This window comes from Amblyraja radiata, chromosome 10, assembly GCF_010909765.2.
Source record: "Amblyraja radiata isolate CabotCenter1 chromosome 10, sAmbRad1.1.pri, whole genome shotgun sequence".
NCBI classification, from domain to species: Eukaryota; Metazoa; Chordata; class Chondrichthyes; order Rajiformes; family Rajidae; genus Amblyraja; species Amblyraja radiata.
Window position 1 is genome coordinate 49,001,687 of NC_045965.1, and position 65,404 is coordinate 49,067,090.

The following is a 65,404-nucleotide window of genomic DNA, read 5'->3' on the forward strand; positions in this document are numbered from 1 at the left end:
CAGCTGCACCCAGGATGAGGTGTTCCACACCAGGACATCGGAGGTGTCCTCATTCTTCAGGGAACGGGGGTTCCCCTCTTCCACTATAGATGAGGCTATCTCCAGGGTCTCTTCTATACCCCATGACTCTGCTCTCACTCCCCATCCCCCCACTTGTAACAAGGGCAGAGTCCCCCTTGTCCTCACCTTCCACCCCACCAGCCATCACATACAACAAATAATCCTTCGACATTTTCGCCACCTCCAATGGGATCCCACCACTGGCCACATCTTCCCATCTCCTTCCCTGTCTGCTTTCCGCAGAGACCACTCCCTCCGTAACTCCCTAGTAAATCATCCCTTCCCACCCAAACCATCCCCTTTCCTGGCACTTTCCCTTGCAACCGCAGGAAATGCTACACTTGTCGCTTTACCTCCCCCCTTGACTCCATTCAAGGACCCAAGCAGTCTTTCCAGGTGCACCTCCTCCAACTTCATCTATTGCATCCGCTGCTCTAGGTGTCAACTGCTCTACATCGGTGAGACCAAGCGCAGGCTTGGCGATCGCTTCGCCCAACACCTCCGCACAGTTCGCATTAAACAACTTGATCTCCCGATGGCTCAGCACTTTAACTCCCCTTCCCATTCTGAATCCGACCTTTCTGCCCTGGGCTTCCTCCATGGCCAGAGTGAGTCCCACCACAAATTGGAGGAGCAGCACCTTATATTTCGCTTGGGTAGTTTACACCCCAGCAGTATGAACATTGACCTCCAATTTCAGGTAGTCCTTGCTTTCTCCCTCCTTCCCCTCCCCTTCCCAGCTCTCTCACAGTCCACTGTCTCCATCTCTTCCTTTCTTCTTCCCGCTCCCCCCCCCACCCCCCCCCCCCCCATCCCCACATCAGTCTGAAGAAGGGTCTCGACCCGAAACTTTCTTCAAAATATTCCTTCGCTCCATAGATGCTGCCTCACCCGCTGAGTTTCTCCAGCATTCTTGCTACCTCATATTTCGCTTGGGTAACTTACAACCCAGCAGTCGGAATGTTGATTTATTTCATTTCAAGTAACCCCTGCATTCCCTCTCTTCCCCCTCCCCCACACTAGTCATCCTACTAGTTCAACAATTCACATCTCCGTATCACTTCATGATCACCTCTTCCCCAGCCAACATTGGACCATCATGGGCTCCACCATCTGTGGTCCACAATGGTCATCTGTGCCATTACAGAATTTCGCTTTTTTGTGTTAAGACTATTTTTTACTTTTATTTATTTTAATTTAAATTACCCAGCTCCCTCCCATGAGAGATTCAAACTCATGCCTCTGGATCAATAGCTCCTGGCTGTCGACCCAGTACTTAATCACAGTTCTACCCTGTAGAAATAATAGCCTGAAACTATTTAACATTTAAAGTCTTTGAAACAGAACAGAATAGATATTCCAAACTCCATTGCTTTCACGCATCAAGCCCCCATGTCAGTGGGCATTATCATTGCAATCTTATACAGTTAGACAGTAACTATCATGCTTACCACCTCTTTGGGGAGGTCATCAATGCAGGAGCATCTATAGAATTATTTGGAAGGATCTATTGGAGAGCACATGATGAGAAAGTGATAGGTTTGTTATCAGTCGTGAAGCATCTTTATTATATGAACCATACACACTATGGGCAAGATATTTAATTCAGAGATAATTATCTGAATTTCTTCGGTTAATACTCCAATCATGGATGTTCCTCATGTTCAGAAAGTACTGAACCTATGGTTGACTGCATTGCAGTCCAGAAAGGGGAGAATCTTATTCCCAAATAGCAAACTGGCATTTCATGAGCAGTAGACACAAATTGCTGAAGTAAGTCAGCGGGTGAGGCAGCATCTCTGGAGAATAGGAATGGGCGATATTTCGGGTTGAGACCATTCTTCAGACTTTCATGAGCATTGTTTCTCTTGAGATCACAAGAAGGAAGGCATATTTCAGTTTCTTAGCAAGCTGAAAATTATGGATGTGCTGCCCTTTGCTAAAAGTATAGTGGAAGCACAATCAACAAGAGGAACTTAGAATCATAAAATCATAGAATGATATCAGACGGAAAGAGGTAGTGGGGCACATTGAGTCGATGTCAGTCCTTTTCAAAAGCAATTTGGACCCTTTCTCCCACTCTTGTTCCAAAACCCAGTATTTTTTTTAAACCCTTATACAATTCCCTTTAGAAAACGATCATTAAATTTGTACCTGCCACCCTAACAGGGAGCGCACTCTAAATCCTAACTACTAACTCTTTTCCTTATGTTGCTCTTTTCAGTTGATAGGTATTCTAAATTTGCACCCTAATTATCAAAGCTTCTGCCATTTGAAACATGGTTTCTTTATTTACTCTGAACAGTCTAAATGCTTCTTGATTTTGAATACCTTTAGCGTGCCTTTCTTTGGGCTTTGCTTGAAGAATTCGATTCACATCATTGCAATCACTCATTTTTGGAACTATAGGTGGATTGGAGGGCTTGAGTTAAGTGAGATTGTTCCATTTTCCCTAGAGCGAAGGAGGCTGAGAAGTGACATGACAGAGGAGTATAACATTATGGATGATGTAGATAGGGTTTCCATAATAAAGGTGCTGAAAACAAGGGGATAGATTTAAGGAAAGCGGGAGGTGGTTTAAAGGGAATGTATAGGGGATATATTTTGCAGAACGAGCAGTTGACATCTGAAATAAGCTGCTAGAGGCGATGTTGGAGGTAGGAACAGTAAGAACATTTACGAGATATGTGGACGAGTGTTTGAATGAGCAAGGCATAGCAGAATATGAAATTAATGCAAGAGTGCGATTGGTATAGATGGGCATGACAAAATACTGGAGTAACCTGTCTGAAGAAGGGTCTCACCCTGAAACATCACCCATTCGTTCTATCCAGAGATGCTGCCTATCCCGCTGAGTTACTCCAGCATTTTGTGTCTATCTTCAGTTAAAACTGGCATCTGCGGCTCCATCCTACATAGATAGGTATGTTGGCAGTAATATTGTAGGTTAAAGGGCCTGGTGTATGACTCATACCTAAAGGAGGAAATATGCAAGGGTGCCTTGGAAAATCACAAAAAAATACTTTGCCCAATTCTTGCTGTGACATGTATTATCAGATCGGCATAGGGCAACACTGTATTAATGCAATTGAAAATTACAAGACACGAAAGTAGGCTATTCAATGATGGGCGATTCCACAAACATCCATCGATTTATGGCAGGGAAAGATAGTTCTACAGGGTCAGTTCATCATAGAGCCATTATCTCTTTTATTTTGAGATAGAAATTTCCTTCATCTTAAGTACGTGTCAGTAAAGATTTTTTGTGATCCTACTTTCCTGTAGATTGTCACCTGACAAGACAACAATAACCAACGTTCTTTCTCTGTTTCTGGTGAACAATTCAAATATGTTGGATTTACGGACAGCAAGTCTGTAGATGTATCAATTAACAGACACAGCAGAATGATCTATTTTAATTAACTCTTTCATTCACACGCATAAGTAATATTTTCTGCACCCAAATCTAAGATTAGGAACATGCTCAGAAATGAGATTGCAGCTCAGAATTGCAACTCTTGTGCTTCCCAAATGCAGAAACATGCACTCTGATTTCACTACGAGCTGACATTCGGTATGCGAGGTCGGCTTCTGATCAGCAATGCTGATAGGAACAAATGAAGACTGGGAGACATCATAAGGTACAGACACTTTGCTTTATATACATCCAGAATTATGTGGCTATTCAGATAAATACAGATCCCCCATTAAAAATCATCAAAATAAACATTTATAGTGCCTACGGTAAAACATGTCCACAAAATTTCTCAACATCTGAGGGTTTTTTTTACATTCTGTATAGTGTTTTTTATACAACAAGCAAATGCACAAATGGTCTTGTAGACCTTACTATGGTGGCTGAGGCTTTCACAAACATCACCTCTGGAAACATGAGCCTATGAATAAACATTTGCCAATGAACTGCTGGAGTTCAGCCCTTAGACTGCGTTATTTATACATTACATACACAAAAACAAAATTTTCTGCTTTTAAAAAATATTTTTAAGTGACCTTCACAAAGTGCAGGTTATCTAATTAGCTGCAAAAGCTCTTTATAATGAAACATTTTACAAGGCCACGTAGCACAATACAAGTAATGGAATTCACTCACTTTTATTTTTTATTTAAATAACTGCTTTGCACTTTCCCTTTTTGTAAGAGGCAAGCTTCTCAGTGGCAATACATACTACAGTCCATTTACTAAATTATCACAGGCAACTTAGTTATTTACAAAAATCAAACAATTCACAATTAGTATTTTGGAAAGTACCCAGAGTCATTGGCGTTTTTGAATTTCAGTGTGTTAAAGTCAATTGAGACTTTGTAAATTATTATCAATGTTATTATTGATTCTTAATATTTTGATGCATTGGCAAGAAAACATTTGGGGAAGTTTCTTCTTTCTCACCCTTAATATTGAACCACCTAGATGGTTTAATTCAAATGTCCCTTTACAGCTCCTGATTAAAGGAGATGGCTCGATTGCATACTAGAATCAATTATTATTTTGCTTAGAAAACAATATTGATGTTAGTCGCAATACATTGGTTGTGAAGTGCTTTGGACCATTTAGGAAATATGAAAGGTGCTGTAATATGTAAGTCTTTTTTAAAAGATACAAGTTATAACCAAATGTCCCTTCTATTGTCTGCACAGCAAAAGAAGCTCAATTTCTTTTTTTGGATAAATTTAAAACCAATTCTGGAAATAATTAGAAGATGTCCTAACCGACTATTATGTAATCTTTTAGTTGGACATTTTGATATATTTTGTTTTGCTGGTCCAGGTGATGGCATGTTCAGAAACTGGATTAGGACTGCAGTCATGTAATTCCAGAGAGATGTTGTCAAAGTCTACTTGATATTTAGCAGAGTATGAAATAGTCAAATACAATGCATGCAAAACTGCTCCATCTCTGCATGAACAGGCTTTAAATTCTTTTTTAACATAGAAGCAGAAATGCTTAATTTAATTGAAAATGGTGACATTTTAAACTTAGTGGTACCTTGGACCTATTTTTTTCTTTAAACACTGAAATGATAATTGCCTTTATCCTTTCCTCAAACAATAGATTTACAAAACCACATATTGTTTTGAAGAATTCAGTTCTAACGGGTAATTGTAATTGCTTAGCCACCACTCACTGAATATTGAGCCCACTCACTGAATATAGTGCCCCTTATAAATCAGTGATACATTTTCATATCTCCATGATACCAGGGATTTGAAGTGAGAATCAACTTCTTCTGTAGTGTTAATTTGTTTGGATTATGTTCTTTGGCTGATATTATTATCCATCCCTGTTCTTACACATAGAGATCAGATTATATTCAAAAATTCCATTATTTAATTGCAACTGTATGAACTGTTGATCTGCCTTCCACTGTGTGTAAATTGGAAATTTGTTGGCATAGTAACCTTATCCTCCTGACTTGAATAAATCTCCTGCCCTTATCTTCCAAAGATTGAAAGATATGATAATGGCATTGGCATGTTCTTGTTTTTTATTGCATACTCTTGGGGAATATGCAAATATGCTTTCCTTCATTAAAAATCATCACTTATCATGCAAAGTGAACAAATCTACCTTGCTACCTAAATTAATTAGTTGAAGATATAAACTGTACACTGCTAAATGTACAATCCTGAAAAACATTTGAAGTGGATTGATAATGAATTTCGACTCAAAAGCAAAAAAAGGGGACTTCTTTCAGAAGATTACTGTTATTGTAGGGTAGATTATTTTTTGTGTAATAAAACGATCTACTGTTAAGGACTCTGAGTTCTTTATATTATATATTTTCAAACGTTCTACGGAACTGTGGCAATTATCGGGGAGCAAAAAAATACAAGAAAACCTCTCACTATCTGGGTAAGGCAACACTGACTTAACACACTGCTCATCAACACAACAGACATTATTTACATTTCAGAGACAACATGGCTATCCTCGTTGATGTTCTATCCTGGGTCAAGCTCACACCTCACCAACCTTCTGTAAAATGTAAATAAAAATGATTTAATCTGTACAGCAATTATGTTACGAAGAACTTTTCACTAGTTGATTCACATTTCTATCTCTGTCACAATTGGTTATCAGAGCACCATTTCTCCTGTGCCGCTGGGTTACTCCTGCATTTTGTGTCTACATTCAATTTAAACCAGCATCTGCAGTTCTTTCCTACACCATTTCTCCAAAGAGATTGAAGAAACCTTGGAGAATGAGGAGGCAGAGGATACAGCTGAGGACTCTTTATTGTCTGCCACTGACAGTTTTGTGTAGAATGGAGCACAATGAAAGATTAGGATCAGCACTGACCTCCACAGCACAAAATCCTGAACATCCAGCTAAATGATCTTGCACTGACAATACCATGAGTATAGGTTATTTATTCTTGCTTATGTTCTATCTAGGTTATTAACAAAAAAGATGGCTTGGTAATTTGAAAGCAGTGAACTGGTTTCATGGTGAACTCATCTCAGCATTTGGAACATCAGTGCTGGGAAGCTCAAGATTTGTGGAGTAAAGTTAATGATGTAAATGTTGTGATTGAATTCCTTGGGGTAGATGATTTTATATGTAGCATAAAATATCAATTTCAGTATGGTAAATGGAACTGAATATCCAGTTTTTAGCATAACATTTTGGCTCGTTAGAATCACCTGGTTCAATCAAATCTCCACCCCTTTATTTACTTTATTCTGAATTAAATGTTATTATTGGGCAGTTTGGGGACAGGTACAACAAGGATTAAATATGGATGAAATATTACTCTTTTCTGCCCTCCCTGTTATGTTTCATCCACACTAGAACACTAATATTGTTAATTCTTACAAGGTTCTGGGACTAATAAGAACTTTCAAACCAACAGATTATTTTGCGCTGGGTTTCAATTCAGGTGCTGGAGTAGAAAAGGTAATGTTTGATTTCATTAATTTCACCCAGTCTTTGCAGAGGTAACATGGGGAACTTGATGATGTTAGTGGTTTAGGTTTAGGTTTATTACTGTCACGTGTGCTGTACAAAGGCACAGTGAAAAAACGTTGTTTTGCATGCTATCCAAACAGACCCGAAATACTATACATAAATACAATCAAGACACACTCAAGCACAATGGATAGAGGAAATGGGAGGATAGTGTTGAATCTAGTTCTCAGCATTGTAGCATCAGTACCATAGACAAAGTTCAATGTCCACAATGGGATAGAGGTGAATCAGACAGTAACCTAGCTTATGGAATGATCATTAAGAGGCAAGATAACAGAGGGGAATAAGCTGTTCTTGAGGTTGGTGGTGCGCACTTTCAAGTTTTTATACCTCCTGCCAGACGGGAGCAGGGAGAAAAAAGAATGATTGGGGTGGCCTAAGTCTTTGATTATATTGGCTGCTTTTCTGAGGCAACTTGAAGTGCAGATGGAGTCAATAGTGGGAAATCTGGTCTGGCTGATGGACTGGACTACATCTCCAACTCTATGTAATTTCATGCGGTCCTGGGCAAAGCTGTTCCCGAACCAAGCTGTGATGCAACCCAACTGTATGCTTTCTATGATGCATCTCTATGGTTGGTACCATTTCTCCCTTGGTTTTCACCAATGTAATGCTGTATACAGATTCTACGTTTTGCCTGAAGATGCTTTTGCTGGTTTGTTTAGTAAATGCTTTACCAGATAATGATTTTAAACCACCATTGGGAATTCGATAACAGATAATTGGGAACAGACAATTAAATAAAATTGCCGTTTACTTGATGTAACAATTCCACTGTTAGAGCAAACAGGTTTCATTCAAAGGTGCTAAGTATTTACCTGTCCATTATCAACTGCTGTAAATTTTACACACATTCATGTGTATAATATTTCCTGATTCGGTTTCTCCAATGCCCCCATTCTAACCTCTCACCATCTACTCTCCATAAACAATGAACACGCCCAACACATTCTAACTTGCACCATCCCATTCAACCATAACCCCTGTGTTCCTTGGGCTACACTGATACCTATTGCAATAGTTTCTCAGATTTTAAGCTTTCATCCTTGAGCTCATATCTAGCCAGGTTAAGGATCGTGAATTGTCACTCAGTTTAAGCTACCATCTCAACCTGAAGCTTTTGCCATAAACTCCCATCCTAACCCAAATCTATATTGGAAAACTTGTGTCAATAGACAGGGAAGAGAGGGTGGTGTTCTCTGTCTCCGGTGAAGTCACAGAGAATTTATTGACAACCCCCAATAGATCCCTGCGCATAACTCCAAAAAAACATTGCAGTTCGGGGAGAGTCCTTGGTGCCAGCGACAACCAGTTGCAATGCAGATTCACACTGCATTCATTTTTATATTGGAATGAAAAAACTGAATCATAATAGATCCAATTGGTTGGGCCATGCTTCCAACCTGGCGTTTACATTTGTGTAATAGTGCGTTGCAATATCCATTGACACAGCAAGGCTCCGCTATTAAAGAAGGGGAGTGCTCTTTTGAAAAGTGGATTGTGATGTTAATTCAATGAAGCTGCAATTTCCAAATATGTATTTTAAGCAAGTGATTCTAATCGTCTATTTTCGTGTTATAATTATGTATATGCACTGGTTATGTGCGCCAAGCGTTCCCCATTTATCCGGCGATAATTGTGGACACAAGACACTGCAGATGCTGGAATCTTAAGCAAAACACGAAGTTCTCTTGGAAGTCAATGGGTCAGGCAGTATCTGAGGAAGGTATAGACTGATGACTCCAGTTTGAAGAAGGTTCCTGACCCGAAACGTCGCCTGTCGATTCCCTCCTCGGATGTTGCCTGAACCAGTGAGTACCTCCAGCACTTTCTAATTTGCAGTCAATAATTATGTTGGGTTCCTGTTGGTGTCGTTAATATTAACCTTGATCCAGGAGTAGCGGAATAAAGTCACAATTTACGGTATCTTGGATTATGTGGTAAACAGTCTGATACTGAACACAATGGCGCAGCTGGTAGAGCGGGCTTGGATCCTGATCTCCAGTGTGGAATGTGCCCTGTCTCCCCCTGTGACCGCGTGGATTTCCTCCAGGTGTTCCAGTTTCCTCCCACATACCAAAGACGTGCGGGTTTGCGGGTTAATTTACTTCTGTGAATTGCCCCTAGCGTGTAGACAGTGAATGCGAAAGTGGGTAGCATAGAACACGTGCGAACGGGTGATCAGTGGTCGGGTTAGACTCGGTGGGCCTCTGGACCAGTTTCAACGCTGTATCTCTCAGCAAAATAAAATAAGCGTGACTTGTCGGAATGCAGAAGTTTCTTATTTGCAACGGCTTGTAATTCACACCGACCGAGAACGAATTTGTGAATTGACAACGTCCTTCATTTCTAGCTTACAAATTACACCAATTGATCTTCTATCTCGGATTGACGTTTCTGGTACTCTACAGTTCGATTATAGATCGTAAATTATTCCTAGGTAACACCTTATACATCTTTCTTAATGCCAATGATATTTGCAATGACCATAACTATGATCTTCACTATAAAACTAAGACAATTCACCAGATTTCAGATGTAATTTTGTTTTATCAATAAATTGGAGAATACGTGTTCTGATGAACTCTAACCCACCCTCCCTTCGAGCGGCGCTACCCTCTGCTGTTTGCTGGTTGCTTCTGTAACTGAGACGAAATTCGGGCGGCTAGACTGGCAGCATTTGGAACCGAGTTCCAGGTGCTGTCTTCTAAACTCAGCTACATTTTAAAAAATGACTTTGGGACAGAATTTTAAGAGTCGCGTTGTTAGTGTCCTTTAAAAATCAAAGGAAGAATTGTGAACGATTGAAATTAACTCCCGTTTGCTCCCTCTGCCCACGTTTGGTTTATTTCTAGTGTAAAGAGCTGTCGATTATTTGATCAGGAGATATTTCCCAACTCAAATGTCTAAGCGCTAAGTTAATTTAGTCGGGCTGTTATGAAATTAATTATCTTCTTAAAAGATACTTATTAAAACTTGTTATTTATTTGTTTTAAAGAAAGCGCTGCACGCAATCTTTAAATGCAAGATACCGACTTGTTTAAAGTACTACCTGTAACTCATTGGTACTGGGTTATCTATAACTTGAAGCTGGACCAATGATTTTTTTTTGCAGTAGAGCCTGTTGGTTTTAGTTTACCCCGTACAATATATGTGATGATTCCGTCTGATCATAGGAAACTGATATGCAATGAAGTTTCACGTTTGGACTCGCTTTTAAAGCATCTTGCCAAAGGTGGCAACATCTAGCTCGTCTTAGATTCGATCATGTCTTGCGTTGTGGTAAGTCTTCATTTCGAAGCGTGTATTTCCCCCCGTCCTACTGGTTTTCAGTTCGGTAAGCTGTCAAGCCCCAGAGAGGCAGCGTGCTGCTTAGCCCGTAGCCGGAGGTTTTCAATGCTAGTGGTTTTGCTGTTGAGATTGGGCAGGGCGCTCGATGCCTGCAGAATGGGACTGGACCACACTTGCTGGGCGTGCGACAGCGACTGGTAGTAGGATTGGCAGTGAAGAGAGCTGATGGGAGCCACGTTCATGTTCATGCCGAGGTATGGCATAGCCGGTGGGCTGCCCATGTCAAAGGAGGAGTAGTGGACGAGGTTGTTGGTCGCTGCCATGTGCTGACGGAACTGCTCTTGGAGTCGGAACAGGCTCAGCGGAGATGAGGAGTAAGAGTGGGTCTGTCCCACGTTACTCCCACTGCTGGACGCTGGTGTCCCTGTCGTGTTGATTGGTGAATCTAATGGAAACAATGAACAAAGTACAGCTTTAAGCGTGTAGAAAGGAACTGCAGACGCTGGTATAAAGACGCAGATAGATACGAAGTGCTGGAGTAACTCAGCGGGTCAGGCGGCATCTCTGAAGAAAGAGGTCTAAAGAAGGGTCCCGACCCGAAACGTCAGCCCTCAGATTTTTTTCAGAGATGCTGCCTGACCCGCTTAGTTACTCCAGCACTTTATGTCTGTCTACAGTACAGTACCCTCCCTTCTGTGCGCAAACAGTCGGTTTAATGGTGTGTTGCAGCGAAAACTACGCGTAGGTAGTTGTGCCCAAACTTCAGCTGTGGCCCCACAGTAATATTCTAATTCTAACTGTAATACCTTAACGTGTAATACTTTAACACGACATTGTGGATCATCGGTAGAATCTTCACGTTTATTATATTGTTTACAGTGTAAAGTGTTTCATATTCTGTTGTGCTGCTGCAAATAATAATTTAATTGGTCTGTACACCCACCACCCTATGTGTGAAAACGTTATCTCTCAGGTTCCTATTAAATCTCTTCTCCCACCTTAAATTTAAGTTCTCTGTTTTTTTAATTCCACTGCGTTGCGCAAGTGACCCCGTGATTCCACCTGATCTACGTCAAAGGGTGGTGTTAGTGGTTATTGATCTGGGAATGAGAATTGAGTTGGTGCTGGCTGAAGTCTCCGGAAAGATTTATCGGTATGTACAAGCAAAATGTTGGTTGTCGGGGAAGATTACCACTCGAACCTAAATCAAAGATTGTCCACGTCAGACGGCTTTAAGTTGTTCCACTTTCAGGGGTGTGGTGATGCGGAATTAATTCGGCCACCGCACTGTGCAAAATGCACCTGGAAGCCGCAAAATCACATCAGTTTGTAGTCAAACAAAGAAGTCATCAGCTCTGACAACTCTTGGATTCATTCGTCTGCATTTGAAAGCTGACGAGCTGTCAGAAAACTAATCATTGGAAATAAGATCTTTATCTGATCAAATCCAGCGTGACACCGACGCCAGAAGGTTGAGCGGAAAATCCCATCGAAACGTTTTCACCCTTCCACTTCATTAGCGGGGATTTTGAACAATTAAAGTGCCGAGGTCTTCAAAACCTTTGGGGCCGCCAGAGACCAGCAGAGGATGCTGGCTGACCGCATACAAGAGGGGAAGTATTGATTGAAGGAAGGCAGCACAGTCATCAAAGAAAGATGTTCTCCCTCTGGATACTAGAACATAGAGCATAGACAATAGGTGCAGGAGTAGGCCATTCGGCCATTCGAGCCAGCAGCGCCATTCAATATGATCATGGCTGTACGTCCAAAATCAGTACCCCGTTCCTGTGTTTTCCCCATATCCCTTGATTGTTAGCCCGAAGAGCTAAATCTAAATGTCTCTTTGCAACATCCAGTGAATTGAATTGTAAAATTAATTTGAATGTAAAATGTAAAACATGTAACACGTGTAGGAGATGGACACAAAATGCAGGAGTAACTCAGCGGGACTGGCAGCATCTCTGGATAAAAAGGGATGGGTCACCTTTCAGATCGAGAATCTGAAGAAGGGTCCCGACCCGAAACGTCACCCATTCCTCCTCTCCAGAGATGCTGCCTGTCCCGCTGAGTTACTCCTGCATTTTGTGCCTATATTCTAGTTCACGGAAATCTGGCCGTGTTCAATCACCAATCACGACATGTTTTTCACAAGACTAACAAGCGACTATCCCATGGAACTTAAAGTTCATGTTTACACTTTGTAATGTAACTCTTCAACAAAAATGTTTTTTTCTCCTTTCTCTTGGTGCTTTTCCATCTGACTCGTAGATACTAGGCATTGGATCCGAGGAAATGTTTCCCTTTTCATTCTTTCCTCGCTCTCAATCTCAAAACCGGTCCCATTCTGACCTATTTCCCTAAGTGTTGGACAATGGGCATGCTATCATCGGCATGGGCAAGTTTGGCAGAAGGGCATGCTTTTCTATGACTCTAAGTTATATTTGACTGAACAGGAAACAATAACACCTGCGGAGCCATAACCCTGTGAATAGTTCGTTTGTTCGAACGATTATTGGATGAGACGGATTCGGCTTGTACTCGCTAGAATTTAGAAGATTGATGGGGGATCTTATAGAAGCTTACAAAATTCTTAAGGGGTTGGACAGGCTAGATGCCGGAAGATTGCTCCCGATGTTGGGGAAGTCCAGAACAAGGTGTCACAGTTTAAGGATAAGGGGGAAATCTTTTAGGACCGAGATGAGAAAAACATTTTTTCACACAGAGAGTGGCGAATCGCTGGAATTATCTGCCACAGAAGGTAGTTGAGGCCAGTTCATTGGCTATTTTTAAGAGGGAGTTAGATGTCGCCCTTGCGGCTAAAGGGATCAGGGGGCATGGAGAGAAGGCAGGTACAGGATACTGAATTGGATGATCAGCCATGATCATATTGAATGGCGGTGCAGGCTCGAAGGGCCGAATGGCCTACTCCTGCACCTATTTTCTATGTTTCCTGGAATGGCTTCAGATCTCTCTGACCGTGGTTCGACTTTGATCGGAGACGTGACCTTGGCTTCTGGAATCAGTTTAAAAAAAAATAGTGAGCGAAGTAAGGCCATTTCGGAAGAATGTGCAGCATTGTGTAGACAGTCTAGATAAATTCCTGTGCTCGCCAATATCGTGTCTTGCACTTCAAACGACAAACACTTTTGTAATCATGATGTAGTCAGCTTGGAGAACCTTACGCGTGGGAGTGCTGTCGCACATTTGAACAGATTAGTTCCAACCAGGAGAACGAGTATTTCATTCATAGAGAGTCCATCCCTAAGCAGCTCGGAGTAATAATCGAAGCCAGGACTGACATAGGCAGCACAGAGGTGTAGCCGGTAGAACTGCTGCCTCGCAGTGCCAGAGATCAGGGGTTGGGTCCTGATCTCGGATACTGTCTGTGTGGAGTTTGCATGTTCTCCCCGTGACGCTCGAGGGGTGCTCCGGTTTCATCCCACATCCCAAAGGTTTGTAGGTTAATTGGCCTCTGTGTATTGCCCCGCGTTTGGCGGGAGAGGATGAGAAAGTAGTAACATAAAACTGGCGTAAACTACTAGCTGTTGCAAATAAGAAACCTGGCGTAAACTACTAACCGTTGCAAATAAGAAACCTCTGCATTCCGACAAGTCGCGTTTAATTTAGTTTGGAGATGCGGCAGGTTTCCCTGCCGCATCTCCAAACTAAATTAAACACGACTTGTCGGAATGCAGAGGTTTCTTATTTGCAACGGCTAGTAGTTTACACTGACCAAGAAGTTTAGGTTAGTTTGGTTTAAAGATACAGCTTGAAAACTGGCCCTTCGGTCCACGAAGTGCGCTCCCGTTCACCAGTTCTAAGTTATCCCAGTTTCGCATCCTACACACGGAGGGCCAATTTACAGAAGCCAATTAACCAACAACCCTGCAAGTGTGTGGAATGTAGAACCTGAGCACCCGGAGAAGGGGATTTGTGAATTGACCACGTCCTTCATTTCTAGCTTATAAAGTACACGGGTCAAAAGGCCCGTTTCCATGTTGTACCTTCAATCAATCATTCAAAGACAATACTTGCATTTTGAGTGGCAGGTACCCCACCCCAAAGCAAGCAGATTCTATCGCAACGTTTAGCAGGCACTATCGCAACATTTAGCAGGTTCTATCACCACGTTTAATAAACATTACGGGCCAAACGCAGACAGGTGGGACTAGTGTAGATGGGACATGTTGGCCGTCATGGGCAAGTAGGTCAAAGCAAAGATACTAGTATCTTTGGGTCAAAGGGCCTGTTTCCACGATGTATGGCTCTATGATAATTCGCCTAATCCAGATACTTCGGTTCAATTGCTATACTCTCAACTCTGGGTGGAAACCACAAACTGAGAAGTTGTGACATGGAAATGGATTGGAGCGGCAAGGACACGGAGACACCTTAAAGATGCTCCCTTCCCCGCTCGCCCGTTCTCAACGACAACGAGGAGGACGTCTCTATTTACCTGCTTTGGGACTTCCCCGTTTACAGGCCGTCGCTTTGCTGTCGGGACTGCAGCCCTTGTCCTGCTTGAGTTCCTCTGTCGGAGATTTGAACTCTCGCTCTCTCTCTATCTGCTCCTCTGCCGATGATTCACTGTCTGACTGCTCGGCCGAGGTGACATTTAGCTCGATGTTAATCGGCTCGCCGCCAGCGCTGCGTGCCTCGCTGACTTCTGAGCAGCCCTGTGTCTCCGTGGCTGGTTTCTCGGATTTCGCTCCATCCTGACTCATTTCGGCCTCTTTCTGTTTCTGCAGCTGCTCCTTCTGCAGACTGCGTTGCTTCTTTCGAAATTTAGCGCGCCTATTTTTAAACCACACCTACAAAAACATGAGCACAGAAATGGCCAGAGTTTATTAACTGCTCAGCTTTGCGTAACGATTCGGCGCTCCCCATTAAACATATCGGTGGAAATGGCATTGGAAACCGGAGCGATAAGGTCATAAGGTTGCAAGTGATAGGAGCAGAATTAGGTCATTTGGCACATCAAGTCTACTCGCCATTCAATCATGGCGGGTCTATCTTAAGGATAAGAGGGAAGTCTTTTAGGACCAAGATGAGAAAATCATTTTTTACACAGAGAGTGGTGAATCTGTGGAATTCTCTGCCACAGAAGGTAGTTGAGGCCAGTTCATTGGCTATATTTAAGAGGGAGTTAGATGTGGCCCTTGTGGCTAAAGGGATCAGGGGGTATGGAGAGAAGGCAGGTACAGGATACTGAGTTGGATGATCAGCCATGATCATATTGAATGGCGGTACAGGCTCGAAGGGCCGAATGGCCTACTCCTGCACCTATTTTCTATGTTTCTATCTCTCCCTCCTAACCCCATCCTCCTGTCTACTCTCATAACTCTTGATACCCTACTAATCAAGAATCTATTTATCTCTGCCTTATAAATATCCATTGACTAGTCCTCCACAGCGTTCCGTGGCAAATAATTCCACGGATTCACCACGGGATAGCGACGGGACACAGGGAAATGCAGATGCTGGAATCTTTAGCAAAACACGGAGGGCTAGAGGAACTCGGGCAGCATCTGGGGAGGGAATGGTTGACCCGCTAAGTTCTTCTGTGATAGCGCCGGAATGTAATGGGGCTTTTGAGGGAAATGGGTGCTCACCAGGAAGCAAGCTCGATGGGCCGAACGGCCTAATTCTGCTCCTATGTCTTATGGTCCAGGAGCACATAAGAGCACAGAGGCGCAGCGGTGGAGTTGCTGCCTTACAGCGCCAGAGACTCGGGTTTGATCCAGACTATGGGTGCTGTGTGTACGGAGTTTATAGGCTCTCCCTGTGACCGCGTGAATTTTCTCCGGGTGCTCCGGTTTCCTCCCACATTCCAAAGACGTCCAAGTTTGTCGGTAAATTCGTAAATAGTCCCCAGTGTGTAGGATAGTGCGGGTGTAAGGAGTGATCGCTGGTCGGCACGGACTCCGTGGGCCGAAGCATCTGTTTCCATGCAATATCTCTAAAGTCTAACGCCTGAAGTCGAATGATTCCCGCGCTACACCACGGCAGAAATATTGTCAAAGTAACACGACACAAAAACATCGTTTAAACCAAAAAGGGCCAGCCAATTAATAACTGAGACGAGGAGAAATATCTTCACTCAATGGAAGTTGAATCTATGCAATTCTCCACCCTCGAGGTTTAGTTATCGATTGTATTCAGAACCGAACTGGATAGATGGAGATACAAGAGATTACAGATGCCGGAAGGAATCTCATACCGGAGGAACTCAGCGGGCCAGGAGGGAAATGGACAGACCACGTTTGGTGCAGGAAGGAACTGCAGATGCTGGTTTACACCGAAGGCAGACACAAAAAGCTGGAGTAACTCAGCGGGTCAGTTATGAAGAAGGGTCTCGCCCCGTAACATCGCCTATTATTTTTCTCCAGAGATGCTGCATGACCCGCTCGACCACGTTTCGTGACGGGACGCTTCAGACTGATGAGATGACTGGATTGTGAAGGAATAAGGGGATGCGAGGAGAATGCGGGACAATGCATCTTGAGCTAGGCCCGCCAGGCACAAACTCGTTGAATGCCTTGGCTATCTTGGGAGACCTCCTGATCCTATTGTTTACGTGCTTGTGCTTAAAGATGGTGAAAATGGGCAGATTGTACCCCTGTCCCACTTAGGAAACCTGAACGGAAACCTCTGGAGACTTTGCGCCCCACCCAAGGTTTCCGTGCGGTTCCCGGAGGTTTTTGTCAGTCTCCCAACCTGCTTCCACTACCTGCAACCTCCGGCAACCACCTGCAACCTCCGGGAACTGCACGGAAACCTTGGGTGGGGCGCAAAGTCTCCAGAGGTTTCGGTTCAGGTTTCCTAAGTGGGACCAGGTTTCATAACCAGGCGTCCAAAGCAGACGGAGCACTACAGCAGAAACGGGGCCGCTTTACCTGCACTCTAGCTTCAGGCAGGTTGGTGCACATGGCCAGTCGCTCCCTCATCACCACATCGGGGTAGTGGGTTTTCTGGAATGTCTTTTCCAGCGCCTCCAGTTGCTGGGCTGTGAAGGCGGTCCGGCTGCGGCGCTGCTTACGGTGCTGGGAGCCGTACCTTGCCTCGAGGATAATATCTTGAAATGCACAGCCGTTGGAGAAGAAAAACACAAACAGTTTAATTATTGGGAGAGGCGCGGTTTTAATAATCGTTGGCGTTGTTTACACCCCTTTACTAAGTTGCTTTGACTTCATGTTGAGTGAAGCCCATGGCCCTCTGCTCTTTCCCCGATGGACGGGTGTAGGGCTGTTTTTATATCCAACTCGTAACCTTGGCAGCAGGACCCACTCACATTCCAGCCACTCACTGGAGCACCAAAGGCTGAAGGGGACACGATAGAAGTACATAACATTATGGGAGGCATAGATAGGGTAGACAATCAGAAGGTAGACACAAAATGCTGGCGTGACTCAGCGGGACAGGCAGCTTCTCTGGAGAGAAGGAATGGGTGACGTTTCGGGTCGAGACCCTTCTTCAGATTTATGTTAGGGGAGTGGGCGGGACAGAGATAGAATGTAATCGGAGACAGTAAGACTGGTGGGGGAACTTGGAAGGCGGAGGGGATGGAGAGAGAGGGAAAGCAACGGCTATTTGAAGTTGGAGAAGTCAGTGTTCATACCGCTGGGGTGTAAGCCACCCAAGCAAAAGGAACAGCACCTCTTATTTCGCTTGGGTAGCTTATACCCCAGTGGTATGAACATTGCCTTCTCTAACTTCAAATCCCCCTCTCTCCATCCCCTCCCCCTTCCTAGTTCTCCGACCAGTCTCAGACTACATTTTATCTCTATCCTGCCCACTCTCCTGACATTAGTCTGAAGAAGGGTCTCGACCTGAAACATCACCCATTCCTTCTCTCTAGAGATGCTGCCTGTCCCGCTGAATTACTCCAGCATTTTGTGTCTACTTTCGATTTAAACCAGCATCTGCAGTTCTTTCCTAGACAATCAGAACCTTTTGCCCAGGGTGGAACTGTCAAAGACTAGAGGGCACATCTCTAAGTTGAGAAGGACACAGTTTAAAAGAGATGTGTAGGGCAAGATTTGTTTTAAACACAGGGTGAGTGCCTGGAATATATTATCAGGTGGTGCCAGGTCCTCCTTAACCTCTTGTTTATTCATTTTGCTTTTAAAGTTGTCCCTATTGAGGAGAAGATGGACTATACATAGTTAACTATCGACTATTTGCCATACTATGCATCAAACCACAGAGAGACAAGTCTCTTAATATAATCTAGAAACAAACAACTGCAGATGCTGGTTTAGAAGAAAAAAGGTCCTGACCCAAAACATCATCTATCTATGTTCTCCAGAGATGTTGACTCATCTGCCTCTACCTCTACCCCTAGCAGTGCGTTCCAGGCGCCCACCACCCTCTGTGTTAAAAAAAAAACTTGCTCTGCCAATCTATTTTAAAATTGCCCCTCTCACCATAAAGCTATGCCCTTTAGTCCTTGACATTTCCACCCTTTCTATGCCTCTCATTAGTTTTGATAGGATTTCTCGTACTTTGGTACTATCCTTAGCTATGTTATTGTGGTCAGAGCAACTTTAATAATGAGATCTCTGCCTCTTAGTCCAGAGTTTTCTTCGGACACACCTTGTCTGCCTCCTCCTAATATTGACAACTTTGTGATAACATCTGTAAATGATGTTACCTTCCATTAGTTTGTTGATGACACCATTTTGTGCTCACTGTTTTATTTTGCACCTGTGCTATCCAGTGTTGTGACAGCCAGTATAAATGCTATTTATGTCAGTCTGAATCAGTTAATCCACAGTCCATGAATCATTTAATCCACAATTCAGGATATGTAATATGTATTCTCTGTCAATTGGCAACCTATTTCCACCTCGATGACATTGGCACGCCTGCCTCAACCCATCTGCCAATGAAGCTCTCCCAGATAAATTTGTCTTCCCCAGACTCAAAGTTAGAGAAAGGGAAATCTGGTGCATTCTTACAATGGACAGCTGATCTTCTCAGACCCATTTGCAAACACCTCTGAAAATTAAAATCTACCATATCGTTTCACAGCTTCCCCACAATCAATTCAAACAGCAATGTCCAAAAAAAGTGTCACATAATTATGGATGGGGAAAACCTATCAGCATAACTTAATTCAACCATAATCTACCAAGTTTAGTTATTTTTGATCTCCTTTGCTGAATAACAAAGTTATATGATGAGGCCGCCATTTCCATTATGAATCTACATAATTGTTAGAATGGACAATACCAACTAATGCACCAACCTCCCCTCATACCGTCTTGGTGCCATTGTGACCCATGGTGCATTCCACTCAGCAGGAATAGCCAAATTAAATCTACCCAAACATTCCAGACCAAGTTGGAGAGGTAAAAAAAAACTTCATCTCTAACCCTCAAAGTGAATCTAAACAAAGAGAAGTTTAAGGCGAGGGGGGAAAGATTTAATAGGAACCAGAGGAGTAGCTTTTTTACACAAAGGGTGGTGGGTGTATGGAATGAGCTGCCAGAGGAGGTAGTTGAGGCAGGTACTATCGCACCCTTTAAGAAGAATTTAAATTGGTACATGGATAGGGTAGGTTTAGAGTGATATGGGCCTAACGCAGGCAGGTGGGACTAGTGTAGATTGTGGAATGTTGGTCAGTGTTGTCAAACATATAGAATCATAGAATGATACAGCATGGAAACAGACCCTATGCCCAATGTTCTCACTGATATGGAGTGACCATTGATATTAATTCTGCACTAATAGCACTTCATTCTTCCCCGCATTCCCATCAAATTCCTGCTAATTTTACCTCTCAACGTCCCACCGAGGGCAACGTGCAGAGGTGAAGCAACCACCAAATGCACTTTGGGATATCAGAGGAGAACCATGATGTCACAGGGAGAGCGTGCAAACTCCACACAGACAAATACAAGAGATCAGGATTGAATACAGGTCACAGGAAATGTAAAGCAACAGCTTTACAAGCCAAGTTAAATGTGCTGCATGTTCTATGCTTCTGCTTCTGGTCCTGATGCCAGCGCTGACATTATCAAAGCATACATCACAAGACTCAAGAATCATACATCACAAGACTTTCCCTCTGAACGTTCCTTCCATAAGCTAGTGCACTGTCCAATTCACCTCTACCCCATTGTTGACATTGGACTTGACCTTGGACAATACAATACAATATGTTGTTCAGTTTTTCACACAGAGAGTGGTGAATCTCTGGAACTCCCTGCCACAGAGGGTAGTTGAGGCCAGTTCATTGGCTATATTTAAGAGGGAGTTAGATGTGGCCCTTGTGGCTAAGGGGATCAGAGGGTATGGAGAGAAGGCAGGTACGGGATACTGAGTTGGTTGATCAGCCATGATCATATTGAATGGCGGTGCAGGCTCGAAGGGCCGAATGGCCTACTCCTGCACCTAATTTCTATGTTTCTATGTTTCTAATACAATACAATACAATACAATACAATACAATACAATACAATACAATACAATACAATACAAGACAGTCGATGAAGCTGGCACTGATTCTGAAAACTATAATGTGCACTCTGTATCTTCTCATTTGCTTTTTCTATTGTACTCGAGTTTTACTTGATTGTATTTATTATAGTATTAAATGATATGATCAGATCTAAACCTAAACCAAATGCAACCACTTTCTTATTTGAATATTTTCAAGTGTTAAGAAAAACTTAAATCTCAACGGAACTGACATAAGTATCTTACCAGCCAGCCTCTCTGCCAGAGTCAGGGCATGGACAGATGGTCTGTAGTCAGGAGCGTGCTGTGCTTGTTGTGCTGCCTGCTGATGGAGATTATACATTGCGCTCAGAGAGTTCATGGCATGAAGGGAATAACCATTGACCCCATAGTGTTGCATGGCGGCCAAACTCTGGTAGAAACAGCAAACAAACAAATGCATTAGTAAATGGTTAGAATTATAAACTGTACTTAGTATACTGACACTGTCAACAATGTGCTATTATTGCTTAGTTTGCATGGGTAGAACATCTGTAATGTGCTGGGATCCAATAGGATGTGATTCTCAAGATATTTTAGTATTGATTTTGGGACTGATATCTCACTGTTCAATGTATGTAACAAATTACAGAGGAAAGAAATTCACACAAATGAAAGCAGTTACATATCAGTAAAAATATGGAAACACAAGGGACTGCTCATGCCCGAATCTGGAGCAAGTAATAAACTGAACACATCGAGCCATGCAGCATCTGAGGAGGCAAAGAGATGTGTAATGTTTTGGGTCGAGACCCTGCATTAGTTCTCAGAGCAACAATATAATTCAATTTACTTAACATTTGAATCTTTTTGGGATCACATCTATGGTTGGCGATCTAAAACTCAAGCAATTAGGTCGTGGCTAATGCCCACCGAATTGCAGTCAAAGGTTGACAAGTCAGCATAATTGTATTTCACATGACACAAACATTATTAGTGGCTATGTTTATCCCATCATTTGTGGCTAACTAGAAAAATGTGTTTCAATACTTTACTGCTCTTCATTAATCACATTTCTGATGTCAGTCAATAAAAATATTGCTCCGATATTATATACAAGTAATTCTTGCTGCTGGGATCCTGTCTGTTCACTATATCATGTTTTTCTTTATACGATCAGTGCACCATCAAGCCAAAGTCTGTGATATCACAAATATACACAGGCTATTATGTCTGAACAGAAAAAATGATGTTAGTGGAGGAGCAAAACAGGAGTAAATGCTATACAATATAAGATGGCAAAGGTAGCTTTTGGTCCACAATGTTAAAATATTCAAATAATTGATTTTACACCACCCATCATTGCAGATATGGGTTGCTTCAACCATTTGGAGTTTAACAGCAATTCAAAAAAATCCCTTTGGTTTTATTAACAATAGGCTTAAAACGATAGGTTTCTCCATTTGTTAAAAAGAACCTTCACAGTTGACAAGGTTGGTTAATTCAGTGATCACCTTAATAGGTGTCAAGAAGATTGATAAGGATGGTGCCTGGATAGGAAGGCTTAGATTATACTAGATCAAGTGGGACTTGTTGCGTCCCGTCCCCTCAACGCGCGATTTTGGGGAGTGGGGGCAGGGGGGGGGGGGGGGGGTGGGCGGCTTGCAGCGTCACACACACACACTAACCACCCCCCCCCCCACACACACACACACACAATTACCACCCCCCTTGATATTATATGAATATTATTAATTCGCTCCTTTTACCCCATCCCCGCCCTATCCACTCACGCATAGCCCCCAACTCGCAGATGCATCTAGAGAGAGAGAGAGGGAGGGGGGTAGGGAGAGAGGGCAGAGAGAAAGGGGGCAGAGACAGAGAGAGAGAGAGTCAGTGAGACAGAGGGGCAGAGACAGAGAGAGAGGGGGGGGGGAGAGGGGAGGGAAAGAGAGGGGGGAAGAGAGGGGGGAAGAGGGGGTAGAAAGGAGAGAAGAGAGGAGGGGTGCAGAGGAGGGGGGGCAGAGGAGGGGGGCAGAGGAGGGGGGCAGAAGAGGGGGAGAGGATGGGGGGAGAGGAGGGGTGAAACAAAGAGGTGGAGCAGAGGGGGAGCAGAGGGGGGTAGAGAAGGGGGAGAGGAGGAAGGATGGAGAGGAGGAGGGGGGAGGGGGGAGAGAAGGAGGGGGAGAGGAGGAGGGGAGCGGGGCGGGCGTGTGGTCAAGCAGCGGGCATTTCTGTTCAAAGTTTTTTGTCTGATTTTTGAACATTTTCAGTAATAACTCGAGAAATAAAGCACAACATTTTCAGATAAGGCGATTTCGGAGTCCAGGGCATAAATCTCTACCGGGATACGTAAAAATGTTACCGTTAGCACGTCGTTTTTTCGAGAAGATGTGATTATACACACACACACGCGCACACGCACACACACACGCACACATATTCACACAGATTCATACACACACACACACACACACACACACACACACACACACACACACACACAAACACACACACACACACACACACACACACACACACAAATAAATACACATCAAATACACATCAAAGATCAGAATTTTAAGTATATAGATATAGATATAGATATAGATGGAGAGATTGGTTAGGTTCAATTCGTTTTTCTTGTAGAAAAGGAGGCCGAGGGGTGACATGGTAGGGAGATATAAAATTATGTGAGGCAGAAAAAGGATCGATAGCCAGAGTGGTTTTCCCATTAGAAGTGTGTCTAAAATTAGAGGGTAATTAAGATGAGATTGAGGAGCTTCAAAGGGGATATGTGAGGTACATTTTTAACACTGAGATTAATTGGTATCTGAAATTAGCTGCTGGAGGAGTTACTAGAGGCAGCAACAGTAACAACATTTAAGAGGCATCTGGACAGTACTTGAATGAGCACAATATAGAGGGAAATTGTATTGGTACAGTTTAGTGGGAGGAGTGTAAAATAGCATGATATTTGTGCAGAGACACCGTGGACAGAAGAGTCTGTTTCTATGCTGTATAACACTATGAATCTATTTAATAAATTAAAAGGAATGCAGGAACAGAATCGTTCGGGAGTGCATATACAGAAATCTTTGTTGTGATAAATTTAGACTTTTGTTAAAAACCCAACAAATTTCTGAGGTTTACAAATGGAGACAAGAAGCAAGAGTTATTTACTGTCAGACACTAAATGCTGGAGTAACTAGGTGAGGTAGGCAGCATCTCTGGAGAGAAGAATGGTCTGAAGAAGGGTCTCGACCCAAAACGTCAACCATTACTTCGCTCCAGAGATGCTGCCTGCCCCGATGAGTTTCTCCAGCATTTTGTGTCTAACTTCGGTGTTTTACTGTCATATGTCCCAAAACATAACAATGCAACTCTTACTTGCAGCAGCATATATATATGTATATATACACAGTGGCTTGCAAAAGTTTTCATACCCCTTGAACTTTTCCACATTTTGTCATGTTACAACCACAAATGTAAATGTATTTTATTGGGATTTATGTGATAGACCAACACAAAGTGGCGCATAATTGTGAAGTGGAAGGAAAATGATACATGGTTTTCAAATTTTTTTACAAATAAAAAACTGAAAAGTGTGGCGTGCAAATGTATTCAGCCCCCTTTACTCTGATACCCCTAAATAAAATCCAGTGCAACCAGTTGCCTTCAGAAGTCACCTAATTAGTAAATAGAGTCCACTTGTGTGTAATCTAATCTCAGTATAAATACAGCTGTTCTGTGAAGGCCTCAGAGGTTTGTTAGAGAACAATAGTGAACAAACAGCATCATGAAGCCCAAGGAACACACCAGACAGGTCAGGGATAAAGTTGTGGAGAAGTTTAAAGCAGGGTTAGGTTATAAAAAAATATCCCAAGCTTTGAACATCTCACCGAGCACTGTTCAATCCATCATCCGAAAATGGAAAGAGTATGGCACAATTGCAAACCTACCAAGACATGGCCGTCCACCTGAACTGACAGGCTGGGCAAGGAGAGCATTGATCAGAGAAGCAGCCAAGAGGCCCATGGTAACTCTGGAGGAGCTGCAGAGATCCACAGCTCAGGTGGGAGAATCTGTCCACAGGATAACTATTAGTCGTGCACTCCACAAATCGGGCCTTTATGGAAGAGTGGCAAGAAGAAAGCCATTGTTGAAAAAAAGCCATAAGAAGTCCCGTTTGCAGTTTGCCACAAGCCATGTGAGGGACACAACAAACATGTGGAGGAAGGTGCTCTGGTCAGATGAGACCAAAATTGAGGTTTTTGGCCTAAATGCAAAACGCTATGTGTGGCGGAAAACTAACACTGCACATCACCCTGAACACACCATCCCCACTGTGAAACATGGTGGTGGCAGCATCATGCTGTGGGGATGCTTTTCTTCAGCAGGGACAGGGAAGCTGGTCAGAGTTGATGGGAAGATGGATGGAGCCAAATACAGGGCAATCTTGGAAGAAAACCTGTTAGAGTCTGCAAAAGACTTGAGACTGGGGCGGAGGTTCATCTTCCAGCAGGACAACGACCCTAAACATACAGCCAGAGCTACAATGGAATGGTTTAGATCAAAGCATATTCATGTGTTAGAATGGCCCAGTCAAAGTCCAGACCTAAATCCAATTGAGAATCTCTGGCAAGACTTGAAAATTGCTGTTCACAGACGCTCTCCATCCAATCTGACTGAGCTTGAGCTATTTTGCAAAGAAGAATGGGCAAAAATTTCAGTCTCTAGATGTGCAAAGCTGGTAGAGACATACCCCAAAAGACTTGCAGCTGTAATTGCAGCGAAAGGTGGTTCTACAAAGTATTGACTCAGGGGGGCTGAATACTTTTGCACGCCGCACTTTTCAGTTTTTTATTTGTAAAAAAATTTGAAAAACCATGTATCATTTTCCTTCCACTTCACAATTATGCACCACTTTGTGTTGGTCTATCACATAAAATCCCAATAAAATACATTTACGTTTGTGGTTGTAACGTGACAAAATGTGGAAAAGTTCAAGGGGTATGAAAACTTTTGCAAGCCATTGTATATATACAGAAACAAAAAAGTTCAGTAAATATTTTTAACAAACCAGACAAATCCATGGACACCGAACTCAAAAGCAAGCAAGCAATGTTGTTTTAATATAGCCATCGTCAGATATCTGAACTTGGAACGATGGCAAAACTTAGAGAAAGTAGTGGAGAAGGTTTTCTAGAATAGTGTGACATTGCATGTCGAATGTTATGTGGAGAGACTGGAAAAGCTTGAATTGTACTGTGTAAAGCAGTAAATATGAAAATCGAAATTCATAAGGAATGAAAGGAAAGATGAAAACGACTTTAGTGCATCAAGTTCTGTTGATTTGTAATGCACCCTTTGAAAGAGCGATGGTAGCAGATTGAATGTAACTGTAAAGAAAAATTGGATAAAAGCAAGAATGGAAATGGTTGCAGGTCTGCAAAGACAAAAGGAGGAGAATGGAGCCACTTGGACAGATATTTCAAAGAATGGGCTGATAAGTGGCAAGTGCCACATTGACACTACAGAGCCAGGTGATGATTATCTCCAACCACGTACCCTTGACATTCAGTGGCATTATCATGGCCAGGTCCCCCATCATCAGCATCCTGGAGAGCACTCTTGACTAGAAACTCAATTGGACCAATCATATAAATATTGTGGCTATGAGAGCAAGTCAGAGGCTGGGTATCCTGCAGCATGTGACTTGCCTCCTGACACCATAAAGCCTTTGCACCATCTACAAAATGCAATTCAGGAGTGTGATGGAATATTCTCCCTTTGCACAGATAAATGCCACTCCAACAACACTTGAGAACCTTGACATCAACCAAGACGTTGCAGTCCAGTTGATTAGAATTCCAAACACCACCTTAGAGGTCCATTCTCTCTCCACCAATGTACAGTGATTGCAGTATATATATTTTACAACAGTCAATTCAGTTCTTGCCACCCGACATATCAGCATGTCCCAAATATACACATCTAACACAATGAAAAAAAAGAGCTTAGGCTGTATTGGAATGCAATTACTTGTACGTCCACCTCAAGCTGCACCCGTTCCTGGCTTAGAATGATATCACCATTCTTTATCACCATTATATCACCATTTTGGCATGGAATATTGCAACCTTCACGTGGTCCGTCCTGTTTCGACGAATGCAATCAACCTGGCGTGCACAATCAAATATGATCAAGTAGTACAAGTTGTCATACTACTTTAGGCTGTGCACGCCATACGCAAGACGGAGAAGATTGATAGAACATTCTAAATCAAGGCAATTGGGGATATGTTCATCAGAGGATTGCAGCAGTTCAAGATGGTGTCTCATCACAACTTTCTCAAAGGCAGTTAAGGATGGATAATAAATAAAAGCTAATTCTGCTTTGCAGGATTAATTACAAAAGGGACTGCTTTTCTTCCTATGATTTTCTGTTATGTTTGCAGTATAAAATGCTCCTGCCCTGCAAACACAAAAAAAGTAATTGAAGCTATGGCCACGAACAAATGTAGCCAGCTTTAACACAACAGTAATCATTGCTTAAAATTCTGCAAAATTTAAATTGCATTAACTGTAATGAAATGTTACAATTGCCTTCTTCATTATAAATGCCTCCATTTCCCTGCTTAATTGTCATAGATTAAAGTTTTGCACCAGTTCAGTAAACATAGGCTCTATAAAACCAAGATGGGTAGAACCAAAAGTATATTCAAACAATGATAAATAAAGTCACAACAAAAACTGCGGAGGAACACAACAGGTCACACAGCATCATTGGAGGGAACGGACAAGTGAAGTTTTGATTTGGGACCCTTCCTCAGAACCTTCCCATACAGCTAAAGCCTTTCTCTAGAGCCAGAAGAAGGGTTCCAAAGCGAAATGTCACCTGCCTATTCCTTCCCCAGATGCTGCCTGACCTGCTACGTTTCTCCAGCAGTGTGTTTTGCTTGAGATGCCAACATCTGCAGTTCCTTGTGTATTCATTACTTAATAATCTCCTGGTCCAAAAATAAACCCAATGCACCTGTGGATTATTAGTTTCTAAAATAAGTATTATTTGTAATAGTATAAATATTTTTGTTTAAGATTTAACATACAGGTACTACTATTTTTGTTTGAGTTCCATGTGTATTTTTCCAGTATTTGCACGATACAGAAAATTTAGTATGCAGTTAAAATTATGTTTTTTTACTTCCTGGTACATTGACTGTTCAACTAGCTTGAAGATAGCCTTGGTGCTGAGCATTAGAGTCCTGCTTGAAATGTTGCCTAAAGGCAAATAATGTTAGAAAACATAACCTTTCTTCAGATCAGATTGTTGAGTAGTACTTTGCAATAAACAGCTCACTTACACATGCAACCACATGTCACATTGCCAGGGTATTTTTGCAATGAGATTAGTTTAGAAAAACCTCGAAGTTCTCCTGTGTGCACAAGATTCTTGAAGCTTTCCCTGTGAAGGTTGTAAAACAGCACACCCTAATGAGGTAAAGAAAAGCAGCATCTGAATTTTCATGTTTGAATGTCACTTTTGTAATATGGATGTGTCAGTTAGATTCCAAGTTAATAAAAATAATGCTGATGCTTTCATGAGCACAAACTAAAAACTCATTAAACAGCTGTAGGATAGATATTACGGAGAAAATGTAGCAATCTTGGTAATTAATTGCAGAGAGCAGTTGTGTTGTGCTGGGGTCCTGTGTCAAATAATGGGGAGTGTAGTGTTGAACTGCCTCTTTGGTGACCTCGGACTATCCTTGATCGGACTTTGCTGGCTTTACCTTGCACTAAACATTATTCCCTTATCATGTATCTATACACTATAAATGGCTCGATTGTAATAATCATATATTGTCTTTCTGCTGAATTGGTAGCGCGCAACAAAAGCTTTTCGCTGTACCTTGGTACACGTGACAATAAACTAAACTGAGTTTTGCTTTAATGAGAACATTAGTGAATGAAGCTAAGTCCTCTTTTCAGTCACAGAGCAATATAATTTTCCAATAAATATTTGATTCCATCGGCTAATACCAAGCTTCCAAACCAATTATCTGATTGATTCAACATTTATTGCTTTAGCTGTGGATCATCTGGTCTATGCTTTCACAAGGAAAGATAGTGTTACTCCCCAATTTATCCCTCATGAATTGGAGTTATGAGTTTCAAGTTGCTTATTGAATGTTTCCAAGTTCAAGAATTTCTGTTTGAAGATAAAAAGCTTAAAGCTCCTGTGGTTATTTCAAATATATCTTTGCAATTATATATACAACATTTCACAAACTAATGCAATCATGTGCTTTGCTCTCAGTCAGAAGTTTGAAAAAGACTAGAGATCTAATTGAAAACATTTTAAGATTATTTGTCATTGATGAGAGACTAAGAAAAAACTATTAAGTAATATTAACTATTAAGTAATAGTTTGTACATTTCTTGCACTGTTCTGTGCATTAGATTGGAGGGATTTAGCTTTAGTTTTGTCAGTATTGTACATGTGAGATAATGTATTGACTATGTGATCGGGGTAGTCGGCAAAATATCCCAGGTTCATAGCCAATTACATAACATTGCAGGAGTGGCAGGACAGATTTTCGTCACCCAAAGAAAACTTAAGAAGAGGGAAGAAAGAATTTTGTGCAAAAGTTGAAGACAGGCAATAATGAGAAAGGACCATCATGATGATTTAGCTTATCCCACTATCATGCACTGGAATGCACAATATACAAATGAGGCATGAACAACTTTAATGGAAAATAGAAATATGTTTGTCGAACAAATTGCTAATGCATCACTAATTCAAACTAGTGCTCCATCTTTGCTGGGAGTCCAGCAGTCTCAAGCTAAAGCTGGCGGCTGTCTACAATTTACAATAAATCAGCTAATGTGGTGGGAAATAAATCTCCTTGAAAAGAGTTGCAATGTTGGACATCAGAAAGCTTTGCTGTGACTGTAGCTGCAGGGTTTAGTTGTATTTGTTACAATGTCCACTGATACTAAGCAGTTCTTGCTCATGTTTAAGATCCTTTTTAAAAAAATACATAAATCAATTATAGAAAATAACCTATACAGCATTTTTTAAATTACAAATGCATTTGTCAAGTGGAGGCTCTGTTTTTCAGGCTGTCGAATTCTGCTTACAGTGCTTAAAATAATCTTTATATTTCATTAAGCAGCCAAATATGTTGCACTCGCCCAGTGGCAGTATTGATGGGTTTCAGTTGAGGCCAGCGGGAAACATGACTCTCCTGTTGTTGTTCAGTTGCCATAGCATAATATCCAGTGGCACTCCATGAGCAAGGAGATCAGAGAGGATTTTATTGGCTCAGCTAAATGCAGTGTGGCATTGATCCTGTTTGCAAAAAAGTTCCAAATGAGACTTTCTGCTTTGTATTCAATTGTTGTTGCCTGAGCTTGACCTTTTAAGTTCAGCGTTGATTTAAATTTCACGAATATTTTTACTTTCGCCAATAAATGTTGTCAGTCCTTTGAAGACAATCCATCCTTACTAAAATATCATGTAAAAAGCCTAATTCTCAGTCCAATCTATTTAATGGCAATGGCAAAGGTGAATTGATTCTAGCCATCTTCAGCCACAAGTGCCAAGTGGAGGATCTATCTTGGACTCTTTTTGAGATCCTCACCTAAACCACAGCTATTTATTAACCAATTTTACTTCACATGATGCCAGGAAACAATTGAGAGCAACAGTTACAGCAAAGGCCAGGGGACCTAAAAACATCCCAATTGTCAAATCCAATCTTGCTAATTACTTCCTATTGATCTTCTCATCATTTTTCATTGTGGCACAATGGAAGGCAACATTGAATTCACCAATTCCAGGTAACCAATGTTTACATTTGTACCAGAATTGGCAAATTCCGGTGTGAGGGACCCAGAATTTGGGGATGGGGGTAAGTGAGAGGAGGGAGGTCCATGAATTGAGGACATAGGGGAGGTTTGGCATTTCAGGTCAATGAGTTTCCGTAATGGTGGTGAGGGTGGGATGATGGGTGGCTTTAAACCCTAGCGCATTTGTTTTGCTTCTCTCTCAATGGATGCTGCCTGCCCTGCTGAGTATTTCCACCATCTTCAATTTTCATTTCAAATTTCTGGAACCTTAGGTGTTTTGCCTAACAATCTCTGGTCAGTGCTGAGCTTATACACATACTCTTTACGGATACGACTTGACCTGGACTTTCTCGGCATTCTCTTCCACTTCTGATTTCCGGCAATTGTTCTTCTCTTTGTCGCATAGTTTTAACATTTCTCTTATTGCATCCCTCTCCTCTCTTTATCCCTCAGTCTGCTCAGACAAATTAGCAGCCACTATCAAAGCCCTCAACATCCTTACTCAGTTGATATCAACCAGAGTCCTTCAAGTCAGGCAACATTCTGGTGAAATGTAAAAACAAGGAACTACAGATGCATGGAGGCACAGCAGTAGAGTTGCTGCCTTACAGCGCTTGCAGCACCGGAGACCCGGGTTCAATCCCCCGACTACAGGTGGCGTCTGTACGGATTTTGTACGTTCTCTCTGTGACCGCGTGGGTTTTCACCGAGATCTTCAGTTTCCTTCCACACTCCAAAGATGCACAGGTACGTAGGTAAATTGGCTTGGTATAAGTGTAAATTGGCCCTGGTGTGTAAATGTGTGGGGATCGCTGGTCGGTGGAGACTCGGTGGGCCGAAGGAACTGTTTCAGCGCTGTGTCTCCAAACTAAACAAAGCTAAGCTGCTGGTTTAACAAAGAAGACACAGAGGTGCTGGAATAGATCAGCAGGTCAGGCAGCATCACAGGAGAACTTGGATAGGTGATATTTTGGGACGGGACCCCCCTTCAGAATCAGAACAGAATAAGGGTCCTGACCCGAACCATCGCCTCTCCATGTTTTCCTGAGATGCTGCCTGACCCCCTGAGCTACTCCTGCAGTTTGTGTCTTCAACATGCTGGTGAATCTCCTCTGCATTATCTCCAGTGTAACCATAGTGTGGTGGACAAAGCTGCATGTATACTCTAGGTGCAGTCTCAGCAGTGTTTTGTAAAGTTATATCATGATGTTACAACTTTTATATTCTGTGGCCTGATCAATGAAAGCAAGTATGTAGCAATGTTACAAAATTTTGAGATTTTAAAAATCAAGTCTGCAATTTATCCCATCAGATAAAGCATAAAAAGAAGTTTAATTTGACACCTAATTTTACTTCGGAGTCACGTGAGTGACTACGTGAAGAACCCCGCCAGGACGCATGCGTGTCATATCGCTACACGCCTTGCGAAACGTCATGCGGGGTGGAACGACGTTCCCCCGCAGTGGCAGTTTTTAAAAAGCCGGAACCAGCAGGTAAGAGTTACTCTGCAGTCTTTTTGTGTGTTTCCTATACCAACTTACAGGTGGGAAGCATGGACAAGTCTAAGAAAGCAACAAGGGCTGCGACAAAGCTGGTGGGGGAGGACCGCGGAGTAGCGGGCAGCCACCAGCGGCCAGCGGCACTTGAATCACCGATAATGGGATCAGCTGTGCCCGATGTCGCCTCCGCACCGGCCAGATCCACTCCGCGGCCGGGCGGTAAGGCAAGACAGAAAACTAACAAAGTCGTGGACTCAGAGGAGTCCGACTTTGAGCAACCGTGGGCGGCCAGCGACCGTGAGCGCTGGAGCCGGATGGAGCGGTGTGTGGAGCATTTGCTCCAACGTGACAGGCTCCGGGAGATGGAGTCGAGTCACTGTGGGCTCTATGGAAAACCCACAGCAGCACCTCTTGTAGGGCTGCACAGTGCTTCTCCCTCATCAGAAGGGAGCACTGGGGGGTCAGTACTGGGCTGATCCTGAAGAGGGGTTCGCAGAAGAAAAATCAAGTGTGCAGGGGATGCAGGAACGAGAAAATCTGCTGGACATGGTGTCCAACTTCATACAGCCAGACCAGACTGGCCAAAACCTGGAGCAAAAGCTTGCTGCCAGTATAGACTATATGTCTTTTAACCAGCTACAAGAACAGGCTGTATTGGACACCACGTCAAGACACCTGGCACCGGGTAACTGTATATCCCTGAATGTTCCAGTAGTCAATACTTGTATATGGAAACATATTGGAATAGGAGTTAGAGGCATGGATGTCAAACTCCAAAAGGTATTAAAACTCCTAACAGCAGGGATAACAGCATTCGCCCACACAGTGGATGAGAAGGACATGTCCCAGGACCAACAGGATGCACTGGCATTGCTTTGCAACACTCAATATGAGATAAACAGCATCAGGAAGAATGCCATCCGACCCACTTTAAATCCGAAATTCGCGGGTCTGTGCAAACCTGGGAACATAAAACCACCAATACTACTATTTGGAGGTAACCTATCGAAGCAAGTCAAGGAGCTCGATGAGGAAGCAAAAACCCTGGGACTCATAAAAGGGACTTCATCAAAAACCCACTACAGCCACAGACAGCATCCCTACGCACCCACCAGTAGAACAAGACCGACTGGTGAAAGCTCGAAGGTCCGGTACACCAAACATGAGTCTTTTTTAGGCCATGGCCCAGGCCGGCCTTCTTGGAAGATACGCGAACCTCCAACATCAACCAAACCACAAACCCAGACACCACCGCCTCAACATCAAGGAAGGATTTACAAAAAGAAGTAAACCTGCCACTGGTAACTATGGAGGTAGGTGGGTCTGGTTCCCTACAAAATACAGGGAGCATGGAGGTTGGGGGGAGATTACATTGCTTTCTGGATGCATGGAGCATGTTAACTACCGATACTTATATTTTAAGCAGTATCCAGGGATATACAATAGAATTTATACACAAGTACAGCCCTCCAGTTCAACATATACTGAACCGAATGTTTGTACTTTCTGGTAAAGAGAAATCAGAAGCGCATGCTGAACTGGAGCGGCTTTACGCAAAAGGTGTAATTGAAAAATCCCAACACGAACCGCTAGAATTCGTGTCCAATATATTTACCAAAAACAAAAAAGATGGTGGTTGTCGCATCATCATAGATCTGACCAAATTGAATACATTTGTACAATATATTCATTTTAAAATGGAAACCTTTGTTATTGCTAAACAATTGATTTCCAAAGGTTACTTCATGGCTAGCATCAATTTAAAAGATGCTTACTATTCAGTGCCTATACGAGGTGACCACAGATGTTTCTTAAAATTCAACTGGATGGGACAGCAGTGGCAGTATAGAGCGCTGCCAAATGGATTAACATCAGCCCCCAGACTGTTCACAAAAATGTTGAAACCAGCCCTAGCGTTTCTACGGAAACGAAAACACATGGTCATGGCATATCTAGATGACATACTTATTGTGGGCAAAACTTTGGAATTGGCCAAACAAACTGTAACAGCCACAAAACAGTTATTTGAAAAACTGGGGTTTATTATCCATCCAGTTAAATCTAAATTAACGCCTTCCACTACAATGGACTATTTGGGGTTCACCATTGACTCAGTTCACATGTCGGTGACTTTGCCAAAGGGAAAGGCTATAGACTTAATAGAGGCTTGCAATAACCTCATTGACATCAGCAAACCATCCATCAGATTGGTAGCAAAAGTAATTGGCAAAATGGTGGCTGCCTTTCCAGCCGCACAATTTGGACCTTTACATTACCAAAATTTACAGAGAGCAAAAATACAAGCACTCAAAATCAATGCTGGTCATTTTGACAGACCAATGAAGCTACCAATCAAAGCTATAATGGAACTAAAATGGTGGATAGATAACATTTGGCTTTGTTTCAATCCAATAATTATCAGCAACCCTTCAATGGTGCTACAAACTGATGCCAGTGCACTTGGTTGGGGTGCCACCAATTCCATCTCCAGCTGTGGAGGTAGATGGACTGCTCAGGAGGCATCATTATTACTCACACTGGGCATAAACTACCTGGAAATGTTGGGTGCATTCTATGGCCTAAAGTCATATTGTACTGGGTCATATCACCAGCATGTTAGACTACAGATTGACAATGCCACCGTGGTAGCATATATCAACCACATGGGTGGAAACAAATCGACATCATGTGACAATCTGGCTAATACAATTTGGCAGTGGTGTATCCAGAGAGATATTTGGATATCAGCTACTTACCTACCAGGTAAACTAAATTTAGTGGCAGACACCAGGTCACGCAAATTTAATGAAAACACCGAATGGATGTTGAATAAAAAAGTATTTGCTGATATTACAGCACGATATGGAACACCAGATATCGATCTATTCGCATCCAGGCTTAATCACCAGTTATCAAATTATGTTTCATGGGAACCAGACCCTGGGGCAGCGGCGACAGATGCATTTTCGCTGCATTGGGGGGGGAAATTGTTTATTTATGCATTCCCTCCTTTCTGCCTCATCAGTCGGGTATTAAGGAAAATACAGCAGGACTCTGCGTCTGGTATTTTGGTAGTACCCGATTGGCCTACTCAACCATGATTTTTAAATCTCATTTACATTAATTTATAGGCCTAATGGAAGGAATTTAGTGTTCAATTGCTGTAAATTAATGGCCATTTAAATCAGCTTTCGAGTGGGATCCTGTGGAACGCGCTGGTTTAGAACGTTCACATTGCGGTAGATTTGTGCCCCAAATGCCCAGAAAAATACTGCGGAATTTAATGGGGCCCCAAATGAACTACTCGCAATATAAAACTTTGTATAAAGGGATCTTAAGAAGCGCTTTTTAATGTAAAAATAAACAACCTACCTTCCGTTGTCCCCTGTATGAGATCCGACCCATTGTCGGCGGTCGCGGGTTTAGAGGTTAATTTTTAACTTACTATAATAATTAAATAAACCTGTAAAATGTAAAAATAGCTCCAGCGAGCGAAATTTCAAGCGATTTTCGTCAGCAACTGAGGTAGGCGGAACAAGCTCGATTTGAACAGCCTAGGGGGATATCGCGTTTTAAACCCGCCCCCCCCCCCCCTTTAAACGGCGCCATAATCACACACACGGGCTGGGACAGATCTGCAGCGACGCTTAAGGTAGGTTTTGCAACATACCTAAAGTATGCCATGTGCCTTCTTCACTGCCCAGTCAGTCTGTGTTGGCACCTTCAGGGAACTATGACCTTGAACCCCAAGGCCGCTCTGTTTATCAGCATTCTGTAGCGCCCTACCATTTGTTGTGTGTACTTTACCCTAATTTGACTTCCAAAATAACATCATCTCACCCCAGTTGAGATTAAATTGCATTTCATAATGCTCCATCCAATTTTCCATTTGATCTATATTCTGCTGTAGACTTAGATAACCTCCATCACTGCCAGCCCACATGATATGCATCTGTACCTCCACCAAGCTGCAATATGTATGTTCTGCACAATAGAGTGCAGCTAAGCCTTCCTTAACACCACTTCCCAAGTTTGCAATCTCTATCACCTTGGAAGACAAGTCCAGCTTTACCACACCATAACTTACAAATCTTTCAACAAATATCATGTGATCGTTATCTAAAAACACGATTAAAAGTGCCAACAATTCAAAATTAGATGAGATTGACATAATCACAGCATTTGAGTGAGTGTGAATGGGCAGTCTGAAGAAGGGTCTCGACCCGAAACATCACCCATTCCTTCTCTCCAGAGATGTCTCGCTGAGTTACACCAGCATTTTGTGTCTATACTTTGCACAAAGGATCAGAGGTCATTTATCACAACCCCAGGATATCACCTCAGGACATTCTCAGGGCAGTGTCCTAGGCCTAATCAACATTAGTGGCTTCTGGTATGGGCTGAAAAGTGGCAGGTAACATTTATACACAAAAGTGCCAGCAGTGACCATTTCCGATGAGACAAAACACCTATCCTTGGCATTCAAAGACAGTACAATCATTGAATCCCCACTAAAAATAACAAATCCACTTTCAATGGGGTTTAAGGGCGTATCCAACAGATGTTCTAACAGATCATAAACCTGCAATTTGTAGACTATATGAAATATTTTGCTACGTTATTACATCTTTGTTTAAATATTTCCCATTTGTTCCAGTCTGAAAAAGGGTCCGAGTCTCAAATGTGGCTGTCCATTCCCTCCACTGATGCTGCCCTACCTGCTGAATTGCTCCTGAAATTTTGCATTGCTCAGGATTCTAGCATCTGCAATTCCTTGTGTTTCCATTTTCAATTTGTCACCATTCCACGGACAGTCGTGTCCAATTTCTTGATAGTATGCAACATTCCCTGGATAGAATTGCAACTAAGTAACTGGAAGTATTCAATTAACAGACCTGTGAGTGAACTTCACTCCAAGATAGGCCTGTTTTACCAAATTCCCAGGAAGAACATTTCAAAGCCATGATTGCTTAATACAAAACAAACTTTAATATAACGTAAAGGCTTAGGCGGCGTATACATGGCATCATGGAAACATGGGAATGGTTATTCCTGAAATTTAATTGCAGTTTATTTGGTTCAGCACTAAAGTAATAAATGGACTGCTTTAAATACAAGACTGTAGAAATTATGAGGTTGAGAAAGCTCACATGAACAATATTGAATAACTGTAATTGATCATAAGATAATAATCACTTTAATACATTAATCTGATAACATGCACAAGAGTGATCGAAAATTGTCCAAAATATAGAGCATTGAAGATATTTCAGGCAATTATAATTTATATTGGCGAGCATGTGAACTGATTCATTTATTTCTTTTTGAGTCTTGTTTTATGGGGAGGTGGTCGATCATGATGTCATACAAGGCCAATATAAATGATTTGTGAGGCTATTTCACACAGAACAATTAATGATTGTGATGTAGTCAATGTGAGTTGATCAAGTGGCGAGTTGTTTATAAATCAGCAATTTGGCTCAGGAGATTTGACAGTGTAACTGTAGCATCATTATGTTCATTGTGACTAAATTGCAGCAGTGCAAAGCTTTCTTTCTTTAAAACATTGAAGGAATTTATGCAAAACATTAATAATTAATCACCTGATAGTCAGAAGCAGACTCTTCAGATGTCTGTAATTTCATTCATAGTTAGTTCTACAGAAATCAACCATTGTCCCATTTTATTGTTGGAAGAATATCCCTTCTAGTTTGACATCATTAGTTATTGATAGTTTTAATTTTATGAGTCTCTATTCAAATTGACTCTATTTTGGTCCTATCATTACCATGTCTATTGAAAACATGTTCCATACCTTGATGCCCTTTGGCATTCATGCAAGAAAATTCTTCATTATAATATCATTATTGTGTATCTATCCAAAAATAATATGCATGGTTAATGGCAAGTTCTGTGTAATATTAAATACTGTTTAGCTTAAGTAGCCAAACAACAAAATAAGCCATTTCAAACTGTATTTTAAACAGATCTAATTTGTAGAAATCTCTGAACTGACACATTCTTGATCACATTTCAAGTGTTGTTGGCATCCTAACCACCTAAGATGATCAGGCATCCAAATAAGACCAAGATTCCAGTTTCAATTTATGCTGTTGCCTTTTGAAATCATGTTCTAATGCCAAATTGTCTAAGGTCCATTTCTCAATGTTCCCTCAGTTAAACTGACTTTTAATCAGTAAATAGATTTCAATTTAATTTGTCCATGGATATTTGTTAGCCTTGGCAGAAAAAGTGAATTCTTTGCAGAATGATATCTTTAATAAAATAAGTCAAATCAGCATTTAGAAAAGGAGAAGATTATCAAATATTCCAATGGATACCTCAAGCTGTTTCTGGGATGATAATTTTTCTTTAGCTATCCTTTTCAGGGTGCTATTTCTTCAAATGCTATTTCCTGTCAGAAATCATTTCTACTGTTTCTACTGTTAATACCATATTTTTTGTTGGAATTCATATTTGACCCTAAAATATATTAGAAGGTATACTGTGATTGACTAAATCATCCTTGGATACTGTGCATCTTGAGTATGAACATGCGAATAAACATTACAACATTGAAGGCACTCTTTGTTTTCAATTGAACATTTATCTAAATCGACATTAATCTTGTGTTACATTTTCGTAAGTTCATTAGTCATTGGAGCAGAAGTAGGCCATTCAGCCCATTGAGTCTTCCCCACCATTTGATAATGGCAGATCTATATTTCCCTCTCAACCCCATTTTCAGGCCTTCTCCCCATAATCCTTTACATCCTTACCAATCAAGAATCTGTCAATCTTCCCCTTAAAAAACACCCAATTACTTGGCCTGTACAGCTGTATGTGGCAATGAATTTCACAGATTCGCCACCCTCTGACTGAAGAAATTCCTCCTCATCTCCTTTCTAAAGGTATGTCCTTTCATTCTGAGGCTATGACTTCTGGTTCTAGACTCTTCTACTAGTGGAAACATCCTATCCACATCCACTCTATCCAGGCCTTTCACTATTCGGTGTGAACTGTGAAAGATACATCTTCTAGATGCGCTGGGACGCATCATCAGTGATGTGACCTGGGGTCATCGGGCGTTTCGGGTCTTACAACGTCAGACACCATCGCTCAAGCGACCCAGCCGGGATTGATCAAATCGCAACTTGCGTCACAGCAGCAACCGCCCACGGATCAGCCCTCGTAATCCAAAGCCACCCAGTGGCTTTCTCTGCAGCTTCGCTTGCGGATTGAATGGTCCTCTTCTTCACCAGCTCCGTAATACCCAACTGGTTGAGGACTTTGCAGAGTGAGCGTCCTGCAAAGCCTCTACAGCCCACCTCTATGGGCTCATAGTATATCTTCCAGCCTCTGTCCTGGCACATCTACACCAGTTCCTGGCATTTTGCGCGTTTTCCCTCATTAGCATCTTCAATACGCTCTTCCCAGGGCACTGTCAGCTCCAGAATGATCAGCTGTTTTGTCACTTCGGAGGTGATGATCGTGTCTGGCCGGAGTGATGTTGCTGTGATGTGCTGTGGAAATTTCAGCTTTCAGTAAGTTTCAATGAAGTCCCCGGGGTGGGAGATTGGAACCTTCACGTGGTCTGCCCTGTTTCGATGAATGCAATCAACCTGGCGTGCACAATCAAATAAGATCAAATAGAACAAGTTGTCCTACAACTGTGCATGCCATACGCAAGATGAAGAATGAAGTGACCCCTCATCCTTCTAAACTCCTTCGAAACTTTTGGTAACAGTTTCAGTCAACTGAGGTGACAATCTCAGTCAACTGAACTATGATCAAATCATTGCAAGTGAATCATCACAATAATGTGGCACTTGTACAAATTCAATCATGAGACTCCGAGTAAAATAAAATCGACTCAGCCAACCACTATTTCAAACGCAATTTTGAAATGTACAATTACAAAATACTCAAATGTACGACATGTTAATCCACTCTACACAGTTCAACACAAACCCCAATGTAAACACAAACATCATAAAGTAAAACTGTATGGTTCTAGGGTCCAGAGCATCTTGGTACACTGTAAATATGTGTAATAATGCATTCTGATAAAGTATCCACAGTTCACTGACTAACTAATATCTGGTGCCCAATCACAAAGTAAATTTGAACCTTTGGGTGAGCTACATTCTGGATATACTAGTAAATGAGATCCCAAAGCAACATCCAGTCCAGTTGCAATGTACTGCTGCACAGCATCACATCTGTGATAATGCAATACAAACAGAAAATGCAGGTAGTACTCGGTGGATGAGATAGTATTAGTGGAGAGGAAAATATCTTTACTTTTCACCAGAACTCAAATAAACTTTTCTCTCTATAGACATTTCATTTGTCTTCAGAGTTTCATATTTATAAATTAGATTTGAAGCAATTTCAAAATTCTACATGACACAATATCCATTAAAAAAAATACAGCCCTCTAATTGCCGTGGGCAGTGTTCCTCTGACCTTTCTGTTTTCATCCTTCCTGCTGTATTCTTCCTGTGGCTTTGATTGAATTGATTGATTGAAAGATACAGTGTGGAAATGGACCCTTCAGCCCACTGAGTCCACACTGAGACATTGATCACCCTTTCACACTAGTTATTAGGTTGTCCCACTTTTGCATGAACTCCCTGCATGCTAGAAGAAATGTACAGAGGCCACACATCTTTGGGATGTGTGAGTTAGACTGGAGACCCAGAGGAAACCCACATGGTCACTAGGAAACCCACATGGTCACATGGCAACTCTGCACAGACACCACCCGAGGCCAGAGGGTTGAACTAAGGCCTCTGGCGCAGTGAGACAGCAGTTCTAGCAGCTGCGCCATTGCTGTCCGTTGCTGATTCCAAATTGAATATCATGATAAACTCTTTCACCTTAACTCCTTGGTCTAATTCAATCTGGATCCCAAAATATCAGAATTCGTATCACCAATGTCATTTCTCAATTCCCCATAACCCTTGACACCCGTTCTAATCAAAAATTTGTCTATCTCGGCCTTAAAAATATCCACTGACTTGGCCTCCACAACTGGCAATGAGTTCCACATTACATAAACCTTTTAAGCCCAAAATGACAATACATTTATCTCCAGTTTTCTTTTCTTTGTAGTCCACGTGATAGTATCTACATTGAATATTAATGTCACTTGAACTCCTCAAATTTTCTCCACAATATCTCAACACATACAACAGTCCAATGGAAGTCAAATCTAATATTATAAATCTCGAAATTATACGGAAAGATGTCTTTCAAGTAAATGGATCTATTAAAATATGGTGACATGGTGGGTGAGAAATGGCGGGGGAAAAGTTAGAAAATAGTTTCAATTATTTTTATTTTTATATTTGTAAGTAGATGAAAACATGGTATGGGTGAGAGACAGAAAAAAATATATTTTGTGAGTTGCAGCAAAGGTTTTGGATTACAGTTTCTTTGTCACATCATCATAGAAACTCAACATTGATTTTTTGGATTGGAAGCAATGAAAATGACTCCTGTGCTGGTTTCAAACTTGCAACATTCCCGTTGTAAAGTTGCAGTCATCTTTTTTTAGATCTTCACCTAAGTCAAAGCTGTAAATCAACATTTTATTCATTAAGAATAGAAAATGTTTTACACTCTGTAATAAACCAACCCAGAAGCTTGGATATTAGCAAGGTAATACGGCAAACATCAGATTACGTCATGGTACGATACAATAGAACTTTATTTATTCCAGGAGGGAAATTGATTTGCCTACAGTCATAAAAACACAAGTACACAAATACATGAAACATGAAATTAATGTGATGAGTGGAAGGGCTTGGGGGACGTGCAAAGATTGGGGGGGGGGGGGGGGGGGGGGGGGGGGTAGTTAGTCTATTCTTACATCTCGTAACATTTAGCAGTGAATTGTTTACATTTTTATATATATTGAGAATTATTATACTATTAGACCGGAAAGTAGTGTTTAGTTATTACATTCTAAAAGTATTTCCTGTTATAGGATAAATAATATGGTTGTTTTGATACATTAGAATCATGAAAAACGATTGTTAAAATGGTATGGACAGCAGGAATTTGTTTCAGATACCTGTATTTAAATCCACCCCAGAGAAAAGTAATGGGTGACATTTCAGGTCGAGACCCTTCTCAGTCTGAAGAAGGGTGTCGACTTGAAATGTCACCCATTCCTTCTCCCCAGAGGTGCTGCCTGTCCCGCTGAGTTGCTCAAGCATTTTGTGTCTATCTTTGGTGTAAACCAGCATCTGCAGTTCCTTACTACACTTTAAATCCACTCCATACTGATGCTGGATGTCTCCAAGCCCACTGTGGTTCTCAGCAGCTACATATAAAACCTCAAATACTTCATTAGAAATCTGACAAAGAGGCAGGTGAAATGATTCTGTTCAAGAAGGAACTGCAGATGCTGGAAAATCGAAGGTACACAAAAATGCTGGAGAAACTCAGCGGGTGCAGCAGCATCTATGGAGCGAAGGAAATAGGTAACGTTTCGGGCCGAAACCCTTCTTCAGACTGATTGGTCTGCTATATTAAGGACAGCACATTGGGGAGTGACCTTTCAGAGTTGAATCACGTTGGTAAAGTAGAGAGATCTGTCCTCTTCATCCACCAGTGTTGCGTTTGACTTTGACCTTGGTATACTTAACAATGACACTGGGTGATGTTTGAAAACAAAATCTTTTCATTTCCTAGGAGTAACATCGCTCACCTTGAGCACAAGAGGAAAGTCAGGAAATCACACCTGGATCAGCTGGATATTTATTGGGAACCATGTGTATTCCACTGTATAAGGAGACAATTGGCCTACCTTCAGAATTTGGCCAAATTCCTGATTAATGCTTGGCCAATAAATGGTAGATTGTACTAATGTTTAGTTTAGTTTGATGGAAACAGGCCCTTCATCCCACTGATTCCACACCAACCGGCGATTCCCGCACACTAACAATATCATACACACACGAAGTACAATTTACACTTATACCAAGCCAATTAGCTTACAAAGTTGTACGTCTTTGGAGTGTGGGATGAATCCGAAGATCCCGGAGAAAACCCACGCAGGGAGAATATACAAACTCCATACAGACAGCACCCGTAGTCGGGATCGAACCCGGGTCTCCGGAGCTGCAAGCATTGTATGGCAGGGCAGTAACGCTACCACTGCGCCACCATGATCCTGCCTAACATGATTTCCATTAAATTAGTTTATACATTAAAATTAGGCCACAACATCCATTCATTGACTGGAGCTGATATTACTTCGAATGGATTTAAGCGAAATCTAACTAGAGATGGTTATTCCATAATACAGTAATAATGTCAACGTTCAATTGATAGCTATTGAAATATAAAACATTGAAATAAAATGCTTTAGTTATTTTTATATTTTTGTCTAGGTCATATGCGTTGTTCATTGCCATTTCAGAGACCTTTTGTGCTGCAGATTTAGCATCTATGCAATGGGATTTCATTTTACATCAATATATAGCTTAAATCTGGATTGAGATTCTAACCCGCCTCTAGAGTAAAGCTCGAGTGTGTCTCCCTGGAGGGGCCACCTCATTACTTATGGTTTGACACTTAGTGGTGTATAAATCCAGTGCAGTGTACCTGATTTACAATGGGCACAGTGGGTCTGTGGTATCCCATAGACAATTTGTAATCCTGTCCAAACAACTTTCATTTAAATGTTTAGGGGCCTGGTATTCTGCTTCCCAGATGGAAACATTTACTGTTTTAGAGAGAGTTGTAATGTGGTTGTATTCAGGAAAAGACAGGATAGTTAAGTACCAGCCAGGCTGAAGGTGAGCAATATTAACAGAATTCGGCCTCGATGCTGCATTGAAGCTATTGGCCCGAAACGTTGCAACCGGTCTGTCAGATTAAGTATCGATGTTAGAAAAGGTGGAGGTGAGTGTTGTGGGCTAGTGTTTGTATTTGTATTTGCTATTTTTTATGGTCTCACTTAATTTTTCTTACATAAGAATCTACAATACATAAGTGATTTGCAGAAGTACCAGTAAAAATCTTTAACTGTATTAAGGGGGTAACTTGGTCAACATGGACGAGTTGGGCCAAAAGGGCCTGTTTCAGAGTTGTATGCCTCATTGCCTCTATGTATTATTATGGAAAAGTCAGGTGGCCGTGCCAAGTAAGATTTAAGTTCTATCAAAGCATTTCCTCATCACTACCAGATCACATAATCATTTTCCCTTTTTAATGTTCACTGGAGGTGTGGGTGGATCAAATATTTCAATAACTTGAAATAATGGTTCAATTGTAAATGTTCAATTGTTCATTTAGTTTAGTTTAGTTTAGTTTTTTGTCACATGTACTAAGGTACAGTGAAAAGCTTATTTGTTGCATGCTATCCAGTCAGCCGAAAGACTATACATGATTACAATTACGCCATCCACAGTGTACCGATACAGGATAAAGGGAACATCATCAGAATCGAAGCAGGGTCTCTGGCACTGACAGACATTGTCCTGAAATGATCCATTAGTCAAAATACGAAGGAATTATTATACCAAACGAGCATCATCCATGGTGTGCTTCTTTTATTCTGTTGAACTAGTGGGTGAGTTTCACAGAACTGTACATATTTATTGACAATAGTATGACCCTGTTAATAAATAAAGATCAATTCCAATAGGGGTGTGCCCATAAAATTACATTCTAATTTCTACTAAATGAAATTGAATTGTCATTATTTAGTTTAATTTAGAGATACAGCATGGAAACAGGCCCTTCAGCCCACAGAGTCTGCACCGACCATTGTTCATCCATACTCTAGTTCCCAGTTTAGCATCCTACCCACTAGGGGCAATTTACAGAAGCTAATCAACCTACAAACCTATGTATCTTTGGAACATGGGAGGAAACCGGAGCACCTAGACAAAACCCACCCACAGGGAGAACATACAAACTATTTACAGATAGCAGCTGTAGTCAGAATCGAACCTGGGTCTCTGGTGCTGTAAGGCAACAACTTTACTGCTGCACACTGTGCCACCCCATTATTGTTCAATCGTGCAACGGAATGATTAATGTGCGAAACTGAAACAGAATATGTTTATCACAAGCTAGGTTTATGCTCGTAAACCTTCAATTTAAGGCTTCTGTGAATATAATAAGGATGAAGGTATTGGTGGATTCCACAGGGAATGCCTGTCAAAAGTCTCAGTTGACCTAAAATAGGAAAATAGCTTCATGTTAAGGATTTGGCAACTCCATCTTAATGAATGCAAATGGAAAAGTGATGCTGCAAGAAAATACTTTCCAATTTATTTTTTTAATTGAAAAAATATACATTATGTCTCGGAAGGAACTGCAGATGCTGGTTTAGGCCGAAGATAGATGCAAAATGCTGGAGTAACTCGGCAAGTCAGGCAACATCTCTGGAGAAAAATAATAGGTGATATTTCGGCTCAGAACACTTCTTCAGACTATATTTATACATCTATATAATTAAAAGTCTCATCTTGACCACTTCCTGTCTGCGCTGTATATTGATTTTAGAAAAAACTGTATCTGTAACTGCCCTGTATCGCTGTGATTTTTGGCCATCTTACTCACAGTCCTCCTCCGCTGAGCCAGCCCCGAGGATTTTTCCCATCGATTAAAAATAAAAAAGTTATGAGTGTTTAAAAAACCTTGGAATCAGCTGATTGATCCTCTCGTATGTCAATCACCGTGATGAAGGTAACACCCCTTACCGGGGGGGGGGGGGGGGGGGGGAGGGGGCAGGACTATAAAACCCCAGATGCCTGGACATGACTCAGTCTGTAAAATCACGAGGGAGAGGCCACGACTGTCATTCTAAGCTGTGAATCAACTGAACTGTGAGTCTGCAATACTCACTTGCAATAAATGATTTGTTAGCCCTTAATGACAATGCCATTAGTTGTTTGGCCTGCTGCCCTGCCTGAGCTTGAATGTGCAATGCTTAATTGGAAATGAAATGACAATGCCATGAGTTGTTTGGCCTGCTGCCCTGCCAAAGCTTAAAACTGCAATGCTTTATTAGGTCCGACTGTGTTTGGAAGGAATAAATGCTTTATCAGGTCCGACTATGTTTGGAAGGAATAAATGTTTTATTAGGTCCAACTGTGTTTAGTCCAAAAGTCCCGGTCATTTTGTGACTTTCGCTTAGTGGACAGGTCATGCTGATTGCATAATTTCCGGTGAGTGCAGAGGTTGTGCTGAATGCAGAAGCGCCGCTGACTGCGAAAGCCCCATAGTGGAGAGGCTGCGCTCAGCCTTGTGAGTAGATTCAAGTAAGTTTACTGTCATATATATGGTGTGTGAGTCGGTGTGTGTGAGTGTGAGTATGTGTGTGTATATGAGTGTGAGTGTGTATGTGTGTGTGTGTGTGTGTGTGTGTGTGTGTATGCATGCGAGTGTGTGAGTGGGTATGTGTGTGTGTATGTGTGTGTGTGAGTGTATGTGTGAGTGTGTGTGTGTGTGTGTGTGAATGAGTGAGTGTGTGAGTGAGTGTGTGTGTGTGTATGTGTGAATATGAGAGTATGTGTGTGTGTGAGTGTATGTGTGTGCGTGTGTGAGTGAGTGTATGTGTGTGTGTGAGGTGGAGGGTGTGTGTGTGTGTGTGTGTGTGTGTGTGTGTGTGTGTGTGTGTGTGTGTGTGTGTGTGTGTGTGTGTGTGTGTGTGTGTGTGTGTGTGTGTGTGTGTGTGTGTGTGTGTGTGAGTGAGTGAGTGTTTGTGTGTATATTGGAATTGGTGAAGAGGTGGAATATTGCGTTGGGGGACCAGCCCTCCAGTGTGAAGCTGGGACCTAACGGCTCCCACTTAGTCTAGTATATAAATATATATGTGTTTGTGTTTGTGTGTGTGTGTGTGTGTGTGTGTGTGTGTGTGTGTGTGTGTATGAATAGTCAGCTCCTACATGTATAAATCCAGTTGCTGGAAACAATATATATATATTGTTTCCAGCACCTTAACATTACATAAGAACACAACATGAGAAAATTAGAGCAGCGTAGACCATTTAGCCCATCAGGCTTGCCCCACCATTCATTCTGATCATGGCTGATCTATGCCAGCCTTAGTCCGCATAACTCTCAATTAAAACATAAGGATTTTTTTTTTAATGAGGACTTCTGAAACATGCCAGTGACTTACATCTGCATAAAATGTGCAAAATGTTTTAAGTAAATTTCAGTGTTAAAATGCAATGTGCCCAGTCAGTCCATTAGAATGTCCTTGGAATAAAGTTGTTAGTCTGGAAACAACAGGTTAGATGTAGTTTTATAAATTATGTAATGTTTCACAGTTTTCCTCCATACTGAGCAGTTCTGGCATTTCAGAATTGACATGAAGACTAATGAAATTAATTAGATTTGTATGGTGGAAACCTGAGCAAAGTCACTTTATGGAGATAATCTCTCAACATTTTTATGATCACCCAAGATTTTTTTGACCTTCATTTTAGAACAATTCAAAGGAGCTGACTATTCATTTGACAGTAAAACTTGAACTATTGTCCCATTGCTGTAGGACACAGCCCCTCACGTAATCCAGTTTGCCCTGCAGCAGAACAGTGCTGGGGCAGAATAATGCAAGGTGGAGCTTTACTGTAACAGCGCTATTACCAACCTCAACACTTCACTGTCATTCAAGGGCTATTCAAGTGATGGGTCTATATATACAATTCCACTTTTCCCGAATTTTAGGTGGATTTATTCTGTTTCTATAAGACAGGGATGAGAAGGGGTTTCTATTTATTGAGTCTAAACCTATAGTGTTAATCTGGAGTCTGACTTTGGATCATGTAACGGAAAGATTTATGGAACAAAGAATTATTTCCCATCCCATGGAGAGGTCAGACCATGATTTGGATCCACACAATCACTGGAGAGTGTGAAACAAAAATTGTATTTAATAGCTTTATTAGAATTCCCTGCATATGTAAATTACCAGGATGGGTGAATGGGTGCAGTAGAGTTGGATTTCTAAAAGGCACAAATGCTATTTAAAAGCTATGGCAAGTGATACAGATTTATGGGGCTGATGGTGACATATTAACATGGTGAGACAATTGGTTGACAGAAAGCTAAAAATAGGTTAAAAGGGCCATTTCAAGTTGGCACATTGCAAACAGTGCCATCCTCTAAGGGTAACTAATGGGCATCGGCCATTCAGATCTTTATGAGTAATGAGTAGGAAGTTAATATAATAATCCAAATTTACTAACAATACAAAGAGAATTATGGAATCATCGAGTTACACAGCATGTAAACAAGCCTGTTGGCACAACTTGACCATGCCAACCAAAGTGCCTACCTGAGATAATTGCATTTGCCTGCATGTGGCTCATAACCCCCAAACATTTTCTATCCACAAACTATCCAGAGACTTTTAAATGTTTAAATATTACCTGCCCCAGCCACTTTCTCTGGCAGCTCGTTCAAAATACCCACTAACCTCTATGTGGAAAACATGCTTATTCGGGTCTCCTTTAAATCTTTCCTCTCTCACTTTAACCCCATGCCTTCTAGGTTTGGAGTTCCCAATATTGGGGGGAAAATTGTGACCATTCATCTTATCTCTGACTCTTCTGGTTCTATAAACCTCGATAAGATCACCCCATAGACCCCTTTGCTCCTGGGAAAACAGTCCCAGCCTCTCCAGTCTTTCCTTATATCTCAAACCCTCCAGTCCCAGCAACATCTTTGTTAAATTTTGTCTGCAACTTTTCTAGCTTAATCACGTCCTTCCTGTAATATAATGACTATAACTCACACAATACTTTGGATGCAGTCTCATCAATGCTCTATACAACTGTATCATGATATCACAACTCCTGTACTCAGTGCCCTGAATGTTGAATAATGCTGCATGCCATCCTCACCACCCTGTCTACCTGTGCCACCATTTTCTGACAACTATGTATGTGTGCCCTTAGTTATCGCTGTTCTATATGCCCAGCGTCCTATCATTTACTGCTGCAATCCTGCACTGGTTTTACTTTCCAAAATGCATCACTTTGCACTTGTCTAAGTTAAATTCCATCTACCATTCCATTGTCCACCTTCATTTAGTTGATCTAGATACCACTGCACAACCTTCTACACTGTCCACCACACCACCAATTTTGGGTCATCGGTAAACTTACTAATCGTGCCTCCAACATTCTTGTCCAATACATTAATACAAATCACAGAGGTGGGAAAGTAGGTTATGAGGATGACACAAACACTTTGTGGAGAAAAGTAGTTTGGTTAAGTGAGCAGGTAAAGAGATAGCAGATGGAATAAACATGGAACTTTGTAGTATATACCTTGGTAGGAAGAACAAAAAAAACACTAATACCATTCAATGTAAGACTAGAAAGTTATTGTTTAGAAGTAGTATTCTTGTTGAAGATACACAAAGCTGGTATGCAGGTACCACGAGCAATTATGATGTGAAACAAACGGATTGTGGGCCCTTATTGCAGGGAGGGGATGGACTTACAAAGCAATGAAGCCTTGCTCAACAGTACAAGGGTTCCGTGAACTCATGGCTGGAGAATTTAAATTTGTAAGATGAACAGAGAAAATAATGGAAATTTGTAGTTTTTGACAAAAACAACATAGGCCACGTAATACCACATGTACATCTCCATATAATGGCATGAAGCCAACTCATTTTTAGTATTTTAGATTTAGTTATAGAGATGCAGCGCGGAAATTGGTCCACCGACTCACCGGGTCCGCCCCGATCAGTAACCCCCACACACTAACACCATCCTACACATGATGTAGGATAGTGTTGTCCTGTATGGATGGACAGTAATTCAATTATTACCAATGGATGCCAATGAAGCATTGTCATTATCCGCAGGACTGGCTGTACCTGCTCTAAACCATATATTTGCTACGATTAAATAATAAAGGCTTGGCTGCCAAAATTGATCTATTCCACGGACTCTTGTCTGCAAGTGCACTTTGCTGTGAGAAATATTTAAAAATACTTCAACAAGAAACACATTATTTCTATAAGCTTCGTAACAGATGGTTTTGAGTCTGTTTGTCCTATCATTTAATTTTCAGTAATATGTGGTCTGCACATTGATTAATAATGGTGCTGGTTTTATAGGTATAGTTTTGAATATGAGTTTGTATTGATAATATTTTAATTCACTGTACTTTATTTTAAATTAATGTATCCTGAAAAGTGTCACTATTTACCTGAATTGTACTGGTCGTTTTGAATCGCACTATTTTTGTAATTGAGAGTAAAGGTTAATAACGTCTCACTTACATGGCTGAACTTCTGTCAAGAATTAAATTAACATGAGGTTAAAAAGTTGAAATGAATATTTGCAAAGCCTGCTGTCAAGGACTACTGCAATAGATTCCTAATGGGGCAGACACACTTCATGACTGGAAAGGGTATAATATTATGTTGATTGAAAACAAGTGGTACAATGGTTGCACAAGTACCCTGATTGAAGTTTCGGCCCGAAACATTGCCTATTTCCTTCGCTCCATAGATGCTGCTGCACCCGCTGAGTTTCTCCAGCATTTTTGTGTACCTTACCCTGATTGAAGATTTAATTTTCAGTAATATGTGGTCTGCACATTGGTTAATAATGGTGCTGGTTTTATAGGTATAGTTTTGAATATGAGTTTGTATTGATAATATTTTTATTCACTGTACTTTATTTTAAATTAATGTATCCTGAAAAGTGTCACTATTTACCTGAATTGTACTCACTGGTCGTTTTGAATCGCACTATTTTTGTAATTGAGAGTAAAGGTTAATAACGTCTCACTTACATGGTTGAAGAGTTGGTTTTCCACCATTTCATATTCAATTGGTTGCAAACAAATTAAAATCAGTGGGTAGTCAATTTTTAAAATTTCAGGAAGGCCCAATGGCCTTTGAAGAAATAGATTTCTGTGTGGATTCATTTCCAAATCACTACATATTCGATATAGATCTGTTATATTGCTACTCATCTCTGCTATATTTTTAAAGCATTAGGAATTCTGTTATCAGCTCCAGAATGCCACATTTTGTTCTTGAGGAAATCCTGCATATGCAAGGTATAATGCAAGATTATTGAAATTTAGATAAAAATGTAGAGATCCAATATTGGCAATTGTAGAGAGAAGAAAAATCTTCAAGCAAAAAACATACTGCTGGAGGAACCAAGTGGGTCACACAGCAACTATGGAGGCGGAGGTATGGACGATGTTTTGGGTTGAGGCACTACTTTGGGATTGAGGGATTGAGGGGCGAAAACCAGTTTAGAGAGGTAGGCCGGGGGGGGGGGGGGGGGGGGGGGGGAGGGTTGAGACAGGGGCAGGCAGGCATTGTGCAAAACGAGGTGAGGAGGGGAATGATGGCAGATGGAACCAGATTTGGGGGGAGGTGGGAGCAGGCTGGGGTGAGAGTGAAGGTAGAGACAGAGGTTGTAATCTGATAAGTGGAGTCACAAGAGGTTGCAATGGTGCTGGAATCTGATAAATAAGGAAGGTGACAAAGAGAACCAGATGAGGGAGAGATGATAGGTGGACAGATTCAGTTAGAGGAGAGGATAAGAAACCCAGTGAGTTAAGTGTATGGATGATGGGCAGATGGAACCAGCTGGGTGAGGGGAACATAACTTGCTAATGGGGATGGGAGACAGGTTGTGAAAAAGGTGGAGGGGGAGGAAGGAGAATTTGACTAAAAAGCTTGCTTAAAATAGTAAGCTCCGTTGAATGTGGTATCCTTGGCCATAACGAATATTGAATAAATTGCTGGCCAGACAAACTATTTTAAGCGAACATTAGATATTTTAGAATAATTATTCCAATTAGAATAATTATTCCAAAATTCATTGCTTTCATTATTAAATAATGAACAATGAATTTTAAAGGGAAAACATTTTGACAGCGAAACAAATGGATTAGGTTGTCCACTGCTCTATGAATGAATGCAAATGTCCTTCTTCGAAAAGGGTTCATGATGTCCTAATGATGAGGAATGCACGGAATAGAGGGATGAAGAGAATTAGTGCCTGTTCCAATTCATTATAAAGCTATGACTGTGCACACTGCAGGCGAACATTTTTCCTCTCTTTGGCTCAAGGTTTTCTGAAGACGACCAGCAAAGCTGGTCTTGTAACGACAGAATGAATCAGCATCCTTATTCCGAATTTTCCCATGTCCCAGCACATTTATAATTGATCCATTGTAGGTGTTTCTTATCAGCAATATGATTGTATAATTATTGGATACAATAATTACACAGCTGTGTAGGTAAACCTCAAGTGGAAATGGAAACTCAGCATTTAGGACAGTTTCCGAATAGCAACAGAGTAAGATGTAGCCTTATATGCCTGTGGTAATACTCATTTTTATGGATTATCAATAGGTTACATATCACATAACTATCACATAGATTGATCACATAGACTCATCACATAGATTGATAAGGGATCAACATATGCATTTTGAATTTCTTTGTAGTTAAACATTGGATTGTGTGGAATAAATTGTGACAATTAAAAAAAAATATATTCACTAAAATTATTCAATTAAAACTATACACCAGGGGCAACAGGCCAACTATTGCAATGTACCAAATTCAAATGGCTTTTTTACAGCTACTTTTAGCTTTCCGTCAACCAATTGTTTCACCATGTTACTATGTCACCATCAGCCCCATAAGTCTGTATCATTTGCCATACTATTCGATAGCATTTTATAGAGGCCAAATAACCTACCAACACGCAAGTCTTTGGGATGTGGGAGGAAACTGGAGCACCTGGAGGAAACCAATGACGTCACAGGGAGAACATGCAAACTCCACATAGAATGCACCCGAGGGCAAGATCAAACTCTGGTGCTGTGAGATGGCAGCTCTACCAGCTGCACCACTGTGCCACCCACTTTTTTGCTCAATTTTAACCCCATGGATTGGCATGCTGAAAATCTATCATGTATGCATCTAATTATTAGTGTTCCGGTCCAGCTAACCTCAATGAATTTAGTACTGGGCTTACCTCATTGCATGGAGCATTCTGTACAGACTGAACATGTGCAATGTATTTGGAAATTCATGTTCAGTGAAAGTGCAGGAGAGAGATCTGTGCAATACAGTTGTAAGCCTTGGTCTACTCTTTGCATAGAATCTGTAATGCAAATGATTAATGCTGGTGTTTAAATTCAACCTGATTCAATTCAATTCTCCTCTATCTCTAATTATATGTTTTTCACACTGTAACCTCATCCCTCTATCCCCTCTGCTTCATGCATGCAACAAGCCTTTCCTTATAAGTATACAAGATCATGTGGGTATAAGTTTTAAATTATTAGCATTCTGTACAAAAAATACATCACACAGATGCTCCATTAGACCTGTTAACAAAATCTATTTTTTACTTGTGTTCCCAGGTCACCGACAAGTGGAAATTTTTATTTCCCTTATCCGAACCGCTCTGATTAAAAGACTCTCTAAGCACTTTGCTGAAGCTAATCTACGAAAGGGAATAGATCTGATCAATTACTCCTGGAAAAATTGTGCCTTCTTGTGCATTATCATCACTGTGTTTTGAGCAGGGAGATCAGAAGTGCACACAGTTTGCTGTGTGCAGTCTATTCAAGGCTCTATTTAACATTTGGAATGACCCATTATTTGCAATGGTCTTAACAGCTTCTACTGCTGCTTTTTCACCCTGTTGTGTGTTCAGATTACTGTTTCATCCAATTTAGCTTCCATGAAATAAATGATCCATTTTGCCTGCTGTTCAATCTGGTGATTGGTGAATTTACCCTAAAACCCCATTATTTCGGTCACATTTGTTCACTGCAAGATGTAAGGAAAATAACTAGTAAGAAAATTATATGCCAAAAAGGATAAAATAAAATGAATACACCTGAAGGCAAAAAAAAATAGCAACTGACGTTGTTAAGATCGTGGCAAGTAATGGGTCATTTCTCAGTGTAAGGCTTCCTATCCAGGGGCTGTGCAAAATAGCTCCTAGTCTCTAACTAGTGCAGTATAATTCCAATCTGCTGTGCACTGGATTCACTGCAGGCTGGCACCTTGTGAGAAGGAAAACTTTCTTTATCCTGGTTCAATTTATTTTTTCTGTTTCTGTCTAAATGGAAGATGACCCACAGGGTGACAAAATGTTTTAGCAACAGTGTTATCTATTATTATCAGATTATCTGTTGGTGGAAAAGCCATTAATTATGAACCACACGATTACAAAAAGGTAATTGGTATAATTACCACCATCCCCTTTAATGTAGTGTGACTGATGCGTTTTTTTTGTCGAATTTAATCAGGCGATTTGTTTCGTGTTAAGAGACATAAATCCGGTTAAACTCAAACTTTAATTGCATAATTACTGAAGGATATCTCTGTCTCCTCCGCTGATATTGATTCATTCTACTAATTCTCTCGTAATCTCGCTCACGTATTCCGCATGTACAGATTCCTGGAACCAAAATGAATCTCCTATGTTTTGTCAGTGATTAAATTATATACATAAATATATCTATCTATATATTAAAACTGTGTGTGTGTGTGTGTGTGTGTGTGTGATATAAATACATATATATGTGTGTGATATATGTGCGTGATCTGATATATAAACATGTCTGTGTGTGATATATATATATTATAAATATATCTGTGTTATATATATATGTGTGTGTGTGTGTGTGTGTGTGTGTGTGTGTGTGTGTGTGTGTGTGTGTGTATGTGTGCATGTTCGTATATATATATGTGTATATATATATGTATATATATGTGTATATATATATCCGGATTGTACCGAGTAGTCATACGCCCTTAACATTATGCCGTATATACTTGTACCTTAAACTACATTTTATTGATTCAGTAAATCTGCATATTAATGGTTGCCTTTGCGATATCTCTCCAGGGGACTCTGGGGAGTGAACAAATTTACTGTAATCTTGGGTACTGAAATGCGGGACACCAGCGATGTCGAATAACCCTAATAGATTGTTAAAATATCGCAGCACTTGTACTGCGTGTTCAAGGGTGAGGCAATAACTTAAGGCTTGAGACACATCTCCTACTGCGGACTTCGATTGCATTCATTGTACCATTCTAGATTAAAGGACATTTAGGTCTCCAGGTTTAGAGTTGCTCAAAGCTCTTAAACTGAATACGCATTCCAATATAAGATGCATTTGAGAAAAAATAAGTTGATATAAAGAAAGATATAAAGAAAGACGGAGCCAGGAACGGCTTGATAGAGACAGGGGACCGATGTCAAGAAAATGCAGTGAAAGAATAAGGAAAAAAGCAGAGGAAAACGGGGTGGCAGGGTGGGTGGTGGTGGAGGGGCATGTGTAGAGTGAGCATCGGTGTTTAAGATTATCAAAAGCCAGAAAGACGATGAAGCTTTGTACTCGTTAACGCGTGAGGATATTGTTTTGACAATTACTATCCCGGGAATAGTCTTACACAGAACTGGCCGCGGAGGGGGCCGGGCCCCGAGCGACTTCAGCGTTAGAAAGACAGCGTCCTTAAATCCATTGGTAATTAGTAACACCGCAACTAATCCCAAATATCTAGAGATAATCATCCGATATTCCGAATCAGACACTGCGTTTACAGCCAACGTGTATAAAATGGGATCGGCACAACTCCGGAATCGCGTTACAAATATCTGTTATCGTATAATAAACACATTGAAATTGGAGATAGTTATTAAATATTTTTACAACACGCCTGTGTATTTCAAAGTGCTAAAACACTTGGGTAATGGAATCTGTATTGCTATTTTATTCCCTCGTTAAATCCCGGGTCAACTGTTTTCAGCACACAGACTAAACCGGCTTCAATGTGTATTTTTGTTCACATATCAAAAGAAAAAGGAACATAAGTTACTATTATCTGGATTTTCATCTTCAAGATGATGATCTATTGGTTTGTGCAGTGTCAAAAGTTTGGCATGGCGGAGCTGCCGGAAGCGATCCTTGCTGCGGGACATGATTATATATTTATTACTGTCATCTACATCTGCAAAGGCAAATCTAACGGCAGCGACGATCTGGAACCAAATATACAGTAATCCTAATCGAACTGCATAAATCAAAGCAAGAGACAAATGTCGGACAAAAGTAGGAGGATGAGAGAGGACACCGAAGGCGGACAAATGTGAGTCGCTTTTTTTTCCAGAGAAGACACCGGTCTTTTGACAGCCAAGGGCGATATATCTATTAAAATGTTTGTAACTGATCATCATTTCAGATTATGATAGTAATATATTGATACACTATATGCAGCTAATCTGGAACCAGGCGTATGCACCATTCATTTTAACGGAGTGTTTACGTTAACGTTAATTATTTACATTACTAAACATTAACAACAGATTAGGTAAGAATGCTTATTTAAATTTTACAGTAGAAGATAATAATATAAGGTATATCAAAAAGCTACAAATACAATTACACATTTGCTTTACATTCCAAAGGTTTTGTACCTATAAACGGAGCGCTGGCAACTTTAGTTTAAATAATTAAGTTTTGATAATTAAATATTTTAGGGTGTAGCTTTAGGGCAAACTATATTCAAATGTGCTAATTATACTTAATTGAGATGTTTTCTCGCTGTCAACGTGCGCTAAAGAGTATGTAATTGTGAGCCGTCACTCCAAGTGAAATTGAAAGCAATTATATTCAGACGTAAAATTAAAACATGCAACAGAATTAATTGTTTCTTAATTGTTGTTAATTATTAAATAAAGTTAAATGGGGCTTGGATGCATACTAAACAAACATAACGACTACGTGTGTGATTTTAAATCATGATTTATAGAACTGCACTTGAATTAGTTTAAATTGAGAAGGCAGGGATTTGCCACTTACACCGGTCGACTCTATTCCTTAAGTCTTCGTACATTGGGACGCAAGTAATTATTTATGGACACTTGCTAAACAGTTTAAAAAATTCATTGAAATGAGATTTACAGCAGCGTCCAGGAATGTTGATTACCTCGACAGAGGCGATTCCTAAACATTTACTTTGCTACAAAGTAGGCCAGCATTCAGCAGTCACCTCTGCATCGGGATCATCGCCGTAGGGGCGAGTTTGGCAAGATTTATTAGATATTCCTTAAAATATGCATCCTGGTCCCCATTTGGCTCAGGACCTAATAGAAGTGGAAATAGCTTTCGACTGCAGTGCGGTTCATTCATCATCCTCTCTGACACCAGGTTGATTCTACAACCAACCCCCCACAAACCCCCCTCCCCCCCTCCCAATATGTATCACACACACACACACACACGCGCGCGCGCGCACACACACGCACACACACACACACACACACACACACACACACACACACACACACACACACACACACACACACACACACACACACACACAGAAGATGCACCAGAATGTATGCAGTTGTCAGAACATCTGCCTCTTTCTCATTCTTATTTGCACTGCCCACACCCCGCCTAGCTTCTTGTTTTTATTTTGTCCTCATTCTGCCCATTGCCATTTCTGATGGCTTGCTTCTCCAACTATTAATTTCTCCAGTATTGTGACAAACATTCCTGGCTGTGCGTACGCTGCCCAACTGTCTCCACGCGTATGCAGAACGCACAATTTAAGCATGTACATACGCGCTGTCATTAACCATCTATCTACATATGTTCCGGCATTGTAAATATCGAACCCGAGCAGGCATATGGCTAACACCATGAATATTTAATGTCAGTATTAATGTTTATTAAACTTGTTCGGCTGTTTTGCATGCGTGCATACTGTATTCATATAAGAAATGGCATTACCTTTATCCCCTCTTTTCGCGTGCGAGTAAATTTACATTAGGAATGCTGCTAAATTAACTTATAAATCGTTTTAGACGGGGTTGGAACTTTCTTTATCTATTTAAAAATCACCGCCACAGTCTACTTCTCAATCCTACTTTGCCTCACCGGTGTCTTGGTCCCACGAACTAAATATCTATTTGTCGAGCCTGTAAAAAATACACTCCGCTGATCTATAGAGTTGTTACCGCCGTCTTTCACCCATTTTATTTTGCTTCTCCCCCCCTCCCCCTTGTATGTATGTGTGAGAGAGGCAGAGGGAGACAGTCGAGGTGGAGGAGAGGTATGTGGGCATTCGTGTGTTCATCTGGAAAGTAAAACACAGGTACGAGACGTTTCAAGGCTTCAAAGCAGCTACAAGATGTCCCGAATAACGGCGAGTGCTTTAAAATGGGCCATACTTTCTTCAAAAATAACTGCATCTTGAACTCACCCCCAAATAATCCGGCGTATTCATGTTTGTTTTGCAACAGTTATACTTGCTCACATTAACTTCATACAGTTTTATCTGTTTATCTCCATCCATCCATCCATCCACCCAGTCAAACTATTTATAATTTAAGTTAATAATTCAGAGCCGCAAAAGCAATCAATTTCTTCGAAGCTCCGGAGGGGAGATGATGGTGGGAGGTAGGGTGGGGAATTGGAACCAACCCACAGCGGCTGAATAAGATATTTCACCGGAATTTCCCATTTCATCACAATTCCGTAACAAGTATTTCGGAATTAGATTGAAATGTGATGGCGGCATCGGGGACAAGTATATCTCATCCAGGAAGACATTTCAAAATCCAGCCTCGCCATTCTGAAAGTTAGCTGAAAAATCACTGGGGTCGCTTTTCCTTGCATTGCCTTTCTTAAACAATCCGAAGAGAGGTAGAAAGAGTATTGAAAACCCTTCGCAACTTCAGAATGGTTATCTAGGGAAGAATGAACCGGGAGCCAGACAATTGTTTTAATATCACAACCGCGATGCCCTCTCCGTCAAACGAGTCTCATTAGAACACAAGGAAGGAGCTTTATGGATGTGTTGCAGACTTATCACCTGCAAGAGGGATGCTTTGCGCTGTTGTGATATCTAACTAACACGTACAGGTTATCAGGTTTTAAATTGCAGCATGCACATCCATAGGTTTAAAAACAAATCTTGAAATCTTAATCGTTCCCAGAAATATCAAAAAACTTGGGGAAGAAAATACAATTCATGTTATTTTCTGAATGGAAACTTTATAAAAATTAACTCCTCAACTTAGAAGAAGTTAAATACCACCTTTACAAAGCAGGGTAACTAGTTAGGATTTGGGAATCAACTGATTATTTTTGTGCGACATATTTTGGTGAGATTTCTGTCTTTTGGTGAGGTTGATTTTGTCTTTACGGAGATTAGGAGGGGGCGGGACGGTGAGGAAGTGGAAGGAACGGGGTACCTAGACTGATATTCATTCCAAAATACTTGAAATCTTTGGATGTGTTGCGGTTAAATGCCCACGATCAACACTTACTATTTTGTTTGCTTGCCGCGTGATATTAACAGGAAAGAATAAAAAGCGAAGAGTCAAATGTTGGCACCCTCCAGATATTAAATTATTGACATCCGACGAGCACAGATTAAACTTGTCAGAGAGGCACAACTATCCGAGCGAGCTGCCTGTAAGTGTACCAAAGAGCGTGGTTTCATTAGCACACGCGGGTTACTGCTTCAACCAGTTGCATATTCAAGGACAATGGGAAAACAGAATAGTTTTGCTCAGTGCACACATACAATTTTGACTACATTTCACTCTTACCTTACTGAACCTCTCCACGAGCCCACGGAAGATACACTCCTTTCAATAGCTCTTGAGTTTTAACAAAACAGACAGAATATCTAACACTTAGAATTCTGAATTGTTCAGCAAGACAGTTCGGTCTGCGGACACCTCTTGTGTGCCTTTTGGTATCGCTCTGCCTCTCTCGATCTCTTTCGGTCTTCGGTTCCTGCAGTTTACATTAGAAAGTTGCAGCCAATGATAGGGTATGTTGCCATCTGCTGGGAAGTAGGCTGATGCAGGAGTTTAAAACAGAACCACTGGCGTGCTTCAGGAGCTAGAAGAGAAGTCTGCAGCATTTCAATGGTCGTTCAACATGTCAATCAACGCAAGCTCTCCCCGTCTCCCTCTCACTTCTGCACAAACTTCTTTTAAAACATACTGCGTCACCGTCCTGGCTGCACAGATCAAATCAGCTTCACACATTAAAACACAATAAAGAATTTCAGATATATTTTCTACAAGAAGGGCCAACTTTTCCCCTCCCCACAGAACAGAAAAAGTGTCCAGTTTTTAAAGTGGGGAGTGTCAACTGTTCACTGGATATGATTTTCCTGTTGTTATGAGGATTGTACAGTTTTCGGTACAAGGTTGACGAACTCAACCGTTGATTTTATTTGCTTTTCAGATTTGTCATGCTTTCCCGCAGCAGAATGGACGGCTCTAACCCTCTGGATATTACTAATAGAGCCCCAGGTCCTTCCCATACAATCTCTCCCAGCCCTGACGGCTTAAACTAGGATTGGGGCAACACGACGCCATTCCACACACCAAAAAGCTGCCTTAAAATGACTACTGGTAAGAGGATTAAGGCAATAATGCCCGTCTCTTCTTGATGTGTGCTCGATAGCGCCTGCTTCCCATAGCGCAGAAGAAAACTTTGCTCTAATATAGGGGGTGGTAATACCTTTATTGAGTAATAGTTGCGACATTTCTCGCAAAATGTTGGTCCGTGAGGTTTGCGTATGGTTATTTAAATTAATTGCGAGGCCTTTTAAGATAAAACATTGCATCCACTTCTACCATATTGCAACGTCAAACTCTGCTTTCCTGATATTGACTAACCGATCAGTTCAGCCCTTTTATTTATTTTGCATATTTCACCGATCCTCCTTTCATCTCGCCTTATTTCTCTCACATCTTTTTTTTGTCCACAGAGTTCTCTTGTTTCCACGCTGCTGTTGCTGCCGTTGTTTGGGAGGGGAGGGGAGGGTGGGGGGGGGGGGGGGGACCCCGCTAAAACACTGGCTGCTTATATGTTTAAGTTTCTGTCTACAGGCTCCCTTGTCTCAAGCCAACTGCGGGTCTGCAGTATGAAAGGGGATTAACTTGTGAACTGCTGAAAGTAGGGACTTAAATGGGCGCAAAATCTCTCAAATGAGTCATTGTGGGAGCCGTTCTAAAGCAATTAAAGCGAGAATAAATTCCTCAGCTTTTCCTTAAAGCCAGCTTTCAGTGGGGCTTAATGCAGACTAGCGTCCAGTCCATCAGAAGATTTGTAGTCAAATATTAAGAAGGTTGGTTTCTCTAGAACATATCCCTACTCACTCTGCCTTTTCTCAATATTGTATGTGAAGGCTGACGGGAAGAGAATTTGCCGCGCTCCTTTTAGCCAAATTTATCCCCCTCTTTATTTTTTGTCTTGTCTATCTTTAGGCTCGGAATCCCCCAATCCCTTTCTCCTTTGACCACACGCCGGACTGTGCTGTTCACAATAACAGCTAAAATACCAGAAACTTTATTTTTCTGAACGGTGTTATAATATTTGAGACAGGTAAAGAAAGGGGGAAAAAAAGGTCAACAAAACGATTCGGGATGACTTCGGTCGACTCTGAGTCGTGGTCAGGCCAACACACTGTTAAACCCTCTCCCATCCCCTCCCCCTAAAACAACTTAACATCTGAAACTAGAAAAGAGAATCTATTGGCGGCTGTCAGCTAATTAATAGATCTAATCACTTTTACTTTATGAATACATTATAGTTTTCAGCCCCTTGCTCTTTTCGTGTGCCGCTCCACCCCCCCCCCCCCCCACCAACTTTGCAAACAACCCGTCCAAGGGTACCCAACAGATGCTCATTTAAAGGCAATTAATCATTTTGATGTATCGTTTAAAATTGACTGGTTCCTAGGGACCTCTCCTGACAAGAATAACAAAGCAATTTGCCAGCAGCCATCTCCACGACATGTTATTAGCGCTGGCTTCGTCTGAGCGGGGCTATGGGAGAATTAGGCAGCAGGCTGTGTGAATAGACCTACCTGTTAGCGAAGATCTCCTCTCCTACACCTGTACTTCACACACCAACCAAAAGAAAATCGTTTTATTGATGACAGGAGCCGCCAATCCTCATTCTAATCTCGTTTAAGAAAGTTTTAGGTGACTGGAATGTCATTTTCTTTCTTTTTTTTAAAACAACTGCCCAACGAAGGAGTTTAAGGTGATTTGAATGTCATAAAGGCAGTGGCATTCTACATTACCGAGTGCATTCACTTGTTCTGTCCGAGTGATGTGTTCTTTTTCATGTCGTTTTATTCGTCAATTTTAAAACCAAATAATTTCAATCCAAAGTAATGACCTACAAACAACAAAATTGATTTATCAGATACGTGGCATATGTCATCTTGGAACTTTAATTTACGTTTGAAATTTACATTATTTAAGTCAGAGCAGAAATTGCAACAAAAAAATGTCACAGTCAGTCATTTGACCCGATGATATCTGAAAGAAAGAAGAAAAATAATGTTTAATTCCAGTCGAAAAGATTAGAATGACAAGAAGTACACCTAGCGCGTTATACTCAAATTACTGAATAGATTTGATTGAATTGTGCATAAATAAAACACCTGATCAGAGCCATGAGATAGAGCATTTCGCAATTCGCTGCATGAGGCAAATAATTTCTAGAGGGTCGTTTTCCCCGCATTAACATTTGATGTATACTAAATTATTAAATAGGTCTGTATCTATAAAGCTCTGGATTTATTTGATCTCTAAAAGTGAAGCGGTTCCTTGTTTAGACAGTGAAACTTTTCTTTCCTTTCTATCCAGAGTTTGATCTTAACATGGGCTTGAAATGAAACAGAACCTTGCTGCCATTACGCCTCACTCCAGTATAATCTAACTTCAACTCTAAAACAACTTTCCCCTCCAGGTTACGATCCATAATTGTATGAGATGATTTTTGAGGCACCTGTCTTTGTCCCCTCCCAGAAAATGTAATCGGTTACACTTCATTTTATCCTCAAAGGCATGCCGTCTAATTTGTGTTTGCATAGGGGAACATAATTGTGGGGGTTTAAATAATCCATCCAGTTTCCATTTACTTTGTGTAATATTAATCTCTCCGAAGTAAATAAATGTAAATATTTGCGCACTCGCACGCAGATCCTTCTTGATAATGACGCCGTTTCCAGTCCAACGCGAACTGTAAAGAATCTATGGATGCACTATGGGTTCTACACCTTCGTGGTCCGGCTCGGGGCTAGCACCCACATGGAAATACAGATGGCCATATCATTTTACATTATAACAATCTTGCACATCCACACTTCCAACGTGGACACACGCCTGTCGTGAATTGATTTAGGCGAAACTTCACCAAGCCACGGGATAGTTCGTTCTCTGTTCATGTGCGACTATCTCTGCTTCGCCGGCTTCATTGGCCATCTTGCACGTCGAATTTCGCCGTAAACATAATCCAGTATATCAGATGAATTCCATTCAATCACAGGCACACACTACTCTTTATAACACACACATGTTCCAATTTCTAAAGCGAAAGCCTGATCTGTGAAGGCAGGAATGAAAAGCACCGTCCGATTTCATCAATGGAATTGTGCAAATTCTCTGGATTAGCATTGCATTTACAGAGAGGGTTCCCACAAATGGCATTGTTGAAATCCTCTTTAAAAGTTTGGGAACTAGTTTGTTTAGTTCCAAGTCAGAGAGAGAGAGAGAGAGAGAGAGAGAGAGAGAGAGAGAGAGAGAGAGAAAGCGCGCGCGCGCGCGTGTGTGTGTGTGTGTGTGTGTGTGTGAGTGTGTGTGAGAGAGAGAGAGAGAGAGAGAGAGAGAGAGAGAGAGAGAGAGAGAGAGAGAGAGAGAGAGAGAGAGAGAGGGAGATAGAGAGAGAGAGAGAGAGAGAGAGAGAGAGAGAGCGAGAGAGAGAGAGAGAGAGAGAGAGAGAGAGAGAGAGAGAGAGAGAGAGAGAGAGAGAGAGAGAAGATTCCATACTTGGTAAAAGTTGGCGGACATTAAAGAAAATTAAATGAAAGTTCTATCGAAGTTAGCATCGTGTATTAGAATCGTTCCTCAGCCGATGTGGGAATGGAATTTCAAGACACAGTGTGGCAAATGCTATCACATGCATAGGATTAATCTCTTCCTAGATTATAGGGTGGTGCATTTCTACGGTTGACTTTCCATTGGTCGCGAATGTGTTCCTAAAACGAGGAACCGATTCAGTTTTTAAACCTAGATTATAAGTGGAATATACGTAACCTGTTGATCTGCGCCCTAGGTTGAAATTGCGAATGAATAACAACGTTGCTTTCTTTACTGATCCGGTCACTGTTGCAACAAGTGTTCACGTTTGTGCAAAGCACGAATATAATTTAAGAGGCAAGCAAATTAAAGAAAATAATCTGTAGATAACAATAGGTGTTTTTAAATAAACGGCGCTTGCCCGAATAGAAGTAAATATACCTATCTCGGAAAGTGCTAGGATGGCAAACAACTGTACTGCAATCATATTTGCATGTAAGTATTTGCCCTATACTGCAGTTTCTTTCTCATCCCCATCCACCCACTCAAATGCGCCGCAGGGTCGCAGCCCGAATGGGAAGCTATTGGATATTAATACGCTCTGCACCTGGTTCGTCCTACGGTTTCCATATCCTCTGCTAAACTACTTCCAACGTTATCCTTCAAAATCCCGTGTGCACGTCACGCGATTTCTCCTAAAATGCATTCGAATTCTTTAGTTCCTAATAATTTAGGAAAACAAAGTTATTAACATTTGAATTCTTGAATTATTGGGAACTAATAGACGAAATGATCCCACGAAGGACGTCATCCAAGACCTTCATGCCAGTTATTGATCATGATTACAATTGTGAACAAAATATTGATTTTGAGTTGTGTATTTTACTTCGTAAAAGTGAACAAGCAGCCTGTCCATTTCATCGGTCTACATGTCTGGCGTTTGTCTAGGGGATGGGGTGATGATCACGAGGTGTTTCAATCCTACTAGTGGACCTCATGGTTTATTGTCGAATTACATATACACCGTCATTTGAATTATTCTCGCAAGTCTTTGAGAATATTCAGCCACGCGCGCTGTGAATGCATGGTCATTTCTATGTGTGTGCAATTGTCAAGGTGTGTCTCAGTCCACGTGGGCTTGTATGCATGTGTTTGCATTGGGGCATGGATGTGTTTTAGTGTGAGTATATCCCCCCCCCCCCCCCCCTTCCCCCCCCCCCCCACCACCCCCCTCAGGGACAGAGAAGTTTGCATTTTAAAACTATTGCAGCTGATGTGTATTGACACGACCAAGAAGGGTTTAAATTCATATTCTAGAGAGTGACACAGGTCCATACCTCAGTGTTGTATGGTTGAGGTATA

At 41.3% G+C, this 65,404-nt stretch overlaps 1 protein-coding gene across 1 annotated transcript; it reads right to left on the minus strand.

Annotated features, from left to right (window-relative positions):
• Positions 1 to 10,150: 10,150 nt before the first annotated feature.
• Positions 10,151 to 60,111, minus strand: dmbx1 (diencephalon/mesencephalon homeobox 1). The gene is made up of 5 exons (XM_033028789.1): positions 59,762 to 60,111; positions 21,050 to 21,215; positions 17,236 to 17,414; positions 14,796 to 15,150; positions 10,151 to 10,784 (listed from the first exon to the last, which is right to left on the minus strand). The coding sequence occupies exons 2-5, from the start codon at positions 21,201 to 21,203 to the stop codon at positions 10,378 to 10,380; spliced, it is 1,095 nt and encodes a 364-aa protein (XP_032884680.1). The 5' UTR covers positions 21,204 to 21,215; positions 59,762 to 60,111; the 3' UTR covers positions 10,151 to 10,377.
• Between the last annotated feature and the right edge of the window lie 5,293 nt (positions 60,112 to 65,404).

Coding starts and splice junctions, on each gene's coding strand:
- dmbx1 (XM_033028789.1), bottom strand. CDS start 21,203: ATGCAACACTATGGGGTCAATGGTTATTCCCTTCATGCCATGAACTCT. Junction 17,415..21,049: donor TCTGGCAGAGAGGCTGGCTG/GTAAGATACTTA, acceptor GTGCATTTCAAG/ATATTATCCTCGAGGCAAGG. Junction 15,151..17,235: donor TGCCTGAAGCTAGAGTGCAG/GTAAAGCGGCCC, acceptor ATGTTTTTGTAG/GTGTGGTTTAAAAATAGGCG.